Raw genomic sequence first — 72,089 nt, 5'->3', positions numbered from 1 at the left:
ATAAAATATATAAAACTATATATAATTATACGAAGTATAAATTATAATACAAGTATATAGGGATGAAAATCAAACACGACAGATTGAAGTTTGGACCCCCCAAAAAAAAGCCCTCAATTGGACAAATCTTATCTCATCTCTTTCTCTATATTACATTTGCTTATGGGAAAGGGGGAAAGAGGTGGGAGTGATTCCATAACGTGTGGGATAAAAATTAAATTATAATTCAATACTACCCATTTTGTTTACTTCATTTTTCATCTAAAAATGGACAAACAACAATAATGCTACTACCTCTTAGAGTCTTAGCTATGAGAAATAAAATTCTATTTTCTAATATTTTTGGTAGACCTTTAAGTTAAGTTTCAACCAATAATTATTGTGATCCCACCTCTCTTCAAATATCAATATGAAAGAAATTATATTCTTATTGATAGTACATTTCATGTTAATTATAATATCCTAGGAACAAGTAAATAGTAATTTGAATAATGATATCGTGCATATGCTAACTTTTAATTAATTTTTTGGAAAATTTGTGAACCACTACTATTTACTTTGCACTTTTTGAAAACAACTACCATTTAAGTTTTTTTAACAAAAACAACTATCATTATTAGAAAATTTGTTTAAGTACCACTACCATTTAACGGCAATAGTTTAAAAAAATCGTATTGTAGGGCCCACTTGAAGCCTAACTACCCACTACTCCCTACCCGAACCAAACCCCAACCACCCACCACTCCGCTACCCAAATCGAACCAGTCGCTCACCACTACTCCTCGAACTCGAACTGAACTAGCCACCCACCACTCCCACACCTGATCATGCGAGTGTGAGTGGGTGTTGAGGTAAAAAAAGAGGTGATGCGGTGGGGTGGGGGTTTGGCAGCAAAAGGGCGGAGGAAAGAGAATGGGAGTACGTCAAGGTGAAGTAGTGGTTGGATAGATTTTGGTTTACGACTAAAGGCTAGGTTGAGTTGGTGGTCTTGTGGGGTCAGTGGTGGTGGTGGACTGGTGAGGGAGTGGTGGGTGGTTAGGGTTTGATTAAGGTGGGCCCTACAAGACTGTTTTTTTAATAGTTACCATTAAATGTTACTATGGTAGTGATACTCAAACAAATTTTCAAATAGTGGGAGAAAAAAAAAAAAAAAACTTAAATGGTAAAGTAAATGGTAGTGGTTCAAAAAAAATCTTTAAGCTAAGTGATTATGGTTATGCCCTTTACATCTGATAGATTTTTGTTGACTTGAAATAATATTTACAACTATTTTTCAAATTAATTTTTTTTTTCATTCTAATTGAAACTTAGTTATACTGATTTACTAGACTATTATTGCATACATTTGCAATTTACATTTTTCTTTTGAAGACATTTGCAATTTACATAGAATTATTGAGTTTATTTTAATTATAACTATTTTTGAATAAAAGTTAACTAAATTGAAAACCTTTTATTAGAGGTAAAGATAAATAGGTTTGAATTGTTTATAAATTTCCTCACAAATCCTATGGAGGGACGGTTAATCCCCCCATCTCTTCCCGAAATGGTTGGGGGTTCGATCCTCATCCCTTCCATTCTTGTGATAGGGTGCAGTGGGGGGCTCTCTCTCGTATCTTAATTTTAAATTGAATCATGATACACCAAATCAAGATGTATGTTCAAGAGTTGCAATTACTCAAACATTGTAACAATGCAATTGAAGTTCTTGGCTCATTATTAGTTGCAAATATGGGAAGGCTACTCATTAATTTGGACGTAAATGAAAATAACTATATTGAGCATGAAAGAGCCATGGTATTGATTATTTCCTGAAGGGGACAGCTGACCTCATGTTGACCAAATAAGTCCAATTTCGACGAGAAAGTTTGCATTTTTTCCTAATTACACATAATTATGACTCAAATGTAAAAAATAGGGTTAGATTAAAAGAACTTGCAAATGACAAATTTGGTGGACTAATTAATCCACATATAATTACAATGTCATATATGATATACACAAGTTCACATGGAGCCTACATATAGAAACATATACAGAATATCATCACATTTATTACTACTTACCATTTGGATTATGAATGTAATGAATTATCTACAATTTTGCTTATTTTGCATGGATATTATGGAATAATGAAATTTTCCCTTAGCTTTATCTTAATTTAGCTTATTGTTTGGTAGGAAATTTCTATTAGGGAAAACTAACCTGAAATATCACAAGAATAATCAAATAATGTTGAGCAAACAAAATGCAATTATTTTTGTCATGTGTGAATTCTTCTTCACCTTAATTATTACATGCAACATGAGTTATATACTTACATTTTCCAAAAAAAGGCTATTAGCATTAAAAATAAATAAATGAAAAAAAAAACTTTAGGATTTAATAATAGGTTTATCTAACTACATGAAAATATCAAACGGTTGGATGACATCAAGTTAAAATATTAATTAATGTAACAATGCGAAACGAATGGACAAGATACATTGATACAATACAATACCAATCACATAAACAATGATCTTAAAAATAATGACCTTAGCTTAGCTTAAGAAGGTGAGGATCTTTTTGAAGTAACATGGGTTGCTTCCTAGATAGGATAAAGCAAATTCTAACCCCTTTTAATTTCATGTACAATCTTTTTATTTTCTTTTAATAAGATACTAGAGGAGCATACATGTTTAGCCGTTTATAGCAACCATTTAATTGCTTTTATATATGTGCATTTAGTATAGTTTTAAATCAACCTAACTAGTTGATATTCATGTTATTATGGGGAATGTGCACTTGATCTTGAAAAATCCATTTTATAAGTTGTTTAAGATAATGCAATGCCATTCTCACATTTTTAATTAATTGATTAAATTTTGTGGCTATTATGTTCGAAAGATAACGTAGCATAAAAGAGAGAAGACAAAACATGGAAATAACATGAGCATGAGTCTTCACCATGATAATTTAGTTGTAGCTCGATCAAAATTTAAGACTTGAAGCTCTAAAACTGAGAAAGTAATATCAAAGGTTACTCACATAGTATATATGATGGATAGACCTCAATAGAAAACAATCAAACTCTTGCTCGTGGTGATTTGCTAGGGTTTTGACTCCTTAGATTACTACTTTCTCCGTCCATATCTTTTTATTTATTTATTTATTTTTATCATTGACAATATATGGGTCAAAGTTTAATTTTTTTTTTTACCATTAATTCTCATTAATTTATAAGATATAATACACTCTTGAGATCTTATTGGATTCATCCGATTATTCATTTATTAATATCAAGTTTTTATAATTTTTACGTGTATGTAAATGGAGATATATATATACATTTAAATACGCATCTTGTAGACGGTGAAAAGTCAAATGGGGCATAAAACTAGGGACAGAGGGTGTAGCTCCTAATCTAAGTAATCAATCTATAATCATGATTGGCTCTTAAATTTAAATCAAGGTTTGAATGTTTACTCCTAACACACGAATAAAATTCAAAAGGAATATGTCCTCCATTTTTTTTAGTGGACACTCCCATTTGACTTTTACACTATTCACAAATTATACTTTGACTAGCTTTTATGATTTATAGCTACGACAAAATATAGTCAAGTGAGATCGTGTTTGAATCGTCTTAATGTATGTATATTTTATTAATATCCACTTTTTATAATTTCACAATCACAAGAATTAGAGATATTAATCGTTAAATTTGTGCGTTGGCAAGCATGATAAAAGAAATGTGTCAACTAAATAAAAATAGAGGTAGTATATTGTTAATTATATCGACTCTCAAACTCGTTACTTAGGGTATATATGTTTAGTTCATATTATTATCTAAACATCCTATTACTTATCATTTCAGATCATATCAGGAAAAAAAACTCATATCATTCTTTATTGTATATGTACAATTTTTTTTTATCATTAAATATCTTTAATTTTATAATGAAAAAAAAATGATATATCTGAAAATACGCATTCATATAAATCTAATAAGACTCTGTATAGTATATATTTTAATTTTGTTATAGAATAGCGTAGATATAAGATTAAAGTTTAGTCAAATCAATCAAATTAGAAAAAAAAACCTCAGATCAAAAAAATAAAAGGCAAAAATAAGGTGAACTAAATAGAGCCTAAGGCTGAACAATTTTCATTGATACTTCCCCACTCGATCCTATTTGTTCTTCCAATTTTGACTGTCCAAATTTGTCAAAAATGCATAACTTTGATCATAAATATCTTTAGCTCTTTATTAATTAAAATATATATATATATATAACAGTTTATTATTAATAAAATAATTAGTGAGACAAATAATACTCAACATGACTATGTTGTAAACTTGTAATACATATCTTTATTATATAAGTGAAGAGGGAAGATTGTAACGTCCACTATAAAAGATTACAACACCCCTCTTCATTTGAAATTGAAATAAAGATAATTTTTGTTAAAAAAAAAAAAAAAAAAAAAAAATCAATCAACAAAGAAAAGGAAAAATTAATCAATCAGCTAAGAAGAATAAAAAATTAATCAATCAGCAAAGAATTACATAAATTAAATATCAATTAATTGAATTAAGTCCGAAATAATTAAGTAGTACATTATTTATTTTATGTCTATGAAATCGATCAATTAAAACATAGTTATGTAATTTACATCAATCAATTAATTTATACCATTAAAATTATTATCTTTCATAATTATTAATTTAAATTATAGTAAATTTGATATTGTTCTACATAGTAATGATGTTCATATGTCGACACGAACTACTGTCAATCAAACTCATACAATCTACATTGTTAGTTAGGGTACCAAGCTCAACTGTCTAACTTTATCATTTCATATTTACATAAGTTATCCACACGATCATAATTAAAGATAAATAGATAAAGAAAAGGGAGATTTAAGATAATTATTCAAAAAACCTCGAATCTCCTATTTATTTATAATATATAATCTGATCTAAAATGATACACTTAAAATTATTTAACATATCAGAGTAATATTTTGTATCATTGAGGATTCTCCACAAATATAATCTCAAATCATCTCCATCAATTTTGATGCACGTTTATATAACAAATTAATCATATCTTATGTTATAACTCTATCTGTATAAATCTGACCCTAACCAACCTCATCATTTTAGATCACTCCAACCTTCTTCGCAACCCTACTAAAGATCCTATAACACCCCCAAATAATTAAAAAAAAAAATGATGCTAGTGAGTAAATAAAAATCATATCAGATCAGGTCAATTCTTCTTAATAAAAAAAAAAAAAATACTCCCTCCGCATTTTTAAGTGTTCCATTTGAGTTTAGACATGCACTGATACAAAACTTTAACCAATAATATATTTAATTATTAAAAAAATATAAATTACAATATTAGAATATTAATAATCTATTCATTGAAATAATTTCTACGTATACTCATAAGAGTATAATTTACAAACATAGGTTAAATAAATAGCGTAAAAACTAAAAAGTCTCAATAAAACACTTTATGGAAAAAAAAAAAAAGGAAAGGGAGTATACTTGAGATGATTACACCAAAACCTTAAGGGGGCGTTTGGTTCAAACTATGGTATGGGTTTGGAATGAGGAATGAAACCTAGGTGGTATGGGGTTGGAACTTGATACTTGATTTCATGTGTTTAGTTTTAAACTAGGAATGATAGTTTTTCTTTTAATTTTAAACAGGTATGGGTATGAGCCATACCCACCTCCCCCCTTGGGTTTCAAAAACCCATACCTTGGGGGTTTGAGGTATGGGTTTGAAAAATGAAATTTCAAGAAACAAACACAAGGTATGGGTTTTGGTCATTCCAAACCCATACCTTATACCTAATATGCTTGAACCAAACACCCCCTAAATTGTTTCTCTTTCTTACTCATTCTCTCTCTCTTCAATTAACATTTATTTTCACCCATTTCCTCTCAAAATCAAAATCAAACACAAAATCACCATTTGATCTCTCTCACTTTCTCTCTCCTCACCCCTTGATATATTCTCCCCTTCTCATCCCACAAAAAAACACTCATTCATTTTCAACTCCTAAAACATTCATTTTCACTCTCTCTCTCCCAAATCCCAAATCCCAAATCCCAAATGAGCCATTTCTCCTTAAACCTGCCTTCATCCGATACACTCTGGTACACCCCAACTACAATGGACCACCACCACCACCACCACCACCACCAAAAACGCCTCCCCTTCTTCTACCATTCCTCCCTTTCCCTCTCATCAAAACTCGACGACGTCGATTCCGACAACAACAGCACCTCCACCGCCACCGCCGCCATTGACCGATCCGAAACAACCTCCTCCTCCCCTTCCTCCGCCGACCAAGAATACATGTTCGAAAAACCCTTAACCCCTTCCGACGTCGGTAAATTAAACCGTCTCGTCATCCCGAAACAGCACGCTGAAAAATACTTCCCCCTCGCCAACGCCACTGCCGTCGCAGATAATTCCGGAGATAAAACCACCGGCGCCATCGCAGGCGGCGGCGGTGTTCTACTAGGGTTCGAAGATGAGTCTGGAAAGTGCTGGAAGTTTCGGTACTCTTACTGGAATAGTAGTCAAAGCTATGTGTTGACTAAAGGTTGGAGTCGTTACGTTAAAGAGAAGAAACTTGACGCCGGCGACGTCGTTTTGTTTCAGCGTCATCGCTTTGAATCCGACCGCTTTTTTATCGGTTGGCGACGGCGCGGTTCCGCTCCGTCGCCTCATCACCATCATCCGGCACAAAGTAATAATCAAATTCGGTACAACAATCATCAGAGTAACTATAGCGTTGTGCCGTCGCAGGGTTATAATAATGGTGCGACTCATCAACACCAAATTGCTTCATTTCCGTCTTACCGTCCTGACTCTCTTCATGCAGGTAAACAAACTATTCGTGTACCTTTTTCGTTATTAACAAAATAAACACCCCAAATAAAAATTAAAATGTTCAAAAAATAAAAATAAAAAATCTCAATTTTAAATGAAAATAAAATTGGAAAAGAAAAATATCGTCTCGTAATCGTAAACTCATCATCAAGTTGGATGTTTCGACTTCTTTTGTTTCTTTGTTCCCTTATTTTTGTTTCATGTGTTTCCTTTTATTTTTTTTTAAAATAAAATAAAATCATGATTTCTTCCCTTTTATGTTTATTTCCCGAAAAATCCGTTTATATCCAAATATTTTCTGAATTAAATAAAATAATACTATGAAGTAAATGAGAAGAAGATGTACGGTTACGCTCGTTAGAGTGCGTGACTGACAATATCCAATTACTTAGGAGGAATGTGGTTCATTCCACGTTTTTTTTAACCATTTATTTTCGAATTTGGTTTAAATTATTTGTTCATTTGAGATCATTTTTGAGACGAGAAAAACTTGATAGGAAGTAAATGAGAAAAGAGGAAACCACTTTGTTATTGTTGTACTGTCAAAGAGTACAAATTCTTGACATTTTTCTGACATATTATGTTGAAAGTCAGGCAAAAATAATCTGATCTGATAAATTAGTTATATGTTATATGTATTTTTATTTGTTAAAAATATCTGAAAAGTTGTTTTTGACTAAACTCAATCACTGAAATCAGCCTAACTAATTTGTTTGACAAGTATAATAATCTAGATAATAATCACTCTAATAATACTCTTAATCTTAATGATAATTATATGATACTATGAGACTTGTATAGTTAGATGGTGACGTATAATTATTAAAGTACTACACACCTACATAATTATATCAGGGAAAAAAAAGGACTAATTAAACAGGCACGTGGGATAACATTAATTAATGAAATAAATTCAGTTACACGATAATAATAATAATAATAATGTTTTAAGTTTCAAAAAGTTAGTTAAAGCCATTAATTAAATATTTTTATATTATAAATAATGATGATGATTTTGTAGGGACAGAAGTTAGGCAAAAGGGAAGAAAATCAGGCGGTGGTAATTCAAAAAGGGTGAGATTATTTGGGGTTAATTTGGAATGCCAAATTGATGATGATTTAGAAGAAGATGAAGAGCCTCAAACTTCTGATGGCTCATCTTTATCTAGCCAAGGTCAAGCTCAACTTCACCCAGGTTCCGGTTTCGGTTCAGGTTACGACGCGACGGGTCCTACCACCTACAATTACTTTGACTACATGGGTTATCAACCTAATCAACATTACCCTTCTCACATGGTACGTTGCTTTCTAATTTAATTAATTAATCTGTTATTTTAAATAATGTTGATTAACCTGGAATCTTCCCACCCAAATCCCTATTTATTTGCTTCCACTAATGAGACAAAATCCAGATGGTATCACTATAATGTAGAATCTAATACTGCTAATACTAATACTGTGCATTAGGGGATGTATTTATTGACTTTATTCGTAGACTAATGTTGTATTGCTGTCTTCATTATCTCTGCACCTGTCTACGTAATCTCTTGAATATCGCGAAATCATTAAATATTATACAATCACTGTTCAGACTCTAGTCAAGTATAGTTTTAATAATATATCCTTTATGGACTAAAAAATAAATATTTCGTGTCAATACAATATTCTCATAATTTAAGTCGACAGATAATAAGAAAAAGGAAATTACTATTCTTACTAGTTATTTAATCATGAGCTGTTTGGTGTACGTACGTAGCTAAATCTAATCCCACATGCTAGGCGGGCAAGGGTGTTTGTACGTATCCTCTTACGATACATACGTGTATGTACCTCGTGTTAACGAAAGATTAAGGAGATCTAATTAATAAGTATTGAGGTGGTTATGATTTGATTAAACAAATGGTTAAGATACTAATTGATTAGAGTAGAAGAATAGTATAGTAGTGTGAGTTTAAGGGGTCCCAAATTGAAAAGGATGGACTTACATGCAAAGATTTTTGCAAATAACAAAGGTAGAACGTGAATACGTGATTGAAGATTAGGACTAGTATGATTAGCACGAGGATTTGTCATTGTCTTGCTTTGCGGACCAAATATACTATTATGTATTTTCTAGAGAGAGAAAGCGAAAATAAATATAAATAGAATAATATTAGAGGTAGGAAAAGAAAAAGGGAAAGGAAGGAGGGGTCAAGGACGGTGAGCTATCACGTTGAACGAGGAGAATTTTGCCACAAATGTTTTCAAGGGTTTTCAACTTTGAATACAACTACGGAGTACTAATCTTACTATTACTATACACGCTCGAAATTAAATACTCCTTCTGTTCCTTAAAAAAATTTCTTATTATTAAATTTTCGTATAATCTGTGTGTTTATTTTGACCATATTACTTCTATTGATACGAATAGTATTGAGTATTACATATAAGTTTTCAAAATGTCAACTTTTTATATATTTTTTGCCGGAATAAGGAGATTTGTGTGGGATGGTCCAAAGGAGTAAATGGAATTTAATTTTACATTTTGTTTTTTGTATGAAAGGGGGTATATAATGATTCATTGGTTGGACTTGAAAGTGTCAATTATATCTGCCGTGTATGAGTTTCCTACATTAAGGAAGAATCGAGGGGTGTCATTTTCAAAGGGTGAGATGGGGGAATGGTCAGGGTTGTGGGGCTTTGCCTCTCATTTTACAGGGTCCATCCTCAGATTTAAAGATGGGCACGGGCCGTGCCGGCACGCGGGCGGCACGGGCCCGGCACGACTCCGGCACGGCCCGGCACGGGCACGGTGGCCGGCACGGCACGGCACGGCGGCACGCCGGCGTGCCGTGGGCCGTGCCGTGAACAAATTTTTTGGGACCGGCACGGGCACGGCCCGTGGCACGGCGGGCGGCACGGTGGCCGGCACGTGGGCCGGCACGCCGGCACGACCCGCCGGCACGGCACGTGGCACGGCCCGGCACGGCCAGGCACGGCCCGGCACGGCCAGGCACGGCACGGCACGGCACGGCCCGTGCCGTTGGAATATGGCCGTTTATGGCCGTTTTCCAACAGCTATAAACGGCCATATTTTCCACCCCATTTCCCACCCAAATCCCCTATAAATACCTCATATTTTCCTCCAAAATTTTCACAATTCATCAACTCATCTCTTCTCTCTTATTCTCTAATTTTCTTACTCCCAAATTCTCAATTCTCAAATTCCTAAAAAACATACAATCTTCCTCTCTTTTGTGAAAAGAAAAAAAAAATTCCTACTCTCTTATAAATTTTACATTTTTACTATTATTACTTGTACTAGTCTACTACCAAAAAAAAAAAAAAAAAAAAAATTGTTATATTTACATTCGGGAAATTAAAAATTCGGGAAATTATAAATTTGGGAAAGCATTGAAGCGTCATTGTAAGATCTAACTCAACTTTATTTTAATTTGTTATTGTTATTGTTATTGTTATTGTTACTATTATTAATTTATTATCATTATTACTATTATTATTATTATTATTATTATTATTATTATTATTATTATTATTATTATTATTATTATTATTATTATTGGAACTACTTAATTATATAAAAACTACTTTCTATTTTAATTGTGGGTTATTTGGATTGTTGAAATCTGTCTAAGGCGGGATTTGGGCTCTGGACAACGTCGCTCCTAACCTCTCCTACCTGGGATCTCATTGATCCAAGTAATCTACTATTATTATAATTATTTTTGAAAATTTAATTTATATAAAAACTACTTACTAATTAATTCTCATTGATCTCATTGTTGTTAATTGTTACTTTGTTATTGTTAGTTGTGTTATTATTATTAATTAATCATGGCATCAAACCCGAACGTTTCCTCCTCCTCTAGAAAAGCCAAGTCAACACGTAGGGAATCACCAAACCCAAACACTTCAATGTCTATGCCCCCCCCTAACATGCCCTTTCCCTCTCCTAACATGCCCTTTCCAAACACTTCCACCCCTTTCTTTCATCCCCAAAACACGGGAGGGCAAGAACAAATGGATGATATGGCTCCTTGGACCCAATTTCAACAAACCCAATTTCAACAATATGAATTTCCTTTTCCTCCTCCTCCTCCTTCCCAAGGTAGCCAAACACAAGCTTGCGGGTCGAGTGAACCATCCACCCATAATCCTAACATATTAGAGTGGTGTACCGAAGAGGATTTTGCTCAAACCAAAAGAAAGAGTGGATGTTGGGTACATTATCAATTAAGTAAAGATGGAAAAAAATGCAAGTGTCGGACTTGTGGTAAAATTTTCTCGGCCGATACCAAGGGAGGGACGGGACACCTTACTAGGCATACAAAAAAATGTGGTGGACCATCTAGTGATCCAACCCAACCTAAAATTTCTCAATTCCATCCACAAGGTTTCATTTACAATTACGAGAGAGATAGGGATGAACTTGGGAGAATGCTTGTACATGCAGAACAACCTTTTCTTTTCGCCGAAAATGATGCCTTCAACAACTATATTAACCGAGCACTACAACCAAAACACAAAAAAATGTCCCGAAAAACCGTTCGATCTGCTGCCATGAAGACTTATCTAGAGTACAAATTGAAATTAGTAAATGAATTAGCTAATCTTCCTTGTAGAGTTTCTTTAACCGCCGATGCATGGGATGGTGGGTACGGACTTCACTATTTATGTGTTACTTGTCATTGGTTAGATAATGAGTGGATGTTACAAAAACGCATCATTCATTTCAAAATGCTTGAATACCCTCATACCGGTCTTAACATTTCACATCATTTAATGGAAGCTATTGATGCATATAGTCTTAGGGATAAAATCATGTCTATGACTTTCGATAACGCAACTTCTATGACATATAGTGCGAATTTGGTTAAACCCCAATTAACCGATTTAGTATTAGATGGAGAAGCACTTCATGTTAGATGCATTTGTCATGTTCTTAACTTGTGTGTGAAGGATGGAACACAAGCAATTGGTCCATTTTATCACAAAATACGGAGTGCTATTTGCACTATTAATAGCTCTAACATGAGATATCAAGAATGGAAAGGTTTTTGCAGGCAACAACGGATTAAAACCATAAAAATAGCACCGGATTGTCCAACTAGGTGGAACTCCACCTATGAAATGTTGAGTCGGGCAATCGAGTACAAGGTTCATTTAACACTTTTTTATAATATGAAATATCCACAAAATGCTTTACTTGAAGATGATTGGGCTAATTGTGAAAAATATATGCAGTTTTTACAATTACTATATGGTATGACACATTGTTTTTCTTCTGTATATAATCCTTGTGCTCATTCTTTTCTTAGCAATGCATGTTTACTTGCACAACTTTTTGCGGAACACCGATCAGAACATGTTTATCGTGGATATCTTCCATCCATGGAGGATAAATGGCGTAAATATTACACCGATATTCCTAAGATTTATATTTTTGCTTCCATTTTAGATCCTAGACAAAAATATGATGGCACCTTTTTATTAATTGATATTTATTATAGTAACATGAATTTTGAAGATGATGTTGAAACTTTTAAGAATAAGGTGACGGATGAGTTTTTTAATTTATATAATGTTTATGAAAGTAAATATGGAACCGTGTCTCGATTTGCCCCTTCTCAAACATCCAAAAATGTAAGTAAACGGGCCAAAGGTTTATTTGCACAAGCTGCTAACTTGATGTCTAAGTATTCAGGTACAGAATCATCATCATCTAGGAGAACTCAAAGCGATGTTTCGGAGTTGCAAATGTACTTAAGTTACGACTTCATGAAAGGCATGGACGATGAAGAGAAGTTTGGCCTCGACATCCTCGATTGGTGGAAATCACAAGCCGTGAAACATCCAATTTTGTCGGCAATGGCTCGTGATATTTTTGCTATCCAAGTCTCCTCCGTTGCTTCCGAAAGAGCTTTTAGTGCGTCGGGAAGAGTTCTAGACGATAGAAGAACAAGACTAAAACCCGAAACACTTGAAATGTGTGTTTGCTTCAAGGATTGGTTGGATGCCGAAACTCGTTCTCAAGATCGTACTTATGCACAAAACGACGACGATGAAGGAACGTCGACTTCTTTTAGTTCTCAATCCACTCAATTGGCGGATGAACTTGAACCTCTAGGAGACGAAGACGAAGATGAAGACGAAGGCGAAGACGAAGGCGAAGACGAAGACGACCAATAATAATTACATGATTACATATTTACATTATACACTATTGTATTCTTTTTGTATTATCGAACTTCGTATTCCGTATAATAAATGAAGTTATTCAATATTCATACACTGTTGTACGATTTTTAATTATCATTACTTATTTTGTAATTTTGTATTATTGAATTATCGTACATTCGTACGGTCGTACCGGCTACCGTCATATAATAAAATAAGTTATTCTTCAATTTTTTGTGTTTTCGGATTATCGCACTAGTATTTTTTTTTTTTATTATATGCATTTTTGTTTTTAATTCGTTTTTTTTTAACATTTATTTTTTTTTTTTAAAAAAAAAAAATAAAAAATAAATTAAGGTCGGCACGGTTTGGCCCGCGGCCCGGCACGGCACGGCCCGCTAGGCACGTGGGCCGTGCCGTGCCGTGGGCTGGGGTGTGCCAATTTCAGGCACGGCACGGCACGGCCCGCCGCGGAGCCGGCACGGCACGGCACGGCACGGCCGCCACCCCGGCACGGCCAGGCACGGCCCGCGGCGGCACGGGCACGGCCCGTGCCCATGTTTACTCAGATTACAGGATTAAGATTGGATGGGAGTGAGTGTGGTGAGTTTTTGGGATAGGAAATTAATGTTTTTGTTAAGAGTTAATTAATTTAGTCAAGGTGTGAATGTCCACACTCCAATTCTTCATTGCATTTAATGTAGTAGCCAACCCTAATTGCCACCCTCTAAGGTTATAGCCCACAATGTAATAGTGGTTCTTACTACTATAAATAGCCATGTAATTTCACTTGTATGATACACAAAAATATTACCAAGAGTAATACATAAAAGAAGTAATACTTCTCTTATTACCTCCTTCTCATAATCCTCTAATTTCTATATATTTCATAACACGTTATCAGCACCATCTTCAATCAGGTATACTTATACCGATTATCCAATTTTTACAAAGATTCAATTTCCTTCACAAAATATATTTTGAGGAGTATGCTCTATAGTTGCCCATATGGGATCCTCTATACCAGAAACTCACAATATATTTCTCCACAAAATTACTCCACATAATTAGCCATGTTGATTAAAAATGAGGATATCAATACATACCTTATTTATGATACTTAGTTTGGTAACTCTCATGCATGGTTATAGAAAGTAATATATAATTACTTTTGCATGTGGAAATATTTGTTGTATGCATGTTAATAGAGTAAATTTCATGGTCACACAAATCATGTTTATACTTACTTACTTGTGCATAATTACTAAAATGAAAAAAAAAAAATGATGCAGCCTTTATATTTATTTAATTTTTAGATTACACACTTTTATGTTTCTTTCAGTTTTCAAACCCTTGACCTCATGAATAGATTAGGGTTCTCGGACCACTACGGCTTGCATCCCAGTGTGATACTTATTTACTTTTGTAAATATTAATAGTTTGATTACGATTATTTTACCAGTCTACTAGAACATTGTATGATACTTTTACAGTAGTGTAAAGCTGAAACGGATAATTTACCCCCCTATAAAAGGCGGATTACACCCCCTTATTTCACCATACAAACCTTATCCCCTCCTTAAACTTTACCCAAATTATCTCCTCTTCTTCTTCCTCCATCTACACCGGTCACACACCATGTTCCCCGTCGACAACCGACAACCACCACACCCCTTTACCTTTGAAGAAGATTTAAGGAAATTAAAACTATATTTAGTTTTAATTATGGCCCTAGTAGTTTTATTAATGGCAATGATGATTTTCATCATTTTACATAAGTAGCGCTCGGTTTTTCGACAAAGGGAATTCATGCATGTAATCTCCGTAGTACTTCAAGTTTTTTTTGTCTTCTAGGTAGATTATAAGTGCATTTTGTTATAATAAATGTTTCTTTTGTCTTATCATTAATGTATGTCATTAATATTATTATTATTATTATTATTATTGTTGTCGTTGTCGGTGATGTAGTAATAGTAGTAGTATTTATTGTTATTGTTATTGTTATTATTATCATTGTTATTGTTATTATTGTTGTTGTCGTTACTAACGTAATTATCATGTTTAATTTTAGCTTAACTTTATGTACATCATAATAATAACCCAAGGGGGAGAAGCAAATATGTTTTAAATGGATTATTATTATGATTACAATTTGATTACTTTAATTATCACTTGCTTAATTGGCTTAATAATAATTACCTACTTGATTGTAGTTAAAATGGGAGACTTGATGAAAAGACAATTTGACGTATTAGACTTGTCCGGACATAATTATCTTGAATGGACAGTTGATGCCCAAATGAATTTGAAGGCTCAGGGATTGGAACATACAATCAAAGAAATTACCATTTACATAACAGTTTGAAAACTGAGTATTTAATGGTGGAAAATCCCAGAGAACTATGGGATAGCTTGAAAGGAAGATATGACCACCATAAAAGGGTACTCCTTCCTTCAGCACAATTTGAGTGGACAAACCTGAGATTTCAGGACTTTAAATCTGTCAGTGATTATAATTCATCACTATATAAAATCGTATCAATATTGAGATATTGTGATCAACCAGTCACTGAAGTGCAAATGATAGAGAAAACACTCTCTACATTCCATGCTAACAACATTGTATTGCAACAGCAATACCGTGAAAGAGGCTTTGCAAAATATTCTGAGCTTATTTCTACATTATTGGTTGCTGAAAAGAATAATGATCTTCTGTTGAAGAATCACAACCTAAGACCAACTGGGTCTCAAGCATTCAATGAAACAAATGCTGTAGAAAGCTCAAATCCACCTGAGACAAATCTTGCTCATAGAGGTGGACGTGGAAAATATAATAATCGTGGCAGAGGTCGTGGAAATTTCCGCGGACGTGGCCGTGGACGTGGTTATGGCCGTGGTAGAGGCCAATTTCCCCCTAGAAACAACACTCAAAGGGGGCATCAACAAGGAAACAAAAATCAAGCCACCACAAAAGGAAAAGACACATGTTATAGATGTGGCATGACTGGACATTGGGGACGTACTTGTCGTACGGCCAAACATCTGGTAGAACTATACCAGGCTTCCATTAAAGGGAAAGAAAAACATGCCGAAGCAAATTATGTTAATGAAGAAAATGTCCCTGGAATTAGCCTTGATGTGTCTGATTTCCACATAGACAATGGTGAAGCTGGTGGTGAATTTATCTTTGGAGAGAATAATCATGTTTAGATAATTCATCAATTACTATGATATATGTTTTCATTATGTACTTTTCTTGTATGTTTTTTTTTTTCATGTTCAAGTTATGTACTCTTAATTTTTCATCATTAATAAAGTAAGTCCAGTTAAATTATCTTAAACTAATCTTATACTTATTATTTTATGAAGATATGGATCTGCCCGAAGTTGGTTCCAAATTTCAATGCCTTTTGGACAGTGGAACAACACACACTATTCTGAAGGATAGAAAATATTTTTTAAAGTTAAAATTATTTCAAGCAAATGTTAATACCATTTCTGGGTCAGCCAAGCTAATAGAAGGTTCTGGAAAAGCTTGCATAATACTCCCAAATGGAACAAAATTAATCATTAATGACGCTTTATATTCGAGGAAATCTCGAAGAAATCTTATAAGTTTTAAAGATGTGCGTCAAAATGGTTTTCATTTAGAAACAATGATAGTGGATCAAAAGGAATATTTATGCCTCACGGCAGAAAAACATGGCAAGAAACATGTGTATGAGAAATTGCCAGCATATTCTTCAGGGTTATATCATATAGATATACGACCAGTTGAAATAAATTTGATATCTAACCAGAAGTTAGATAATAAGAATCTGCTAAATTTATGGCATAATCGTTTGGGTCATCCTGGTACATGAATGATGCACAAGATTATAGCAAATTCAGTAGGACATTCAATTAGGAATGTTAAAATCCCTCGATCAGATGAATTAACATGCTCTGCATGTTCACTTGGCAAATTAATAATAAGGCCATCTATGAACAAAATTGCTACTGAATCTCCAACATTTTTAGAGAGGATTCAAGGAGACATTTGTGGACCAATTAATCCTGCATGTGGACCATTCCGATATTTTATGGTATTAATTGATGCCTCAACTCGATGGTCACATGTAAGTCTCTTATCCAGTAGAAATGTTGCTTTTGCAAAACTCCTTGCTCAAATTATTAAACTAAGAGCACAATTTCCAGACCATACAATAAAAAGAATAAGGCTTGACAATGCTGGGGAATTTACATCCCAAACATTTAATGATTATTGTATGTCGATTGGAATTGTTGTAGAACATCCAGTAGCTCATGTTCATACACAAAATGGACTTGCTGAGTCATTAATTAAGAGACTACAATTGATTGCAAGGCCATTATTGATGAGATCAAAATTGCCTTCATCTGCTTGGGGTCATGCCATAATACATGCGGCAACTCTAATTAGATTGAGACCAACTGCTTATCATAAGTTCTCACCACTACAATTAGTTTTTGGTCGAGAACCTAATGTCTCACATCTAAAAATTTTTGGTTGTGCGGTGTATGTTCCTATTGCTCCACCCCAACGAACAAAGATGGGTCCACAAAGAAGGCTGGGAATTTATGTTGGGTTTGAATCACCCTCCATAATTAAATATCTTGAACCAATGACCGGTGATTTATTTACGGCCAGATTTGCCGACTGTCATTTCAATGAGACAGTATTCCCAGCCTTAGGGGGAGAGAAAGTAGACCCACGAAAGAAAGAAATAGAAATCATTTGGAATGCAACACAATTGTCAATGTTTGATCCACGAACAAATATGTGTGAACAAGAAGTTCAGAAAATTGTTCATTTACAAAGCATTGCAAATCAGCTGCCTGATGCATTTATAGATGCAAAGAAAGTGACAAAATCACATATACCAGCTGAAAATGCCCCTGCACGAATTGAAATTCCATCTAGTGATAAGATCATTGAAAATGAATCTCTAGCACGCCGAAAGCGTGGAAGACCACTTGGTTCAAAAGACTCTAAACCAAGAAAATTAAAAAGACCTGATGAGATCAACAACATTCCCTTTACGGAAGGTCAAGAAAGACAAAGTACAAATGAGAATAGAGAAAAAGATGATAATCCGAAAGGGGATGAACAAGATGACCATGACATCGATAACAATGAAACTTCAATAAACTTTGTTTCTACCAGGAATTATTGGAATAGAAATGATGTTATCGTAAATGAAATATTTGCATATTCCATTGCAATTGAAATGGCATCTGACGAAAATGATAGTGAACCAAGAACAGTAGAAGAATGTCGTTGCAGGCATGATTGGCCAAAATGGAAAGAGGCAATGCAGACAGAGTTAAAGTCACTCGAAAAACGAGAAGTGTTTGGAAAAATAACCCTTACACCAGAAGGTGTAAAACCAGTTGGATACAAGTGGGTATTTGTGAGAAAACGAAATGAGAAAAATGAAATTGTAAGATACAAGGCAAGACTTGTAGCCCAAGGTTTTTCTCAAATTCCAGGGATTGATTATGAGGAGACATATTCTCCCGTAGTTGATGCAACTACGTTAAGATTTCTGGTAAGCTTGACAGTCTCAGAAGGACTAAAGATGCGATTAATGGATGTAGTAACCGCATATTTATATGGGTCACTCGATACAGATATTTATATGAAAGTCCCAGATGGACTAAAATTACCAGAAAACCACAAGCCTAGACATTTACTTTCCATAAAATTAAAAAGGTCACTTTATGGATTGAAACAGTCTGGGAGGATGTGGTATAATCGTCTTAGTGAATACCTTATGAAAGAAGGGTTCAAGAATAATCAAATCAGTCCTTGTGTTTTCATTAAGAGATCACAATCAGGGTTTGCAATTGTTGCAGTTTATGTTGATGACTTGAATATCATTGGAACCCCAAATGAACTTGAAAGAACTGCAAAATACTTGATGAAAGAATTTGAGATGAAAGACCTTGGACAAACTAAATTTTGCCTTGGATTGCAAATTGAGCACTTAAATAATGGTATTTTCGTCCATCAGTCTAACTACACCGAAAGAGTGTTAAAACGTTTTTTCATGGACAAAGCGACCCCAACAAACACCCCGATGATTGTTCGGTCTTTGACTATGAAATATGATCCATTTAGACCTCGAGAGGAAAACGAGGATGTCCTTGGTCCTGAAGTACCATATCTAAGTGCAATTGGGGCTCTAATGTATCTAGCTAACAATACTAGACCAGACATAGCTTTTTCTGTGAATTTGTTAGCCAGGTTTAGCAACGCACCAACGAAGAGACACTGGAAAGGAGTAAGACACTTACTACGATATCTACGAGGAACAAAAGATCTTGGTTTGTTTTATCAATCAAGGCAAGATGCCACCCTCATCGGATATGCAGATGCTGGATATCTATCAGACCCACAAAACGCCAAGTCACAAACTGGATATATGTTCACCTATGGTGGAACTGCAATTTCTTGGAAATCAACAAAGCAAACCTTAACTGCGGCATCATCAAATCATGCTGAGTTGATTGCCCTTTATGAAGCAGGACGTGAGTGTGTATGGCTAAGGTCAATGATCGGCAATATCCAAGAAGAATGTGGGATGAAAGAAGTAACTGAAAGTCCAACCATCATTTACGAAGACAATACTGCATGTATTGCACAAGTAACTGAAGGATATATTAAAGGTGATAGGACTAAACATATATCCCCAAAACTGTTCTTTACACACGATTTGCAGAAGGAAGGGAAGATAAATGTCCAACAGATCCAATCATCTGATAATCTTGCAGACTTGTTTACAAAGTCCCTACCTTCGAAGAGTGTTGAGCGGTTGGTCCACAAGATTAGGATGCGTCGTCTTCATAAACTATGTTAAAATCAGGGGGAGCATTATATGCACTGCACTCTTTTTCCCTTCGACCAGGTTTTTATCCCTATGGGTTTTTCCTGACAAGGTTTTTAATGAGGCAGTACACTAAAGCATATAGTAATATATTGTTGTACTCTTTTCCCTTAGCTATGGCTTTTATCCTAAAGGGTTTTACCTAGCAAGGTTTTAACGAGGCAACATATACCCTATTCTGTATGGACATTCAAGGGGGAGTGTTAAGAGTTAATTAATTTAGTCAAGGTGTGAATGTCCACACTCCAATTCTTCATTGCATTTAATGTAGTAGCCAACCCTAATTGCCACCCTCTAAGGTTATAGCCCACAATGTAATAGTGGTTCTTACTACTATAAATAGCCATGTAATTTCACTTGTATGATACACAAAAATATTACCAAGAGTAATACATAAAAGAAGTAATACTTCTCTTATTACCTCCTTCTCATAATCCTCTAATTTCTATATATTTCATAACAGTTTTCCATTTCTTGGCATTTTTTTGCATTTTCCTACCCTCTTTTTTTTTGTTGGGTATCTAAGAGTGTACTATTATTCCGTTAAGAGGTGGGTTGGATCTTTCAGGATCCTTTTCAGATTTTTAGAGCAATCAGTGTGAATTGAACGCTCTATCTTTATCCTAGTAAACATAAGAGTTTTATTTAAGGAGGATCTAATAATAAACTTCTTATCTTTCTCTGACCTTGACCCTCGTTAAGTGCTCATACTTCATGGTATTAGAACACAATTAGAATTTTCAGAGATTAACAAGGTGTAGTAAAAAGACATGTAACCATGAATTGTATAGGATTCTTGTAAGGTTGCATTCGCATGACATCTCAGGTGATATCTTATTTTTTTGCATCCAAGTTGTTAGTAGATATAGATGATGGGCCAAATTTCCCTTGATAGAGGGAAACAAAACAAATTAAAAACATTTGTTTTGTTGCAAGGGAGGTGAAGGGGATTAGTTTTGTAAGCATGTGAAATTCCAAGTAAAATGGGAGGTGTGATAGTGTTGACATTATAAATTCACGCGTACCAATGGCGGGGTTACATAATCATGTGCCTCTTTTGTACAGCTTAGCCATGGACCACGAACCATATACATAGATGGCCCCTAGTTTATGTAGTGGGGGTGGTTTATTACACAATTAATGATTATATTATTTTATTTAATTCGACGTCCTACTTGTATAATACTGCCTCTGTTTCTTTATACACGCAACAAGTTGACTTTATATATAGCAAAGTGACTTTATTAATACACTCATTAAAAGTCAACTATATTAAAAAACGGAGAAAGTATTTGAAATTATTATCATTATTATTGTTTTCAACTTTTGTGTGTATAGCATCTTGATCCCAGGTGGTCCACTAACTACATTTGTGTAGGTTATACATGTTCCATACCTCATCTGTAATTATCTAAGGGATTGTTTTCGTTGATACGTCACTTTAACACCTTAATATAACACCAAATTGCCCCAACATCTTCCTCTCTAGCTTATTCTTTGAATTTTCCACTCCTTTGCCAAATAAATTTCTTACTTTAACTTCGAAACTTTGTTAACCTTTGTGAAAACCTTGTTGTTGGTCATGATAAAACCTAGTCCTTTTCGGACTATAGAACTCCACGGATCTTAGTTTTGAAGGTTTAACTTCATCGTACCCCGGTGTACTAGTCTTGTCTAACGAAATGATGTGATCATAATATCGATTTAGGCCATTCGGCTTATTAATAGAAAGTGGCCTAATATTTTGAAATGGACGGCCTAAATGATAGTTGAAATTTCGAATTGCACCAAGATGAGATACCTATAATTTCTTTGTGGACCTATGAGAATTGTTTAGCACGTGCATGACTTGTTTAAATATATATAGGGTTGAAAATTAGGAGTGGTGAATATTCATACATGCATATAAGTGGGGGTATATATATTAACACTTTGAAATGATATTTGATTGGATTTGCCATAACTTTTGGAATAGACAAAATGTTATGCTTCACTCTGTTTTTCCCTGTTTATACTTTATTAAAATTTCTACAAATATACTATATGATGTGAAAATTTTTAATTGCTATATGTATTTATTTTTTACTATTTTTTGGCACTAATAATAATAATTGCACCATGTGGGCTGTAACAGGACATGAATTTCCCTCAAGATGTCAACCAAATGAGTAATAATCGGCTAAGATAAGATCACAAGATGTGACGTGCCCTATATCCAACCCCCCAACTTGCTAGAGGTCAAACTTACTACACCAACATTACATTAAACCCAAAAAGATTGGGGACGATAATTTATTTTTTGGTGTAAAGAGAGCCGTAGAGCCTTACAAGGCATTGATGTAAACAAAATTTAAACTCGGGAGTTTGAATAGCACCCAAAAACTGAGGAAGTGTGGTGACATGTTTAATTACTGTATGATGAAACTAAATGAGGGGGTAGAAAATCCCATAATTTCAGGCATTATTCTCTCATACAGTATTATATTTATATTTACCAAAAATAATTAAAAATGATGTACAACTGGTAGTAGTCAAGTAGTGCTCATGATTTAAGTCTGAAAAAGAGAGTCCCAAAGGCAAAGGAATGGAGGAGAAATAGACAGCAGAGGTGAGGTGAAGAGGTATGGCAACACAATGTGGGCCCTACTTTTGTGTTTTTTGGGTATTTGGGCTTTTATATGTACAATTTGCCCATTTCCAACACGTGGCATTTTGGGTCAATACCTTCCAAAGAATCTATTTGGCTGATGACAGAAAAGTCAGATATTTACATATTCTATGCTCTCCAAATTATTATTTTTTTTATTAAGGAGATGAAAAAAAAAGGAGAGAATTCAGGCCCAAAAAAAAATTGTTACAAGGCCCTTTATTTAGTTTCTAACCTGATCTAGTTAGTGAGAAGTCTGAGAACTGAGAAGAGATGTAATCTTGTAGATTCACTTTGTTCTTGTTTTTATAATAACAATGTTTTTATTAATTTTTGTTGATTTAATTCAATTTTTGTAAGTTATTTGGAAGATTTAAGAATCCTTAACAAATGATTGTTTTAGGAGAAGTAACTTTTGTACACACACACATATATATATATATATATGAATGTAGGTATGTATGTATGTTGATGATCGTCTAATGTTTGACCAGATCGGGATTATTTACTTTATTCAAATTGTTACTATCTTTAATTAATTGGATTTTAATGGGATATGTATTGAGATATATCTAAACTTGAAACAACATGATTAGACCTTTTAATTTGAGTTTGGTTATCTGATCCTATTTGATGATCTTATTATTATGTTTTACATAATTTTTTAATATGGTTTGAATTGTCAAAGTTAAAACTAAAACGTGATTAATGGTACTATAAACTTCAATTTCTTAATCTGTGGGGCATTGAACTTTTCAAACAAATACTTCTGAATCCAAAAGCTATCTTTTACAGATAATTGGCGAGTTCTATCTATCAATCATTTGGTTATGTTGCGTAAACAAGAAAAGTTAGAAACTTATCTTAAAAGCCATTCTATCACTTAGAAACTTATCTTAAAAGTACTAAATTATTGTGTATTGAGTTATGATTATCAATATATTTTTGAAATAGACGATGATAAAAAAGAAATTAATTCATTGTATCGTTAATGACCTTGATCATTAATAAAATTATTGTCGCATATTATGATTTACTTGGATGTGTCAGGTGATAATTGCCATTACCGAGATCCCAAAATATCAATCACGTATATATACATGTCATAAACCGTAAATGTCGTACTAGTTTTGAACCAACTAATAATTGATACGTAGTATCCCCTTCAAAAACCTCCACCTCCCTTCTTTTTGTCGATGGCTAAAAATGTACATGCAATGATGTGAATAGAGTAAGAGGAAACAAAAACCAAGTTGGTAGTCATAACAAAAATGGTAGTTCTAGTAGTTTAAGATAATCATTCAAGTCCTATGAATAACAAAGTTAAACTTGAAAAACCACAAGTATTGTCATTTTCATGTAATATATAATCTTGTCATAAAAAAGAGACGTCAATTCCTTGTAAAATCATTAAATCACATACAACCTGAGCTGTGTTAAGTTAGTGTCTTGGTTGGTAATGTTCAACAACCAAAGTGCCATGTGATTACGAGGGCCCATTTTGATTAAGGATGCCAATTACAGTGGTGAATTAAAAACATTATTTTGACCTTGAGTTAGCAAATATTAATACAAAGTACATGGTATAAATATTATGATGCCAACTAAGTTTACCTTCAAAATAAAATAAAGGAAATTTGATTTATTTGTTACTTGTTCCGTTCTTTTTTAGTTGTACGGAGTAACAATTTAACATTTACATTATGGTGCGTACAAGTTTTCGTTTGACTATTTTTCATTTATTTTTTAAAATTATAAGACAAAATATAATCAAGTGACATACTATTTCTAAAAAAGTAACCATGTGAGTGAGTGACATACAGTTTAAAGAGTCACAATGTATATATTTAAATTATTAATTTATAATTAAGTTTATTGAAAATTAAAGTCACATTATTTTAACTTATAGAGCCCTGAAGATGTATTTTGTACCGCTCACAGTTTTATTTCTTGACATAACTTTTTAATCTTGTAATTCATTGAGGATTAAAACTTTCATGTGAAAGAAATTGTTCGATTTACAAACTTTGATCATTAATTTATATAAAAATAACTATATAACTTTGAAATATATACTCATTACTTAATCAAATACTTCATATTTTGAATTATATACTCCATACTCTGAATATGTTAATAATTAAATGTAACAATTTTTTCAAATTAGTGACAACAACCTAGAAGATACTGTTACATTTAACTTGAAATGGAGTGTAATTATATATTTACATGAAACTAAAAATGCTGTTCATACAAGTTGGAGCCGTTGGTAGGGTCCTTAAAATAAAATTGATGCCCTTTATTTTGCTTTCTTCTACCTAAGCCAAAGGCCTCATAAATTATGTGCAATGTCCCAAGCACTAATGCATAAATAGGGTAATTTACAATATGACTCATTGATTATTGTCTTCACCATTTCTTAGTACTTTATATAGTTTCAGATAAATAAATTTCTTCTTATTGCTTAATTAGTTTTCTGGTGTCCTTTCACGTTACTCAATTTCAACCTAGACGCAAACAACATGGACTTTTTTGTCCTTTAATTTTGTCTACACTTCACAAACGTGTATTTTGTCTAATTTAGTAGTACATTTTATCCTAATATCTTGATTATTTGTACACTTCATAATTTGATTGGATATAATTAATAATGTACTGTATTGGATAAGATAGGGGAAAAAAAATTTAGCCTTAAATGTGTGGGATGGATTGAATAATGCAGCATGTCTAATGCTTAAATATTTCGTCAATAAAAATTAAAAATATATTTCCTAAATTAGTACGATGCATGACAAAAATGTACATCAGTCATGGTTATTAATGTTTGATTTATGCTAAATAAGTTCAATTTTAAATTCGTCCAAAAAAAAAAAAAAATCCAAAAAACTCCTTACACATAGCATGCTAATGGACTTTTTTTTTTTTTTTTTTTTTTTTTTTTTTTTTTTTTTTTTTGACAAAGCTAAGGGACACTTAAAAAGGGGAACAAACAATTACTTAAGCCCTCTTTTTTAGACCTATGTTTATGCTTTCCATCTTCAGTTTAGTTTAGACAATTAAAATTTATTCAGATCATTCAATTCAAAAGAGCATGGTCTCTCATGTTCTGTTTTTGTGCAATAGCATAATAAATAATTGTTCTTCAAATTGTTATAGGATGTTTTTATCATGATCTATTGGCTATAACTTGTTATTCAAATTTAAAGCTTTTTCAAATTAACCTATTAGTTATTTACTATTAAAAATTTTATAGTATCTAAAGTGAGACAGCTGATTACATTAGTACTATGAAATAAATGTTTTGACAAAGCAATTCAAAATGAATTTTGTTTATAAAGTGCTACTTGGACTTTTGAATGAATCAAAGTTTTTGTTTGTCCTTGTTTTAGACATCTGCCTTACCATTCCCAATGCTTCATCAAGAAAGCCAAATTTCACTTTTTATATTTGTTGACTCCATATTATATACTCCTCAATCAAAAGAAGTTTGTCTAATTTGACTTTTAGGTGTCAAACTTAACTTGATATACACCACAGTCCACACTATACTTCAATCATCAAATGATTCTTTTGTTAAAAATACCATTATTCGAACTAATGATCTAATGTGTTAAAGGCATAAATAAAAACTGCCGTAGAGTAAGACTTAATATGAGACGGATGGAGTATCAATTTAAGGTACGACCTAGGGTAAACGAAATGGAGAAAACCAACATGGGATGGGTAGTACTTGTACAAGCAGGTTCTGTCACTGTTGAAGGGGAATCTGAGGATAATATACTTTTATTTAAAAGAAAAAGACTGAATTTCTTGTGATTTTGAAAAGACTTTGGAGAAATTCTGATCACAAGTAAAGCAGCTGCGGTTCTGCACTAGCACTTCTAAAACACCCACTTAAACTGCCACTACTCTACTACTACTACTACAAAATCTCCTCAAAATATTACCCAAAAAAAAAAAAAAAACTCTATTTTACTTGAATTTTGGTACAGTTAATTGCTTGTTTAAGTAACTTAGAGATGTGCAGGAATTTTTTGTACAAGTTTAGACAAAAATGAACAGTTATTTTTATACTATGATGACCAAACAAAGATTGATAGTCAGAAAAGTAAAAATATGCAGTTAGCTGAAATACATGAAAAACTCAGTATCTTTAAGGAAGTGTATCATTTGTTATCACAGGACACCTGTTTTGCCCCCTTCCACAAACAAAGTAAAAAAAGTGGGGTAAAAAGAGGAAAGTACTCTGTATTTTACTGTGAGTTAGACTGAGAGTTTTGAGGTAAAATACAAAGTTTTGCCTCAATTTTGTGCAGTTACTAGGATACTTTAGCAGTACAATGTTGATCATCTGATCTAGTAACTAGGTAAATAAATTATGTGCAGTACTTTTTGCAGGGGTATACTAGCATTCTCCTGATTTAGTTTTACACTGACTTATAACACACTCTCACTCTCAGTTTTTTTTTTTTTTTTTTTCACCCCTCTCCAGAGAGTACTTTATCTTGGATTATTTTATGGATATGGAGAACAGTAATTACCCGTTTGAAACTTCGAATGTAATCGTTATAGTTCAATAACAGCGTAATTGAACTAATAATGTGACTATGAAATTCAGACATAAGCATACCATTCGCTGTTTTAACTAAGTTTTAAGTACGCCTGAAATTATATTTCGCTCATTTTCTTATATGAAGAGCTCTAAATCCACAATGGTGCAAAAAATCGTTTTAAAGATCATTGAAAGTTAGGCATGCCCGAGTGTATAATATACTCATTCACATTGAGCTGATCTGATTTTCTTGGAAGGGTGAATTCGGGTGAAGTAAAATAAGGTTAAGAAAAGATGGGTGATTGTCTATTTAGGGAAGCTAAAGTTCAATGGGTTGGAAGAATAAATAAAGGGCCTAGAGAGTAATAGGATAAAGTAAGTTCACTTTACCCTGTTCTCCATTAAATTCATTGGATAGAGCACATAAAAGTTGAAGACTCTGCACTATTATTGTACACCATTGTATTAGAAAAGCTTCCTTTTATTCAATTTGGAGAAGTAGAGTGTCACAAAAGACATTAATGTACACCCTACACGGTATTTGATTCCAAGTCTTAAATAATACGGAGTATTTACTTAAAAAGTTGAGTAGTCATGTTCCCCTTAATTGATTAAAACACTGTTTTATATCAGCAATTTGAGCAAGATATCCTCTCCACAAGGCCACCATCTGATCCTCTCAATCCTCACAGTAATGTTACTACTCAAGTAGACCATTAACTAAGATGATGGGGTCAAGGGTCATCTCACTGAACATTGTTTTTCTAAAAATTTGATTGATTTCATAAGGGAATAATAAGTCTAATATATAGCATTCCCTTTTTAGAACTCAATGAATTTTAAACCATCAATTTGATGTTTTAAATTTAGCTGACTTGACTAGTTAGCATGACAAGACAAATGGGAGGATGAGGAATTAATTTGTTTAATTTTGAAATGCGAGGAAGATCAATATTTATGAAAAATAAAGGACTTGTCAAGTCAACTAATTTCAAACCATCCAGATGATAACTACCTCCATTATTTAAATATCACACAAATTATTACAGAGTATGTCTAACATAAACCAAGAAATAAGAGAATAAGTGGAAAATTAGTCCATTTAATAACTTTTGTGGTAGAAAAGAATTTTTTTTTGAGACATGAATGTTTTCATATGGAGAGCCATCTACATTAACAATTTGTTAGAATTGTTTAGGATGGAATGGACATCTACATTAATGAACTCACACCAATATCACTTATTTAGGGATTTTTTTTTTCAAGGAAATTAAAAAGAAATAATCAATTTTGCCTTTATTCATAGTGAGGGTTTGAGATTTGTTTTTTTAGTAGGCAACATCAATGTAGCTTGGGTTAGCTGACAAGATCCCTTGGGACTTGGGAGTGAAGGAAAACAAGGAGAAGACACACATACAACCATTGTATGGTGTCTCTACATACAACACCATTAAATATTTGACACATCAACAAAAGAGGGGAGAAAATTAAGAGGCAAATATAAAATAAAATTTAATGGGACTTGGGCCCATTATTCTAACCAAAAAAAACATGACAAATTAAAGTTGTATGTAAGGACCATATACTCTCTCCGTCCCTAAATTACATTCCTATTTCTAGTATTTATTGCTCAGATAATAAAAAGAAGTAGAAATGTAATTTAGGGACGGAGGGAGTACAATAATTGTATGTGTAGCCTTTACCCGTACTTGATACTCCCCTTATAGGTTTTGGTCCCAAGATCCCACAATTTTATGGTTGTGACTCTTGTGAGATATAAACCATTCCACCAGAGGCTTGCTTGGTGAAATTTTGTAAGCATATATAGGACTATGGAGGAAGATTAATGACACGAATTTACTCAGTAATTGTGAGGATTAGAGAATAGTAAAAAGTTGTCAAGTCTTAAATCATCAATTACTATATACAAAGTACAATTTTTAAGTAAATCAGTAAGTATTAATGGTTGTAAAATTGTCTTTACATATTTTATTTTTAAAAAAACATTGTATTTCACGTACTGTAATAAACATTGTAAAGACTTTTAATTATCATTATTACCTTTATTTTTTCTTTTTCATTTTTACAAATCATTATTACTTCATACTCGGTATTGTTTTTTCTTGAAAAAAAATAGCTACCCAAAGCAATGCCTTCATAATCTATAACAGATTTATATAGTAAACCCATCAATGTCTGTAACTAGTATGCCCTTTTTTTTTTGCAAATGCAAAGCCCAATACTATCAAAATTTAATGTACCTGATGACCAAAAGCCCAATACTCATATAGCTCAACTGATTGAAGGCCCAATAACTAATACAGTCCAACCTCATAAATAACTTCAAATATCATTTCCTTCCTTAAGTGTCATATTAGTATCTATATCCAACAAGTAAAATCATCAAAGGCATGCTACCTCAGGTTCTACTATCTACATGTCTACTCTTTTCTGCCTTAGAAAACTTAATAATAATAATCACTAGAAGTCTAGAACTATGCTCCGACAGCTGATTCCGGCGATACAAAATTGTAAACATGATACCTCGAGTTGTTTCCAGTCTTCGTATATAGAGCAGTTCCATTACATCATTAGTCATTGTTCTCACTCACTATTTCTGTACAATAACCCAGATCTATAGATCAGTTAGTATTTGATGCGAAGCAGTAAGTCACTTATCACAACAGGCATGTTATCTACACAAGACAACCATAAAACTAGCTAACTGTAGAGTTTAGATTTTTTTAAAAACTTCCCCAGTCCCTAATTAAAATAAGCCCTACTTCTCGTATGCACACAGTTTTTTGAGAGGTTTTGTAGTAGGGTAGTGTTGATTTAGTTATAAAAAAAAAAAAAAAAAAAGGAAGCATTGGCAACAGTTAATTGTTAATAGGAAAACTAAGATAAAATAATGGGCTTAAAAAGGGTTTTGTTAAGTTATGACAGACACAAGATAAGTAAGTGAAATCAACCAAAAAAAAAAAAAAAAAAGGAACCCATATTTTACATGGTTAGCTAATGATGAAGTAAGATGAGAGTTTTATTGACCTCGAGGATATTACAGATTACAAAATAATGGGAATGGCTACTATAAAACATAGGGTGTTTATATAGCACCGAGGAAGCTGAAACAAAATAAGCTGAAAATTAGTCCCAAACAGAATACCATAGCCTAAATAACAAATACCATCTGATTCAAGGAACATGTTCATCAAATGTGAAAGAAGTTTCCAAATGATGAATCCTTTTAAATTTGAAATGGGGCTTCTATTAGGAAAACTTTGTAGAGATAGCTGAGTATTTTAATTGGTGTGAGTTACTAGAATCAAATCGAGTGAAAATTTCATGTAAAAAATATAATGTATGTTGCGTTACTAATTTGAAGAGAGAAGCTAAGTGATGGTTACTGTAATTAAAACGAGCAAGAATAAAAAATGACAACTCTTTTTTTTTTTTATTCATATAGGAATTAACAGCTAAGACAAAAAGAAATTAGTATATTGAGTTTTCGTTGGAAATCACAGCAAAGTCTTATGTAGTCTTTTAACTAACGAGGGCACTGAACAATTTATATAATGGGTACATGTTTGCTAAAAGTATTAAGCCTCATAATTTTATTTCTAAAGGGTTCAAATCAGAAAATGATAAGGCTACGAAGTTGGGCTGCTGGGTGTGAGCCTCCATTCAACCCTGGCAATTCGAAAAATGCAACTTCAATAAAGAAACGCGATGATTTTTATCATGTATTTCTTTTCAAGAAGGTCAATTTTGTTGTCCAAAAAAAAAAAGGTCAAATTAACGACTAGCAGTACTAATGCTTGAGATATGTATACTTTTATTACTTTGTATAAGTGATAAGAGTCTAAACTATATAAATGCTGTACAAGAAAACATCAAAATTGGAGAACAACACCAGAACTCACATTCATTGTGGTTAGAACGGCTTTTTTGAATCATCTTCGGGATTTTGAGATTCGTACTTTTCTTTCTTGTCCACAACTTGTTGGATACCCTCCTGGTACCCAGCGATGAAACTCTTCATAGCATCCTTGTAGGCAGAAGCTCTGGTCATGTACAACCGTTGCAGAGCAGGTCTTAAAGTCTCCATCCCTCCTCTAGCAGCAACCGCTATTCCCACCAAATTCCAATATCAAGACAACGCAATCCAGAAGCAAAGCACATCAGAACAGAACTAAAAGATAGGGTATATACTGGTTTATTTGAAAAAACTTGTATACTATATAATTAGCTCTTATGCTAGTGTATAGCAAACACAAAAAAGACTAATATTGCTTCCAAATTATTACTGGCATAGCATGCTTCCCATCATTTGGATTCTATATTCTTCCTTCAGATGAAAAGTCAGTTAGAATCTTACCATATTTTGTTTAGAAATTAGTACAAATGGATAAGATTAAACTATACATTTGCCAACAATTTTTAATAAAAGTGAAATTATTCCAAACATTATCAAGTAATTCGACTCTAGCAAACAATATGTAATCTTGTGTTGATAGAATGGTTTGCTTCAGTTATTAACACTTTGCAATAAAGAGAATGCAACAATAAGGTAGTACTCTAAACTAGAGTGACATTTTACAAATGGATATGAATAAACAAAGCGTTTGCCAGCTTCTGTAATTAGTTACCAAAGCACTTCCAAAGTTCCAAGGCAGTTTTATAAAGATAGATGTTACTTGCTCAAGTATTTTGTATAATTTTCCAGTCAAAGACAGTTGACAACCTACAAAGTGATGAAGTTAGTACTTAGTAAGTGCTAAACTATATGAACGACAGCCATAAAGCCCATAACATATATTCATTGTATAGCAGTAATTCTTCCTATCATGAAAAATTGTGCTTAGACAAAGGCCATACCAAATAGAAACTACTCATCAATCATTTTTAAATCAGAAAGTGATATGCACAGTGAAGCAAAATTGCAGAAAAAACTATTTTCTTCCACAGAGCATGTAATGGCAGATCTAGGATCATTACTACTATTATATCCAAATGATCTATTTTTAGACAAGGTTTATTACCAAGATCCTCTAGTGTTGTTGGTTCTTTCTCCTTATTTTCATTTGATCCATTCTTATCTGCACTTTCTTCCTTCTTGTAATCATTTGGGCGGAGTTCAGGACCAATGTCTCGTACCCAGCTTGCTGCATAAAGACGGGAGGCCTCCTTCAGGACCTGGAGAATTTACAAGAAAGATCAAGGGTAGGATGAATAGGAGAAACTTGTCTTTAAGACAGAGTTACTCTACCATTTCTCAGGAGCTATTAAAAGATTCATAAAAATTGACGGTAAAGAGGAAGCTACTTAGCTACTAATGAGAGAGAGGACACAGGATTAGATAGGTGTATTTGAATTTCTGGAATGGGCTAGTTCCAAGTTTCAGCAATTAGGAACTCAAACCCCCAACCCCACCTTCCCAACCATACGAAAAAATGAAAGTAAGAGATCAAATATATAAACTGTACATGGTCTATCCAGCATATGATTTGATATTAATTACAACTGCATCAGAAATTCAGAAGTTAATAGATTTAAGAATTCTGATTTGGGATGGAGGAAAGTGAAAATGGTGACAGTTCAAGTACTTCTATAATACTATTTGCAAAACATTTCATGAAAAGCTATGAAGCAGCTAAAAGTTGCCAGCTCAGAATTTTGAACCACTTAGGGCATGTTCGGCAAAATATAGCTGTGAAGGTAGCTGTCAGCTGTGTAGGTAGCTTTTAGCTGTTAACAGGCTGTTAGCTGTGAAGATAGATAATTTAGGTATGAGTGTTCGGTAAAGTAGCGGTTGACTAGCTGTTACATTTAAAAATCAATATTTTATATTTAATACTATAGATTAAATTTTCAACAGCTACATCAAAAGCTTCCTCTAATTTCAAAAGCTAATATTTCTAACTTTTCATAAAAGCTACCTTCACCACTAAAAGCTACCCTAACCACTACTTTGCCAAACACTTACATTTTTTGTTAAGTAGTGATTTGACCAAGTCAAACCACTAAAAGCTACCTAAAAGCTACTCAAACTCTAGCGCCGAACACGCCCCTAGTGAGTTGCATAATAATATATAGCACTTGATTGAGAGAATAATCTAATGTACTAGTAATTTGTAATTTTTAGTCTCAGATCTTGCAGATGTCCATATGACATAGTGTCAAACTTAAGATGTTCAGACATCTAAGTGATCTAACGCTATATCATGGTGACAATTTCTAGTAAAATTTTATTGTACAAATCAGTACAAAATTGAATAGATCAACACTCTCTGGCAGTCAAACTAATTAAAAGTGTTTATCTACAACAGAGGGCGGAGAAATATTTAGGAGATAGAGGGTTAAAAGTTGAACGACGCATGGTGACAATATGTCAATATCAAACAGTTGAGAGAAATAAAAAAGCAAGCTAAAACGGAGTTGAATTATGATTTTCAGAAAGAAAACTGGAAGTTGAAACTTACAAATTGTGTCTAAGAATTCTCACATTCTCTGTGAATTTAGCAGTGGCTAAAGAAACAATTAGATAAGTGATACCATAATGAAAGTAGGATCGATACGAAGCAACAGAAATCTTACATAATATGATTCCTTCCAAGTCAATTTACGCCGCTTTTTAATGTGAGGTGGATCAGGTAATGAGGAAGGAAATGCTATTTCTTTCAAATCATAACGAACATAATCCTTAATTTTCCTGCACACGACCTTGAACTTCATATTCAAATTTGAAGAATATTAACACATTGACCTGAAAAGAATAGAAAATTACCATATGAGGTCTTCAAAAAACAAAAAAAACACAGAAGTTCTTCATATACTTAACATTCAACTTTACATCTACCATACCATAAGGTACAATTCTCATGAATTTGCAAGCTTTTGTTTAGCTGAAGTAAAGCACAATATGTAATTAAACTCTACAGTAATGCAAGTGAAAACAGTAGTATAACTTGAGTACCAAAGAGCTTCCCAAGATATTCAAGCACTTTCTTACATTAATCACTGAGTCATTAACCATAACATGGAATTAACTTCATTTTATATCAACTCGATGTAACATGTAATTGGTTTTTTTTAAGATATAAAGATTAATCCATGTAATTGGCTACTTTTAAAATAGCCAGTGAAAATTTGTAGCCATGGTATTAATACAATTTATTCTTAATATATTCAATCTTGACCATTTATGATATTGAGTACTTATTAGCTATTGACCAAATTCAATTACTATATAATCTTTTGCTTGTATGTTTTTCCAATTGCAACGCAGTTAATTACATATTTGTATCTTTTAAAAAATATCTACCCAACTACCATCAAACCAAAAAGGCCACAGAATGAAAGCAGCACAAAAATATATTGATACTGTGACAAGCATTTCAACAAACAGGTGGTGGGCATTTCATAATCTTGATAATATAAACCAACAATTTAGCATGCAATCATTCACAGAAGATATACAAACCACAATATGATTACTGGGTTTTACTCTAACTAAGTGGGATCAAATCATTGAAGCCCCATTTAGATTACTAACAGAATAATCACTGAAATTAAAACTGGAAACTAAGAAATAGCCAAAATAAAATAAAATGGGTTTAACCTTGTAAAATTTCTCTTTGACTTGTCAAATTGAGGCGCAAAAGGATGAATTCTGGGAGAAATAATGTTCATCACTCACGCTCAACCATGATTATGGATAAATGGTAATTAAGAACGACCCAATAATCTGACTTGATTTCTACTCTTGAAACTCTTGTTGCAAGAATTAGTTAATGGCGATCTTCAAAAAAAAAAAAAAAAAATTGATTACAAAGGATAAACAAAGTGGGGTTCACTTAGGGTCTGTTCACATTTATTGAAATGAGCAAAACTGAACTGAACTGAACTGATTGGAGCTGAACTAAACTGAACTGAGCTAAAATAAATATTTTATGAGAGAGGAAAATTAGGAGCTGAACTGAACTGAACTGATTGGAGCTGAACTGAACTGAACTGAACTGAACTGAAATTAAGTAAATGTGAACAGGCCCTTAATAATTTTGCATAGTGGTGGGTTTTAGATTTGTAAAAATTGACGAGAATAATCCAACCTCTGCCTCATCCGCCCAAAATAATTCTATCTTTCGATTATTTTTTAATAATCCGGCCTTTATACCCTATCGGCTCCCAATGGTCCCAACCGGTCAATTGACTTGTTATTATAAGTTACTTGACACGTGTTGGCCTGTGATTAGTTAAATAAAATAAAATAAAATATTTAAAAAGTTTAATTTTTTTAAAGAACAAAATTAAAAAAAAAAATTGATTATTTGAAAAAGCCCCCCACCAGCCCATGCCACCTCCTCACCGCCCGTTCTCGCAAGCCAAGGTGTCAGACTCCCCTGCCCCGCAGCGATGACCGCCCAAACTCTCTCCCCTAACGCCGACGCCCTCCTTCATCCTCCATCGAACCACTAACCCCCCTCCCACTGTCACGATTTCGACCCCTTCTCCATTAAACCACCCCTCAACCCACGAACATCCATTAAAACCATCCCCAAACCCTCGAAAACCCCAGCTCCACCCTAATCCCGGCTCCCCTCCCCTTCCCCCGTCCCGATTTCGGCCTCCACCCTTTTCCCCGACTCGAGTTCGGCCTTCCTCACATTCCCCCGTCACGATTTCGGCCTCCCTTACTTACCCCTGCCTCGCTTTCGGCCGCCCATACCACCCATAATAGCGACGACGACGACGTTAGCTTCGATCTGATAATTGGGGCTGGTGGACGACAATGACGCGGTAGCTGGGACTTATGGAGGAGGCGGCTGGCTACCTGCCATTTCTTTTGTTTTTTTTTCAATTTATTTTTTGATTTAAAATTGTAGACAAATTGTACAGTGACACGTGTACTTTAAATAAAAAAAAACCTTTTTTTTATAGGTAACCGGTCACTTAGGACCATTGGGAGCGGATTGAGTAAAAAGGTCGGATTATTAAAAAATAACCGAAAGGAAATTATTTTGGGCGGATGAGGCAAAGGTCGAATTATTCCCGGCAATTTTTCCTTTAGATTTTAGGAGTAGAAATTTAACTGAAGCAGGAGTAGCAATCTATCATGAGTAAGAAGTCTAAGAACACTTACGAAAGCGAATTGTATAATGTCGTTATTAACTTGTTACAATAGCTCAAGTGGTTAGAACTTCCCTTCCAATTTCCGGAGGTTCATGATCGATTCTCACCCCGCCTTTGTGCTCTTTAAACACCAAAAAAAAAAAAAAAAAAAAAAAATTATATTCTTGTCCTTGTATTTTGGAGCTTGGACTACTATTCTGACACATAATCTTGTGCGAACCCAATTATTCAAATCGTTGCTGTACATTAGACACAATTTTGCATGTGTTATCGTTTTTTTTGCCAAAGATAAACATTTGAATTTCTACCTACGATATTGACATTACACACAATATTGCACGATCATTATCATAAAACACTTTAAAACTAAGGGGGCGTTTGGTTCAAACAATGGTATGGGTTTGGAATGAGGAATGAAACCTGGGTGGTATGGGGTTGGAACTTGATACTTGATTTCATGTGTTTGGTTTTTATCTAGGAATGATAGTTTTCCTTTTAATTTTAAACCTAAAGGTATGGGTATGAGCCATACCCACCTCCCCCCTTGGGTTTCAAAAACCCATACCTTGGGGGTTTGAGGTATGGGTTTGAAAAATGAAATTTCAAGAAACAAACACAAGGTATGGGTTTTGGTCATTCCAAACCCATACCTTATACCTAATATGCTTGAACCAAACACCCCCTAAGGAATTTAATTCATGCAACACTTTAAAACAAGGAATATAGTAATTGGTAAAGACCTATCTACTTTGGTACTTTCTGTTGAAAAGAGGACTAAAGACTTCGTAATGAAATACAGGTGCAAACTTAGCATGGGGCAAGTTTAGCCAAACACCCTTCTTGCAAACAAAAATACGTTAATGCACAAATAAATCTATTATTGGCGATCACTTGAATTAAAATCATATTAGCCTAAATCAAATTATTAATTATCTTATTAAGCGTGATTTCAAGAACAAATTCCCTTTAAACCTGCAGAAAATGGCGTGATCAAGCAATAGCAATAAATCATGAATAATCAAGTAACTTATAAGAAGAAAATGACATATTAACAAATTATATATAAATTATTCGTAAATTAACAAATACGTAAACTATATATATATATATTGACACAACAATCATCATAATAAAATCCTCAAAGTATGATATTAGAAAGATCCTGGGCATGATACTAAACGGATTAATAAAAAAAACTAATATGTCACTAAATAAAGATCAAACCCTACAAGTTGTCGAATATTATACAAGTACGTCATCCTTTGTTACCGCTGATTTATGCCCAGAAATATGTATACCTACAATTTCAATTGTGTCATTTACAATGGATGCCCCAAAAGATTCTTCCGCTACCGATAAATCATAAGCAATGCCATAATCAGAAACCGCACTGATAACATCGGAATTGGATATAGTTTCATCCACCATAAATGTATGGTCCACCCCATACGGAAACGAACAACAATAAACTTTCCCAAAATTCTTCGACTTCTGAAAATGAATTTATTTCATTAAAAGCCATGTCCCCCAATAATTCGTCATAACCAAAAACCAATCCCACTTTCTTTTTTCTGCTGAATAGACCTAGAAATCACGACATGCCCACATGTCAAAATAAAGAAGTAAAGCCCGGATTTTTTCAGATCGTTCTAGAACCAAGTTGATGGTTTGCTGGAGAAGTAGGTACATCAATCTTAACACATACAGGTTCTAATTTCTCAAAAACTTTTTTGCGCTGGTGTAGACACCCATTTGTGTCTCCCCAAAACCAAACCCAGTGATGAATACCTTTTGCGTCGAACCATAATCGAATAAGGTGAAAGTGTGAAAAGTCAAGTGTTGCGGTTAGTTTTTATTAAAATCCTTCTTTCTGTTTTCGAAAACCCACTCTATTTTATGAAAACGTGCAATTCAGTTTATTTTTGTCCATGATTAAGGGTCCAATAATGGTGTAGTTGGATGGGTCTTGAAAAGACCTTTCCAACGATATATTATAAGCCCAATTCCAATGAATAATGAGGAAGTTATGGCCAAAATACTAAACTGGGCCCAAACCGGATTTTACCTACGACCCAATGATCATGAGGAGGGTCCAAAGGTTTAATCCTATTCCTAAACTAATTAGGATTGATTAGAATCTTCTAAAAGTTTCTAAAATATCTTAATTATCCTTTTTTGAAAAGGTAAGATCATGGAATTTGATTTGAATATAAACTTTTCTTTTTTAAAAAACTTTCCTAATTCTATTCGGATTTAAACATGTTCAAAGACAGTCAGATATTATTTTCGTGCCTCATATTTTTTATCCAAATTTTATATGGTTGGATAGATCTTGAAATTATATTTCCAATGATATATTATAATATTAATTTCGAGCTATAACGAAAAAGATATGAAAGATATACGAAACTCTATCCAAAACTGACACCCTTTCACTATTTCGGCCATATCTTTTTATCTACAAATGATTTTAATCTGATTATAATTGCATTAGAAAATAGATTTCAAGAGCTTTCCAACGAAATATTATATGACTTATTTGGACTTCTAGATCAAAAGATATGATAAAAACAAAATCCGCAAAAACTGTTTCTGTCGCCAAACGACAGACTCTGTCGCCTCGCGACAGACTCTGTCGCCTGGCGACAAGGTCGGTTTGATTAGCGACAGATTGAAGTTTTATTCCTTATCAAATTCTATGATTTTCCGGACTGTTTTCTTATAAATAGGGTCCGAACCTCTGTTTTTATTCGTCAATCAACAATCAATTCTCATCATCTTTCATCAACTCTCCTATCAACTTTCATCAACTCTCCTATCAATTCTCTCTATTCTCTCTCTAAGCAATATAGCTTAATTCTTTCTTACTCTCTCTCTATTTCTAAACCAACCTTTTTACAAAACACAATTCCGCATTCACAAGACTTAGAATCTCTTAGCCAAGTTCGAAGTTGCCTTCGCCCTAGACGTGAAAGGTTGATATTTTTTGAGGGTTTGGTCCAAAACTAGTCAAAACTTTATTTAATTTGATTTCAATTTGATTCTTTAATCATTCTTTATTGATTTTCATTGAAGTTTACTAACTTGTGTATTTTGTTATTAGAAAGAGGTACGAGGCTTCAAAGTATGTAATCTTATTACTCTCTTTCAATGTAGAAAGCATGATTATTATTGTTTAATATTCCTAGTATCATGTTAGGATGTTATTTTATGCTTTCTAGTATCATGTTTAGGGTGCCTTTACTCTTTCTAATATCATGTTAGTACCATGTTAGGTTTAAAGCTTTGATCTTTATTGCTTAGTGATATGCTAGGATTTGTTATTAATCTTGTTAGTATCATGCCTAGGATCTTGCTTTTATATTTAAGCTTTATTATTAACATGATATTATTATGATTGTTTATTGATTTATTATTATGTTGCTTGATATATTTTATTGTTATTGCTTGATCACACCTTTTATGCTTGTTAAAGGGAATTTGTACTTGAAATCACGCTTAATAAGATAATTATTAATTTGGTTTAGGCTAATGTGATTTTAACTCAAGTGATCGCCAATAATAGTATTATTTGTGCATTAATTTCAACCAACATAGATAAACAGGTTAGGTTTAATATGATGTTTGTATGTTATTCGAAAAGCGCGCATGAATACGAGCAGAACAAAGTAGAGGCCTATTTTATAGGGCGGGTCCTTTCTTATGTAGATTGGATTCGTACCCTCATCCCCGGACCCTGTTTGGTTCAAGACCTTATGGAGTAGTTGATGGTCCTTTTGGATTGTCTTTTGGGTTTACAAGTTCCTAAAACTTGTTGGCGACTCTTTTGCTCTCTTTTCTTTCCCATTGGAACGCCACCGTACTTTAGTGTATGATCACAGTGGGGTTCAAGTTTGGGGTTATCATAATGATTGAAATATTCCCTACAGTTTTTTGGCGACTCCACTGGGGAGGATTTCTATTTTATTCCTGAAATTTATTTAATTTTGGCAATTATTTAGAATGAGCGGATGAGACTCGAAAAATTCTAAGTATTTCATGTGCGTGATTTGATTAACATTATTGTCATATGCATTAAAAGATCCTCATGGGAGCACCCCATGAGTCAATCCATAGGAATTTTACACGTAGGAAATTTGAGAAATATCTTTCATGACTAGAATCGAAAAGATGATGCGAAATCTGGAAAATTCGAAGAACACAGAAACTTGCCAAGGCATGTAGGAACTAGCGTCTAGAAAACAGGGCTTGTCGCTCGTAAAAAGTTTCTGTCGCCTGGCGACAGGAGCTTTTTTGCGGCGATAGTCCCTGTAGTCTGGCGCCAAGTTCTTCCAATACCGAGCCAGGGGTCTGCCTTCTTGCTTTGACCATTTCTAGTGTTGTTGGCTTGATTTTGCTTATTGATTGAGTCCTTTTCTCACTTTTCTGAACCCATATGTGTTCTACATATGGAAATAACCCTCTGGGGGTTCCTGCTTCACCTGCCCAATGGAATATCCCACTATCATGTACAAAGTTCAGATTTGGGTACGTGCAAAGTTTGTGAATCCACCAAACCATGGAGTCGAGTTCGATTTCATCACGAACTCGCGGAATCCTGTCCATTCGCTCCAACCCTCCCGGTAGGCTTGTGTGCAATGCATATGGATTCATAACCATGGACCTTTTTGACTTAACCCATATCCTCGAACTTTAGAGAACTAGAGCCATGGTTAGGTTGCAAACCCATCATATTGTGACTATGTGAACTACTTGTGCACCCTTGCTTGTATATATTATATATGTGTTAACCGTTTGTTTGACTTGTGTTAAAGACTAAATAAATTGACTAATGACTAAAAGGACTTTGTCTAATTAATTAATTTTGAATTAATTAAAGGCTAATAAATTAATCAATTCGGCTTAGTACGACTTTAGGCATGTCCATTTAGAGTAAAATTAATGGAAACAGTCCAGATTAATGTTCCAGCAATGGCACAGAAATTTGGACTGTGGCGCTGCAGTTTAGTGTCTGTTGCCTGGCGACAATTTTGTCGTCTGGCGACAGGCTCTAAACAGTGGCGACAGTACTGTTGTTTTAGCGACAGTCCAGTTTTCTTGCTCGAGTCATCACGACGAGTCTAATTCACAGTCTACTAATCAATTTACCAATTTATTAATGGTTCAAACCATGTTTAAGTCTTTAATTGAGTTTAGGCACTTAAAGTCCAATGGTCATACACTAAGAGTCAAAGACTTTGTTTAATTAATTAATTAATTAATTTGAACTAAAAAAATGGCCTAAAATCGAGTCATAGTTCCTTTTAGTCAACCCGGATTTTTATTCCCGTATACTGCACATGCGTCAACTTGTTTTGGTCATAGACGGAGTTCTAGGAAGAACCACGAGTCGTATGACCTATGTACTGATATCTTTGTTTTTCACTATAATTGCAGTCACTAACATTCTTTTTCATAACTAATCTGGTTTTTTTTTTTTTTTTTTTTTTTTTTTTTTTTTTTTGTTAACATTCTTTATCATAACTGGCAAACAAGATCATGTTACCTATTCTTCATTTTCAGGGGCATCTATTTTCAGGAAGGAGGGGTTGTAAATATGACAATGGATTACACGGAAGCTTTTCGAAGGTCGATGAGGACACTGAAGTCATGGGCAGAAGAGAAGTTAAATTCACAAAGAAGCCACATTTTTTTCCGAAGCTATGCTCCAGTTCATTACAGGCACTGCACTTAATTCTTTTCATTGTTACTGTAATACTTTTGACAACATTATCATGAATATATATAATGAAGCTATTTCTGAATTTACAAGAATGTGTGTCTCAGGAATGGAACATGGGATACAGGAGGTACTTGTAGAGATAGCCTGGCACCTGAGACGAGCAAAAAAAATCTGCAGGCAGATCCGCCATTCAACCAATACGTTCTAGATGTGGTCAAAGAAATGGAAGGCAATGAGATGAAGGTCAATTTTTTGAATATTACATATCTGTCTGAGTTTAGAATGGATGGCCACCCATCGATCCATCGCGAGCCACTTTCTGAACAGCACTTCATAGAAGACTGTAGCCATTGGTGTCTTCCTGGGGTTCCAGACATATGGAATGAACTTCTTTACTCGCAGCTGCTGGCAAAAGATTTTAGAACCAAGAGAAATTAAGGTCAATCATATGTAGTTGCCTTTTGTATCAACAGTCAGAAGGATTAATTGATTTAATTCAGCTTCAGGTTGAATCCTCAACATTATTCTCCTCCAGCTTTGAATCCTCAGCACTGGTCTGCTTCACTTTATCAAGCTGCCTCAGTAGATCCAGCCGTTCTGACCCATATGGTGATGGTATCTGCAAGATATATGTAGTTTAGTGGCCACCGATAATTAAGGCTTTTTGCAACACAAAATTCTAATTTGGGAGCATAGATCCAGAAAACACACCAAGGCTGGTACATATCTTTGGATGGCTGCCAACATTGCTGCATGTCCGACTGCAGTGACCTGTCAATTATGGGAAGTAAAAGACATGATTACTATTTGTCTTTTATACTATATGGGCCAAAATTTTGATCCCAAGTCATTGTAATCTGTCAAACGAAGCATGAGAAACATGCATAACATTGGGCTAAGATACTCACAGGAAGAAGCATGAGAACTCCAATTGGAACCACTGACGCCATGTCAGTACAGGTTCTACGAAGATACTTCTTCTCCTTTTCAGTTAGTTCATCGCCTATTATTGCTCTTCTAAGGAGCCCCGCAGCAGCAGCAACATCAATAGCTAGAAGTTGAGTGCCTTGCCAAACATCCTACCAAAAAGTAATAATTATAATTAACATAATACTTTTTTTAAAGTACCAAACAGTTACTGAGTAGAATTCAGCAGATCATTAATTGGAACAAAAACAATTGGACAATATGTTGTCCACATATAGTTCATATTTGACTTTTGGAATTAAGCTTTGTAAAATTAGCCATACTTGGAACAACTCTGTAATATATATTGGTATAAAACTCAAAATAGAAATTATTACATATATTTCAGAAAGTAGTAAAGTCTGTAAATTAAAAATACGTACAATGAGACCTAGATTAGGCAAAAAATACATACTGAATACCATAAAAAGTTTAATATGGCTGTTATTTGTGGATGGAATACTATTTTATCGCAGACCAATATGGAAGCCAATCAAAGACAAGACCAATATGGAAGCCAATTAAAGACAAGACCAATATGGAAGCCAATCAAAGACAGACATATAACTAATTAAATATGCTTCCCCTTTTTGGAAAAGGCTGTAGAGTGTAGACAGACAATTTTAAAAGCAAAATTTTTTCTTAGTAGAGGGAATAATGGAAAGTGAAAATTTTGCCCCAACTACTGAAAAGAACAGTAGTCTTGTAGATTTATCAAAAGAAAGCTCAATGATCAGTATTACCAGCTATCATTCTCAGTTTACACACAGAACTTAAAGTGCCCAACCATGTATTAAACCTTATCATGAAAATAATTTGCATCAACTTAAGTCAGAGAAAGTAAAAGTTTCAATTACATCTTACCACCTAATGCAATTTCTACGGGCAGAACAGATCTATAAATATAAATTCCAAAACAAAAAAAAACAAAAAAAAAAAAAAAAAAAAAAAGAAAAAAAAAGAAAAGAAAAGAAAAGGAATATAGTAAGTCAGTGTAATATTAATCACTTAGGCCCCGTTCACTTCACTTTATTTTTGCTGAATTGAAATTATTTTTACTAAATTGAAATAATTTTTGTTAAATTGAAATTATTTTTACTATACTGAAATTATTTTTGCTGAACTGAAATTATTTTTACCGATTCTCTGTTATATTTCTTCTTTATAGTTACTGATTTTTACTAAACTGAAAGTATTTTTACTAAACTAAACTTATTTTTCCTGAACTAAAATTATTTTTGCTGAATTGAATTTTTTTTTTACCGAACTGAAATTATTTATACTGAATATTATTTTTTTAAGGTGAAGAGAACAGGGCCTTAGTCTTCATTTCTCTTAAAACCATCAACTTTAATGCAGTATTTCTGTTCTATTCACAATGACAAAACATACATTAATAGGGTAAGTGTGCATACCGTGCTCGTCTCTTTCAGCTTTTCAAATGACTTTCCAATTAAGCTCTCATCCTTTTGCACTTGTATTAGTTCAGTACCTCTTATTGCAATGGGATACTCAGTTTCCTGAATAGAGATAATTGAAACAAAGCTTCATTATTTTTTGATGTAATTCTTACTTATTACAAAGCATTAAGAAGTTTATAAAATAACTGCTTTTGCAAGTAAATTTTGTTTACAAAGAGTCAAAGACAAATGTGATTGCTGTAGCACATTTAAACTTCAAGGTGCTATTCCTTCTCCCTCTGGCTTTATGTTTCTACACCTACCCCAAAAACTAGAAATTATGTTAAAGCCAAGTTTATTTAGCACGTAAATACAACCCCTTGAAATCTATATAATGGAAAACTATATGTATGCTGAATATGCTAGAACTTGGAAGGATAACAATAGCTAGATTTATCCTCTCTATTCTAAAAGGTTTTGTGACAAGGGAAGGCCATTGGGTATTTGGGTAGACTGATGGATAGAATGGGTTTTTGGATTTTTGCCTTTTTCTTCTCTTGTTTGGCCAAAGAATGAACTCCTCAGAATATTCCTGACAAAACATACTAGAAGCCACTCCAAAGACCACAAATAGTAAACTTAAAAAGATGCATTCTTAAAAAATATGGATCTGAGATATCACAGGGCATTGAAGCAAGCAACAGTATTACTGGAAAAAGACCTGAAGTCTGTTTATAGCTTTAAACACTAATCACGAGAGACATGGATCTGATATATTATTTTGTAACCCCCCCCCCCCCCCCCCACCTTCTCCCAACCACACACAAAAAGGAGGGAAAAAAATAGTACCTCTTCACTTTCAGAGTCTGTAGTGCTGCTTTGAACTCGTTTTTCTAGCTCCATGAGTTCACTCCTCAAGATTTCAAAACGATAAATTTCATTAGAATCTGACTTTCCAGAGTCTGCACTTGACAAGCTGGATAAACCCAAGGATCCGTTACCCTGCATTTTCTAAGGTAAATAAGAATCAAGACAACAAAGATAACATCCTGAGGCTCAGATAAAGAAGAATACAGATAGATGCAAATTACTTCATGGACACTTTGGGTTTTTTTAGATAAAAAAAAAAAAAAAAAAAAATCATAAAAGATTAAAAAAATAAAAAAAGAAAAAAATCATAAAATAAAAAAGAATACAATCAGCAGACATGTCCACACGATTGACAATTAATGACTAACCAATAAATCAAAGGATTTTTTGTAAATTACCACCCTAAAATGTAACATGTATTGAAATAACCACCCATTTTTGTTGAAATTATAAATAACCACCCATATTTTACAAAACTGTAGGTTTTACCACCCCGACCTATACTCCGGCCAGTTTTCCGAGTATGTGCCCCACAATTTCATTATGAAGAACCCTAATTTCCAATTCAAGTTAAATTGAATGAATCAAACAACGATTGCATCATTAAATTCCTAATAAAACTCATTCCAAACAACAAATATCGTATAACTTGAATTCTACTTCATTAAACATTGCAAAATAACTAAAAAAAATAAAAATTAAGTGCGTTCTTCAATTACCTTGCTGTACAAATTGGTGTAAAAAAATTTAAGTGTGCTCTTCAAAGGATTCGCTTGTCAATTTGCAAAACTTGGAGTAAAAATTGGTAGAACTTGTGGAAAAAATGAAGAATTTTAAGTTTGGGAGTAGTTTGTGAAACAAGGGAGAAAATAAATCGAGAAACAACTTTTATTAAAATAAAAAAACAGCCGTTATGTGGGGCCCATGCTCGGAAAACTGGTCGGAGTATAGGTCGAGTGGTAAAACCTACATGTTTTGTAAAATATGGGTGGTTATTTTTAATTTCAAAAAAAATGGGTGGTTATTTCAATACAAGGTACATTTTGGGATGGTAATTTACAAAAAATCCTAAATCAAATCCTATCGAGAAAACCCTTCTTAAGACCCACTCCTTCATAACTCAAGTCATGAGCCACCTTACCGAGGTGCTAAGATGACAACGCCAAGAAGGCTTGAGGCATGCTATGTGCTCTTCTCAATAGCAACAGAGTTTTCCGTGTCTTCCTAATTATGATTGATAACCAAAATAGAGAATGTAATGATGGACCCTAGTTTAGCACTTTACTCAATTTTTACATCTGAGCATTAGCTAGATAGATAGAGCCCAATTTCCTCAAAAATAAAATAAAATAAAATAAAATAAAGATAGACCCCAAAGCTAGAAGATATGGCCACAACCTACAATTTCAGTCTTTTTGATACAAATAATTTAACAGCCCAGATCATGACTTGTTTCTAATGTTTCAAAATGTTCATGTAGATATTGACTTAAATTAATAGAAATACAATACTGGGACATATTCATAATTAGTAAAACAAGTTATTATCTCTCAGTATTTAATTCCTCACAAAGAAACATAGCTTGATATACAGAAGAATGAAGAAATAGCATAAGAAATTCCAGATGAAAAATTATGTAAAGATGATGCATACAGTAGTATCAGCAGTCTTGGAAGATTCAAGGCCAGGCTTCTTCACCGAAGGTGGGAACAGGAAGTTCCATAAACTGTTCCATAAACCAAGAGGATTACTGAAAGCTCCAAAAATGTAGTTTTGCAGATTAGTCTCACATCATATATGTTGGAGGAATTTGATGACAGCATTAAGTATCATAATGAAACATTTGGCAACAGGAAGCTTTCCCAACTGTTTATATGCATACCTGTTGTTCTTGTCCAGCACAAGAGCACCATCTTTGCCTTTCATAGATCTGCTTCCATCGCCAGTGGAAATTGATTTAACATCATCATTTTCCTGATTGATGAGCATGGCATTTTAGTGTAAAGAAAGAGAAATATTGAATTATTCAAAAAGGCCCAAAATGTCCCCACTCCCTCATAGAGTTCAATACTGGGTTGCTATTTTGTTGCTGATTCAATACACCCTGTGGTAGGATGTTCCCTCTGTTACCTTTTAATGTTTCCATTTGGAATGTCTTGGTCATAGAGACAAAACATAGACAATGCATTCTCATCAATATACAAGAAAAATATTATCATGTGGGATCTTGTTAGATTCACCATAGTGTGTAATTTCAAATAATTGACTTTCATAATCAATACTCATATGTAACTACAGATATTGATAGTTAAAGATGTGCATTGGAAATTGTGAAAAAAATTGGAAACATCAAAATGGAGCAGAGGGACTACACAACAAAGAGTATATAAGTTGAGGCATCGAAACACCAAAGGATACAATATTGCTCATTTGACTTTGTAGTCAATCCATTTAACTTAAAGTAGTCGTCTGCTTCAATGGAGTCAAATTAATTGTATAAAAATAAAATAAGAGATGAACTCAAGAGACTAGGAGCAGAGACTCTAAAGTGGAGATCGAGCAATAAGCATGCATATCTACCCTTTCTTAGAAGTCAAATACAAGGAACCAACCTGCATAATAATGAGTAACATTTATGTCCATCAAAGTCTTAACTCAGGTATAAGTAGGGTCCTTCCACCCCATATTTATCATTTATAAGCTCAACACATTTGATGCAAGGAATCAGTATTTGAGGGAGGGGCACATTAGTCATAGCCTATTAGTAGTGTCTTGAGGAATAAGTTAGAATTAGTTATGAGACTTTTTCTATAAATAGACCTCATTAGGAGGAATAATGATCATCCAGAAAATTATTGTTGAGCTTGGCTTAGTTTTGGGAGAGCTCCTTTCCTCTCGAATGAAAGGTGTATTGATTGTTCTTTGCTAAACATCAATACAATTTATCCTTCTTCTTCCTCTAAATCCTTTTATTATACTCTGAGTTTACTTACAGGTTAGTTAATTCCTAGCAAATGGTATCAGAGCAGTCTGTCCTGGTAGATTAAGCTGCTGAAATTCAGTTTTCAAACCAAAAAAAAAAAAAAAAAAAAAAAAAAAAAAAAAAATGGTGATGGAGGTCGCCGGAGCTCCGATTTGGTCACTTGAGCAAGTCTCCGAAAGGATGGAGGAATCAACGAAGAGGATTGTTGATAACCTTCAAAGAAATCTGGAGAAAATCTTTGATGATGTATTTTCTCCAATTTTCTCTTCCATGAAATTGGAGTTGAAGGAAATGGAAGAAGAGCTTGAGGATGAAGAGAACCAAGCAGATTTAATGGAGGAGGAGGAAGTTCCGGAGACCATCTTCACCGGCGAGGAGTTGCAGTCAGCCACCATTTCCATAGGTGAGGAAATGTCCAGATGTGAGCAAAACTTTTGTTCCATCATTAGCAGCTTCTCTGGTGGCGTGATGGTGGAGAAATTGGGTGGAGGATGTCGTGGAGGTGCTGGTGGAAGCCGTGGTGAGTTTGCAGGTGGATTTACTGGTGGTGGTGTGCCTTTTGCGAGTGGTGTTAGCAGTGATTTTGAGAGCAGTGGGTTGAGAAATAAGGCAGGTGGTTTTGTTGGTGGTTTGTATGGTGGAATATGTGAGAGAGGTGGTGCCGGATGTTGTGGATCTGGTGGTGGCCCTGGTGGTGCGGATTTTTTGGGTGACCCTGGAAATTTTGTCGGTGCGATTGGTTGCGAATTTGAGGGTTTGGTTAGGAAGCTCAAGTATGGGGGAAGGCTTGGCGATTCTGCAGGTGGATTTACAGGTGGAGTTCAAGGTGAACTGGTCGGCAATCGGGCTGGGGGATATTGTGGCCTTGCTGGTGATGTTCACAGCGGTTTTGAGGAAGTTTTCGCTGGAAAGGTTGAGCAGGGAGGTATGTCCACCGCTGGTGGTGGCCTAAACAGGGATGGTGATTTTTCGAGTGGTTTTACAGGTGGTGGGAAAATGGTCAGAGGGGGACTGGGATTTTTAACCGGCGGTGAAACTGATGGAGGGAAGATTCAATGGAGGTGGTTTCACGGTGGTTTCCAGAAGTACCTAGAAAGAGAAGTTAATAGGAGATGCCTTGATGATTCTGGTGTTAGCTGGGAGAGGAAGATAGTAGAAGGTGCTAGTAAGGGTATTATAGTAATAATACACCTTCAAGAAATTGCAAGTGATTTCAGCAAGAGCTCACGTGCTTCAAACAACACAGACTGCTATAGTAGATACCTGAGACTTAATGGGCTTTCTCATTTTCAGCCCAACCTATCATATTTTGTGGTGACTTGCACATTAAACTCTTCAGGTTTTGGGCTTGTTAGTTTTAGGCCCATCTATCTAACATCAGTTTTAAAATCCAAAGTCATCACCCAGATTGTTCATTGCAATTTCCCCTACCCACAACCAACTCATCCCAAGTCAACGAAGACCAACTCTACCCAAAATTCAATGATCTCTCATACCATGCTGGTGCATTATTCAGATTTTTCTGCCACTAGTGACCATTGTTGCCAAGGCCGGGAATCCAGTTCCGATTATAAACCACCTTGAGGACAAGGTGAATGTTTGGGCGGCGGGTATTGCAAGGAATCAGTATTTGAGGGAGGGGCACATTAGTCATAGCCTATTAGTAGTGTCTTGAGGAATAAGTTAGAATTAGTTATGAGACTTTTTCTATAAATAGACCTCATTAGGAGGAATAATGATCATCCAGAAAATTATTGTTGAGCTTGGCTTAGTTTTGGGAGAGCTCCTTTTTCATTCGAATGAAAGGTGTATTGATTGTTCTTTGCTAAACATCAATACAATTTATCCTTCTTCTTCCTCTAAATCCTTTTATTATACTCTGAGTTTACTTACAGGTTAGTTAATTCCTAGCATTTGACTTCTCATAATAATATTATTCAAAATCACCTCCAAACTTGGCGCTTTTTAGCTTTGTTTTGCACTTTTTTGTGTGCGTTTTGTTGGGTGGGTGGGTTGTGTTTTGTCTTTTAATTTCAGGTTCAAGGTCTTAGAGTCATGTGGGATGGCTCCTATATTGAGTGAAATGAAGACCAGGTGCAAAAGCTTAAAGAAATGGAGTTTCCAAAGCAAGATTTGAAAAACCTGGGCAAGGTAGCAGCACCTCAAAAAAACATTGGAGCTTAAAAATTTAAAATCAACAAAAGGTCTGTACTAGGCACGACTAGCTGTGCAACATTCTGCACGGTCATGTAGACCTCCCATATACATTTTTCAAGTTTTTGGACCATGTATACCCAAGGGTTGTTCTGAACAACTGTTGCATGTCCAACTGTGCAGCTTTTAGCACTGTCATGCAGTAGTTCCAGAGCCCTTCCCCAGCAAGCGATATTGTCGGGCAAAATGTGCAAGGTTGTTCTGGCCCTCTAGACTACACAGATCAGCAAGCAATTACAGGTTGCATGACCAGTCGTGAAATCCTTGCACGGTCCTGCAACCTGGATTTTTTCCTGACAGTGTTGTTTTACTCTGAGTTTTCTTATTTCAGCTTCAGGGTTTAAGAAGTCATTGTTACACTTCATAAGCCAGCTTTTAAGTAATCTGGGGGAGCACTTTTGTAAGCCTATAAAAAGCCCCACTGGGCTTATTAGAAGGCATGTCACCTGAGTTATTTTTTCTTAGCATAAATTAGAGAAAGAAGGTTGTGCATCGATGGAGAGATAAGAAGAACTTCAATACTTTCTGAAGATTTTAAATCATAATGAAGCTTATTAAGGAGTAGTAAAATTTCTTTACTTTACTCTCTTATTTACTTATCATGATTTTCTTTCATTAAAGAAAATCCAAAAACATGCTCTTTTGATTTGCTTATTATCTTTAATCTTACTTGGTAAGTGGTAACTACTTTTTAGATCTTATTTTTAGCTTAATTATGTTCTCATTAGTTGTAAGGAGTTTGAATTGGGTTTGTAAATTTATCATTTTCATCTATTCATTTCTTACTTAGTTCAGGTTTGTAGATTTTCATTTCTTGAACTTAAAACTTCATATTTTTGGTAAAAGTAATTGTGTTAAACCTTCCATGATTAATATGTTTAAGGCCATCAAGCTTGATTTTATTCCATTATTAGCAGAAATTGATAACATGCATCATGAGTAGTCTTGTTAGCTAGAGGGCTTGGTTAAAAACTAGATCAATGCTCTATTTGAGCTAATTTTGAAGGTCTAAGGTAGAATAGGATAGATGATTGATTCATTGCAGGTTGGAAAACTGTTTGCATATACCGTGGCCACATGAATGGCTGCTTTGTTGCCTCTCTAGCTATCTCTTGAGCCTATTTCAAGTGAGACTATCTGAATCTTGACTAGGAGAGAGATCCCATTAGTAGGTGCTTATTAATCTTGAGAGTCGTTAGGAAACAAAATCAAGATAAAAATCCTACTCACTTTGGATAATATGTTATTGCTTGAATTTGCATGCTTGATAGAGGTAAAAACCTAAGTCCCCAATTTAATTTCTTCCCCTTAATTTCCTTAATCCCTGTTGTTACTCATTTGCGTGCTGTTAAAGTCCAATTTCTAGCTCCCTAGTGCCTTCTTATTGCTGAGATCTAAATCAACAAACTTGTTTTAATTGTTATATTGGTAGTTTAGTAATCTAATAGCTAATCACCAATCATTCTCTTAGAACTAGCTTATTTTTGAGCTTGTGAAACTTCAGTTCTTGAATTGACTGACTTATCCCATTCCCTGAGTAGGTGACCCTTGTATACTTCTATACCAAGTACAGAGGTCTAGATGTAGGGGTTAGTTACGATATAATTTCCACTTAATCACATGAGAGGACAGTTATACTATTCAGTAAGAATATGGCAGAAAAATTCTGTGACCCATTAAAGGAATCTTAGATTGATTGATGTCCATTGTTACGTAGATCATTTCAAGACAAAATGAAAGGAAGGAGATAAGGATATAAGAAAGATAATAAAAGATACCTCCTGGAGAGAAGCCGCCTTAGCTCTAAAAGATGCCTCAAGAAATTCCGCTTCTTTCTTAAGTTTCCTAATTTTTTCAAGATCAGAGCAAGCGGCTTTTAGGTGTTCTTTTCCAGAACCAGAGCTGGATACATGCATCTCTTGGATCAATGTTTCCAATCTGACCAAAGCCTCTTCAACATTTTCCAGTGCCTGACACAAACCCCCAATATCAGCCATCCGAAGAAAGCAACTAAATTTTCTTATCGACGAAAATGAAAGAATAATACTTCATCCCATATTAATTGCAAGATGAAGGGAGGCCAAAACTTCAGGAACTTACATGATGAGAAGAGAAATTAAATAGGACTCATTTGACCAGGAGAGATTGATCAAGACATGGCCCACAAGATTAAATCGGGGTGGCTTAAATGGAGAGGGGCCACGGGAGTATTATGTGACCGAAGCATTCCCCTACAATTGAAAGGGAAATTCTACCGGATTGCCATAAGACCAGTGTTGCTCTATGGTGGCTTCTAAGTAGGAGCACATTAAAAAGATGGAGGTTACGAAAATGCGCATGTTAAGATGGATGTGCAAGAACACAGTAAGAGACAATTAGAAATGAGGTTATTCGCAAGAAAGTGGGTGTGGCAGGCATTGCACACAAACTAAGGGAAAGTCGCCTACGTTGGTTCAAACATGTAAGACAGAGACCCAAGGGTGCACCGGTACGAAGAGTGGAGGAGTGGGACCGTGGAGGGGTTAAACGAGGGAGAGGGAGACCAAAAATGTCATGATTGGAAGGAGTTATGAAGAATATGAAGTATATAGATTTACGTGAGCACAAGGCATTTGATCGTAAGGGATGGAGGAGGAATATTTTTGTGGATGACTATACAGAATAATCATTTTTGGTTCATGTAGCCAACCCCACTTATGGGATTAAGGCTTTGATTGGTTGATGAGGAGAGAGAAAGAGAGAGTCAGTTACCAAACAAAATACTGTTGTGAATTTGTGATATAGTTCAAACTTTTATAAAAGAGAAGTGTTGCCATTATTATGGAGCTGAGGATGTAATTGAAAAGACAACCTTTCCATGAAGAGAGACAGAAATTTCCAGTGGCCTTTGTAAACATGGTTTCTTTATGCAAAATATATACACACAAAAAAAAAAAAAAATTAAAAACAAAAATGAATACCTTGTCAAAAGAATAGGGGTCCTCCCTAGAACTAAAGCTAGAATTAGCTTCAACTCTCTCAACAGATCTCTTAATCTTACTCCTGGATAATTCATCCCTGAGTCAAAGTGTGAAACAGATTAGTTTAATAAGTAATTTCAGGGGTGGGGGGGAAATTTGAACCATTCAAGTCACATCAACACATTGACCACACATCAACAAATCACCCTAGTAGATACAAGTCTGCGCTTTGTAATTTTGGTGAATTTTAGACCAGTTTTGGCTTGACAAAAGCGCAAACTCTTTAAATCTTGATTGGTATCTCTGATATGGACATCCTAAATGCACATTTCATATCAAGCCAGTAGGAAGAAATGAATTCAGGGACAACTCTTGCACGCTTACTTTTATTACTCTACAGAAACAGTAAGACCTAAATGATGTTTCAGCATAGGAAACCCACCATGGAATTAGAAAATTCCAGGCCATGCAAAGGTACTCTAGATTTATATCAGTTCATTTAACTTCCCATGAACCCTTGCAACCTTTTGTATATTCAAGAAAAAAGAGAGAACTTACTTTAGCAGCCCCAGTTCCTCCATGGAACTCCCAAGCTTGTGAAGTCTGTTAGAAAACTGAGATGTCAACACTAGAGAGCAGAAATGAAGAAGTATAGCAATACAGCAGGAAGGCCTCCAAAAAAAGGCCAAACAATGCTTACCCTTTTGAAAGAAACCATGCTGCTTTCACATTGGAAGGGTTCTCAACCCACTTACTGTGTTTAATAAACACTCGGATCCAACGTGAGCAGACATCTAGTGCTTGTGGTACAGCTTCTGGATTTGGAGGCAATTCAGACTTGTTATTATGCCCAGGTGAGCCTTTGATGGTGTTACTGTAACCAGGATAGAAAGGAAGCCAATCCAACTCTTCACAGACTACCTGTCAAATCATTACCACATAAATACTACTTTTACTTACTAGATATATATTTTATAAGATCACAAAACGTTCTTACCTCAACAAAAAGTTCATAAGAGCTTATTGAAGAGAACTGTGGATAATACAACACACATCCCCCAACAAGGTATCTACACATGTGAGCAAGAAATTAATAGATACTAAGTACAAAGGAAAAGTTAACCACAAAAAGAAACTGGTAGAGATTCATGCAACACACTACATATTTTAAAAGAACTACCTGATGAAGCCCTCAATTGGTACAGGAATTTTATCAAAACCATTTGCTGCCAGGAAAGATTTTGTACTTCTACCCAGGGCAACAAAAAATCCAAATATTGCTAGGTCCTTCTCCAATACCTGCAATGTTGCAACAATGAAGATAAATAAACCAATAAACAAATCTAAACTACTTCAGCAAAAATATTTGATAAAACCTCAATATCTATCAAGTCCTCTTTAAATTAGTTAAAATTGCTTATGAATCCACTTCTTTTCATTTATACTCTTAAATATCATATAGAAACCTTTGCACCATCTTTCCCAATAAATAACATTTCCTCCAACTTGGTAACACATCGCTTTATACTTTTTTAGTTTTTCTCCATCAAGTATGAGAATTGCAAAAGATGCTTATTTATGCCAAAGACTTGAGCAGTGTTACACCTGAGTGCACTGGAATTTCAAAATAAATAACAAACCGTATACTCAAGAGTACTAAAAAATTAAAGCATACAAGTTTCTGCTTAAATCTAACATAAAGTTATATGGTTTTCAGTTCTGTTTAAAAGACACGATATTCCTATGTTAAATTTTACTTTTCACTACATCTCCAGGTTGCTAGCTTAAATCTCCACAAGTGACTGTTTCCTCAATTACCAGCCTAAGTTCTCTGCACTTACGTAAACATTCAACCATGCATGTACAATTGACAATGCCAATCACAATCCCTCATCTAGTGCTGCCTAGTCTCCCTATACATATCATCTGCCTCTGGAAACCTACCCTTACAAAACTTATGTCTCAATCCTTATGTTCCATGCCCCATGATATATGAATGTAACCACAGACATTTATACATCAGCACAACCAAGTACACCTAAGGTTATGTGCTAGGAATTAGCATGGTTTACAGCTCTAACAATGGCAGAAAATAAGCAGAAAGGTGATGATTATATATTAAAATGAGGATTAACAGTAGACTGAATGATAATTCCACTTTCGAAAGGTGGATGCTCTCCAAGTATGAGCTTTTGAGAGGCTCACTCTCTCCCAATAACAAACCTCACAATATTCAACATGTCCTTATTCTTCCTAATGAGGCCTATTTATAGAAAATCCCCCCTAACAAACCTCTAGCTTATTTCCCAAGTTACTACTAAAAGATTATGACTAACATGCCCCTCCCCTAAATATCGATTCCTTGCATTATGATACGAGTCAAGTCTGCGTTTGGGGTAGCACAATTTGACTCGTCAACATTTTGAGTCAAGCTTAAGTTAAGTCATTTTGCAGATACAACCATGTGATGTAACATGACATTAAGTGAAATGTAACACCCATCTGATGCTGCTTTCATGACAATGTGACCGTTGATCATGATTGCAGCTACAACTGTGAATTATTTTTTATGAAAATTAAATTTTGTTTGAACCTAGTAAAATAAACTATTAAATTTGCAATAATAGCTGGAACAATGGTGCTTCAATTAGATTCATGGATCCCTGTACTAAATCGCTTGCTCATGAGCCATTGTCAGCAACCCTGGCCAGAACCATTTGCTCAACGAATATTGCAGCAAATTACACCCAAGATTTCTATTTATTTTAATCATTAAGAGCCCATTGTGAAAATTTGCCTCACTTGTTACATTTGTGATTCGTGTATTTATTAGGACTTTTCTTTTAGCTGTTTGGTACAGTATTAATCATTAATTTGTTTTAGACAATAATTAATCAAATAGTTATTTATCAATCAAAGATCAAACAAATAGAGTGCAGATGCAATGCTCATATTCTATTAATTCATAAACATTGCTTTGAACACGGCATATTATTGCTATATACTGTGTGCACACTACTCCCTTGCTAGGAACTGACATCATTACAGCTCTAACAATGGCAGAAATTAGGGGATAAAAATGATGATGATATTGATAACATGAGAATTACACTAGTTTGGATGATAATTCCACTTTCAGAGGTGGATTCTCTCCCAAGTATGAGTTTTCGAGAGGCTCACTCTCTCCCAATAACAATCCTCACAATATTCCACATATCCTTATTCCTCCTAATGAGGCCTATTTTAATAGAAAAACTCTCCTAACAAACCTCTAACTTATTCCCTAAGTCACTACTAATAGACTATGACTAACATGCCCTCTTCTTAATATTGATTCCTTGCATCCCTTCACTTGTACTTTTTGCTTCTTACCAAAAAAAATTAAATCTGCAAAGGGTCTTCAGAATCAAAATAAAAAAGGGAAAGTAGCAAGCAGCAAAACATTTACCCTCACAAATCCCATCTTAACAAGATCTTTGTTGCAAGTGTTTTGAGAGTAAAAAGATAAACATATAAAATGAACACAAACAAATAGCTTTCTTGTTATCTTTGATGCCCTTCAGTGTAGCTACACTAATTGCAAAATGCAAAAACCAAGCAAACAGAGAATTCAACATTCTCTACTCCTATTTCTGCATTGTGTGTTTACTTCTTTACCACACTCCATGCCCTTTTTTTCCATCCCATAAGGAAATATAGGAAAGGAAAATATGAAACTATTCCTCCACAGGATTGAAAGGAAGATATCCACCGTTTGACCAGATGGTGCAGCAATTAAATATATTTTAAGTGAGGTCAAAACTCTAAGATAATGACGAGTCTGATTAGTTCTCACCTCAATGCTTTCGGATGTGGTGAGTCTTGACCACAGTTTTTCTCTACTTATAGCTCTTTGTAACTTCTTCTGCACAAGATCCACCCAAAACACCATTTCATCTGTTTCGCAATCATCTGTTACTCCACAGAATGCGGCTCGAGGTCCAAAATGCACCAAGAATTCTCTGGGCAGACCAATTTCCTTTACTGCATGGTAAGCTTCATGTATAGAAATAGTACCAACTAGCACATCCATCAAACTACCAGTTATATCAGGGATCATGGAGTAGAACGGTGAGCAAGAAATCTTGGCTGGTCCAAGCTTTAATATTGCAGCAGTACATACCAAAGCCAGCACAAGGAGTGATATATCACTGGCAGTACCTGATCTTGGTGTCGTTCTATCACCAGACCTGAAATAAAAGAGAACTTATTTTATTTAGAGTTTTGATTAGAACACACAAGTGGTTATAGACAAATAAATTAGCATCCAAAATATTACAAATACATACAAGGTAACAGCTCTAAAGCGTGGGTCCCTCTCAAAATGATCGACAAAAGTTGCTACCACAACAGGAATTTTTTGAGACCAAAACCATTCAAAAAGTACAGACTGCTTGCCAGATAACTTCTCCCTGATTGCACTCTCCAAAGGAGCTGAAAGCCGTAACAAACTGCATCACCAGAAAGCAAACAGTTAAGTGCAGCAATAAAATAAGAAGAAAGTGTTTTACTTGAACACTGGTATAGGGGTGGGAACCCCCCACCCACCCCACCCCACCCCCTCTTTCTCCAACAAAAAAAATAGTAGGATTCTTAAAATATGGAGTTATTCCGTATGAATGATGCAATTATGACAGCAAACAGCTATAAAAGCTTGTACAGGAGTATAGACATTTTCTGTTATAAATGTCAGTGACCAGAACATTAAGGTAAATCGAAATTGGTGGCTGTTTAGTACCTCACGGGGTAATGAAACCAGCTTTACAAGAGACCTGTTTCAAATCAATGGTTTATTGAACATTTAACAAGGAAACTAGGAGAGTGAATAGCAAATTCAATAATGGAGATCTTCAAGAAAGATTTCTTCAACAAACTAAGGCAGTAGCTCTTCAGGCTTAATTTTATTTGGCTCTGTGGTATAGCTCCACTTTCAAAATGGATGTTGGCCAATCACAACATCAGAAATCTTCGAGGGTTCACCGGTTCACCCAATTCTGATTAAGTTAAACATTCCAAGACATAAAACCAAGAAATTAGTGGTGAGAGCCAATCCCACGGGTCACCAGGTGAGTGATAAGATCATGAGAATGGTGACTATTGTTCCCTATGGTAATATTGATGCTCAAATAAGATCATTCAGTTTTACATGATTGTAACAGATCCAGATCTGTTGCAAATGAATTGAGGCTGACCTCATCTTCTTAAGCCTTTCTCTCTTTTTGCCCCTCTGGTGACCTAGATCACCCTATTTAGATTCTACCTGTCTTTGACCCACAGTTTCACTACAGTAGTCACTTTGACCTTAGATTCAATACTGTAGTCACATTGACCACAGAGCTATCTTAATTCCTCTTCCAGAAGAGAGGAGAGGCTAAGTTCTCCCTAGGTGAGATCATATTGAACAGACTTCTATTCCTTTTTATCAAATATGATTTTTCAATTAGAAATATGATAGGCCTTCAATTAGCTAGGAACAAGCACATATTGCAAGTGCCAAGCAAGATTGTCATTTTGACATCGAGTGTACATTGTACAAAGTACCTATTACACTCCATAAAAAGGTTAAGGCAATTTTCATCAGCTGACACAAGCGTCCAAACTCCAAAGTGCATATAAAAAAAAAAAAAAAAAAAAAAACGGAAATGAAAAAAAAATCAATAGAATGAACAAGATATCTCATAAAGGATGTTGCTACATATGGAGTCCTTGGAAATTACCACACATTAAGAAGGTTCAAGGCAGGATGGCATTTCAGACACATGACATATAATTCTACAACAAATGTCAATGCCATATCATTTTGAGTATTGCGGCAGTATCCAAAACTAAATACAACTAAGGCCTAGTTCTCTTAACCTTATAAAATAATAATAATCAATAAAAATAATATCAATTCAGTAAAAATAAGTTAAGTTCAGAGTTCAATAAAGTAATTTTTCAACGAAGAAAATAATTTAAATTAGGCAAAAATAATTTCACTTCAGCAAAAAAAAAAGATGAAGAGAACAAGGTCTTAGTTAGATGAAAGTGATAACTTATGAAAGCGTCTAATAAGAATGGTGCTACTAATGCAAGCCCTTGGATAAATATCTGACAAGTATTTTCTCCTCTTCATTGATAAAATATTTTCTCCTCTTCATTGATAAAAAATCAAGTTGAGATACAATAAAATCACACGGGAATAGATCAATCTTTGACAATTTACAAATTTGAATTTTACCCTTTTTGCATAATGTACCAAGACTAAACAAAATACAAGACAGCAATAATAACTAAAGGATTTGAAGATGGGGAAAAATGCAAAACTAAAATAGCTAACCGTTCTCCTCTGTTAGGAGAATAAAATTAAAGTAAATAACAAGTTTTACTTATGCACTTTGGTGATACTCAGAAAAGTTAAACCACATAGAGCTCAAATAGGGCAGGAAAGACTATTGTTGCAATAATTGCACAGTTACTTATTAAAGGATTTGCTGAAAACAAATGGGAACATACAACTTCGACCATCAAACATTTTATGCCAAAAGACATCTACCTTCTCTGAACAGCAGCATTTATTTCCCTGTCCCTCCCATCCCTGCGTGATGAGATCTCATTAGCAGCTTGCAGCAAAGCATATACAGAAGCCTGGGGAAATTACGGAGAAAATTAAATGATTGATTATATTCTACGAGACCTTGAAAGTTTTGGGAACACTTAAGTAAAAGATGTGTAATCAATAAAGATAATAAGACTAAATATAGTTAATTCTAAACTATATTGCTTAAAGTTCACATGTACTTCAGAAACCTTTATTGCTAGTCTGCTACTTTACTAGGCATTCTAGCAAAAGTTACATGATTAAGCGGCAATAGATATACAGATTCAGAAACATTTTTTTTTTTTTTTTAACTTTGTTGTGGAAAAGCCAGTGCATAAGAGAGAGCATAGAAGCAAGAAATGGACTTAGGGACAACATTGGATCAGAAAAAAGTAATTGATTTGGCAAGCTATAGCCTACAAAAATAAAACAGAACATGAGTTCAACAGCAAGTTCCATATCCCAGCCGTATCATCTAAACAAGTATGGTCAGTTACTTTCTCATAAGAAATGTAGCTGAAACAATTGGTGAAGAAATTATGACACTGTCATCACTCTCACAATTCACTTGAGTATATTCATAACAAGAAGGTTATCTTGTTATGTTCCTTTCTCTGCATATTCATAAAAAGAAGGTTATCTTGTTATGTTCCTTTCTATTTCATGAACGGTTCCTTATGAAGATTCATGCTAGCTGACCCCAAATTATTTTGGGACTAAGGCTTTGGTATTGTTGTATATTCATAACAAAAATAGTGAAATAAGCATCCTTATGCCTATCTTGGCGCGTAAACAAGAGTATATCACTTCAGCAAGACAGCAACAACAATGATCATAGCAAGGGCAAAGTCAATTAAACATGATATAAGACTCAAAATCAACGTGAGTAATGTGTTCTCCTCTATCACCTTAAAAGATGTTAAGAATGCAGAAGAAATCAGCATCTAAAGAAGATTTCATTATAACCTGATATGATAGTGTCTTTGCCCATGCATTTTTGTCAACACCAAGCCAAGCTGCTGAAAACCAGGACATTTTTGACAGTGAGCTTTGCTCCTTGATTGATAGCTCAAAAAATCTTGCTGCATCGTATAAAGATTGGACAAGCCCATCTTTGTAGTCCTCATTCTTTAGGGCTTGATCTAGACTAATTCTCATTGCCTCGACATCTTTACTTGTGCTAGCTTTAGGGCTCCCATTAACTGTCACACCATCATCAGCAGATGCGAATAGAAAGATGTTCCGAGCCTTTTTTGGTTTATGAGAAAATAAACTATGGTTTCGAACCTTTAAATACCTACAACTATGACTACTATTTCTATTTTCAAACTCTGTACATTGCAAAAAAGTCTTCCTAAAAGCAGCCCATTCAGATAGTGTGTGATCTGTGTCTACCACTCTGTACAAACATTGAACTTTACTTGATTTGTTTGCAGCCCATTGAGCTGAAGTGCTGCAATTGTAAGAGGAACAAAAAGCATGAGTTTCCAACCTAAATTTGAAAAGAAACAAAGCACTTTTTTGGTTGATCTTCAAATAGAATGACAACTTGAAAAAAGGCAACAGTTAGCCAACAGGTCCAACAAGTTTATATAGGAGATTAACACCTCACTAATATAAATCATCATTCATAACCAGTTCCACATCTGGGCATGTGATTTTAATTTACAGAACATAGAAATAACACTGAAAGAAAATGAGAAAGGTTCAACTCTATCCAATAGTATCAATAAGATTGCAAAATGCACATGGTAACAACCAAGAATCCCTCCTGCAGTTGTAAGATCTGGAAAGAATTAGTTTGTACAAGAAATTATTATACCGAAAGAAATGATGAAGAACCCCACTAAATTACCATATATAGAAACAAATAATTTCATAACAAGGTACCTCATATTGCAAAAGGAGATAATACTCGTCTAAAATACGTATAATAACAATTATCAAGGGCAATACACTAAACTGGTCGTCAAAGATTGCAAACTATCATTAGTACCGTACACAAACATGCAATCTAGGAAAAAGGGTTCATCATATTCATCTACGGGGCCTTGGCTATCAAACTAAAGAAAGAGAGAGGAAATGCAGAAGCGGAGATAGACATGTATCCTCCACTCCCCATGGTATAAAATCCAGGATACAGTAACAATGCAAAACCGCATTCACAACCAACGCAGATGAGTTGCAGTTATTCTGGCCTCTATCTCAGTCACAATAAGCTCAAAACCTTTTGCAAAGAAGTTACAGTGAAAATCATGTCACTCACACCAACCTATCAACAAAATTCAAAAAGAAAAACCTCTCTTATAATCATAACCAATTAGTCACCTCACCTAACTCTCACTCTTAAGGGAGTCACGTGCAGGGAAATTTCCAAGAAAGAACAGATTCCTTTCTTGATTGAAACAATGGATAGGTATGAGAAAAATGTTAAGGGAAAAAAAATCCTCCACAGCCAACAATCCTTTAAAGTTCTGATTACATCATCTACAATCACCAATAATTTGTTCATGAGTGGCACTTAAATTATCAGGTAGGTATATGTATCCCATTATTCCTACCAATGAATAAAATTTTCCTTTATATTTCCATTAGTTCACTCTTAGACAAAAGACTTGTTTATGACTCATGAGGTCATGACATGATACTTTTTTCGTCATATACTTGAATATCCCCCCTCTCTCTTCTTCTTGTTTTTCCATTGGCAAAATTCAGTAAATTCATGAAGAACACATGCAAAGTTAAGCTTTATTTATTTCAAGGGTGACACGACACATTACTCTCGGTTCAAATGGACCAAGATTCTAAATAAATATTTGGAGGAAAGAGATGCTCTTACTCAAGGAACCACTAAAGTTGCTACCAAATGTTAATGATCTTTGACAGTAGAAATTCAGTAGGTTTTCAATAATGAGAAACAGTTAAAAGGGCCATACTCAAATAACAAACGAATGTATATGGAATGATATACTAATTAATAATCATCATCACTTCAAATACTATATAATAAAGCTCACACATAAAGTGACCTGCCTACACAATACTAACAAGCACTAGATAACAAAGGAAATCAAAACGACACTACTTGCAAATTCCAAAAGAATGTTATATAGTTAGGCACTAATGAAAATCGATTTTTGTTTCCTAGAAGTACTTTTCCATATATCATTTCATGAGAAATTATGAATGGCTTTGGCCTATAGGTTTGGATGCACTTTTGCTATTTTGAGAAACAAAAACAGGGTACTATACTGTTTCAGGATTGGACAAATTATATTTTCTAGAATTTTAGCCCCTTGTTTTTCTTATTAGAAATTGTTTATTACTTTTGCTCTCATTGTATCCTTTGTGAAATTGAGATAAAATTGTTTTACCTTAAAGCCTCTTTCTCATCAACTCTCCTAAAAATCTTTGCTCCAATCTACCATACCGCTAAGGTGCTAAACCTAATCTCCCCACCATCACCTCCCTCTCTCTCTCTCTCTCTCTCTCTCTCTCTCTCTCTCTCTCTCCAACTTGTTATGTGAATTTATGCAAATCATACGAGAGCAAAGGTAAGGAAATCCAACATCAACTCTCAGTGTTAATCCCTTTTTCACTCTAGTCCAATCCCTATTGTAAGAAGTTTTCACATAACTGCGTCAACAAATAAATTCAACCCAATATATTAATAACTCATTCAAACCTGCTCCCTCTCTTCCCAATGTCATCACCGTGCAACATAGCCCAAATCCTCTACCCCTGCACAATTCCTATATCACTATCCTCTACAAGCACTCAGAGAACCACCACATTACACGGAGCATCAAATATGAAATTGTACATTTGAGTGAGACATAAGGGAGTCATTTCACATGCTATGTTCCATTGTTTGTGCTTCCCTAATATCCAAAACCCTTGAATCCAAGTTTGCTCCTTTTGAAATCCAAACCTCTTATCTTGTGAATATTAGTTCACCTTTATGCTAGTTTTGTGAATATTGGTTGTTTCTTTACTCCTCTTTCTCATGTACTTATGGTTGGCAAGAAGAAGAAGGACACCTTCACCCTCGACCACAACCTCATCAAGAAGAACAACAACGAGGGTACCATATGGGTGAAGGTGAAAGATACGTCACCTTTGAGCAACAAGTAGCCGATTTGCAAACCGGCTTTGGTCAACTCTGCTCCGACTTATTGTCCAAAAGTCTAATGAGGACATAACGGAGGCCTTCACCACAATGAGGACTATTTTCGAGAGTCTTCATCCAAAGTTAGTTAACTTTCGAAATGAGGTTCAAGCTACCAAGGTAGCCCTCCATGAGTTTGTTTTCTTTCTCCCCCTTTTATGTGCTTTAATTGTTTTATCATTGGAGACAATGTTTATGATAGCATGGAGGGAATCATGCCCTTAATTCAAATCTATTATCTTGTAAATACTAGTTCTCCTTTTGCTAGTTTTGTAAGTATTATTTGTTTTTTTTTACTCCTCTTTCTCTAATGAAAAAAAAAATGGAGCTTATGTTCCACAGCCAAAAGTCATTAAGGCCCCGTTTATTTTGGTCGAAAACATTTTCATGGAAAATTATTTTCCTTCATCTTTTCATTTTCCTTTGTTTGTTTTGATAAGAGATGGAAAACAATTTTTCTAAAGGTGGAAAATTGCACTTTAGAAAAGGAAAACCATTTTCCTTTCATAAAGAAGGTATGCCACATTTCCCTCTTCACTCATTACTTCTCCTTATACTCTCCTCCCATCCTTCCTTTCCTTTTTACTTCATTTTTCCTCCAATCAAACAAATAAAGGAAAACTTTCTTTAAAATCATGTTTTCCATTGAAAATTATTTTCCTTGAAAAGTGATTTTTCATGACAATTGTTTTCCTTCAAAACAAACAGAGCCTAAATGGAAAAACAACTTATCGAAAAGTTGATATGATTTCTCGGCTTCTCCCCCCCCCCCCCCTCTCTCCCCTCTCAGTTAGGGCTATTTTGGGAGAATAACCTTTCATTTTACCCCCCACTAGGCCTAATTTCTGATTCCCATAGTTGAGAAATAATTTCAAAAACTTAGCCAGTCAGCAAATTATATTGTTAGAAGCATAAAATGTGTTTACCATACTCCAAAGAGCGCAAAAGTGTGTTTGCCTACCAGCCTGTGCATGGTACTACTTGCAAAATCAAAGGTTACCTCATCTTTGAAAATTATATTATGCACCCATTACTAAGTACACCCACCATCGCTTGGACTGTACACATCTTTGCACATGTGAGTATGTGACTATGTGAGTGCACCATATAAGTACTTCCATATCTCTCAAGCGTAAAAGTATGAAACTTAATTCAAGTAAATAGCTTACAATAACATATAAACATGTTATATTAGTATCTTCCCCGGTACTTAGACTCTAAGTAAGTGAGCATTATTATAATTGCCAAGTAAAAAGGATTACGTAGAAAATAAAAATGTCCTCTTAACTACCAATTATAAACAAACAACTAGGAAAAGCCAACCCCTAATTCATTTGTTTTCGTCTATCACAATCAAGCCCCAAAGTCTTGATTCCGACCAAAGCCTTAAAAAGCACAACATACATTTTACTATCCAGTAAAGTAACTAACTAAAAGACTTGCTAGTACTATCAATGCATCCTCATACATGTCACCAAATTATGATGAAAAAGAATATGTGATCTAAGTAGCTAAACAATATGAGTATATGATATAACTAAACAATGATCCAGAAATGCTTTAACATTCTCTGATCTTTCAATCATCTATTCACCTCTTCTTATTGAACCGCGCATTTCCAAGGCCCGAACCCAAAAAATAAGCTCGAGAAATCCGACAACTTATTGGTTATCTTTTTTTAGTTTTCCAGAAATCCGACAATAACTTACTGATTATTATTTTTTTTTTTTCAGAAATCCGAAAACTTAAACCAGCTAAAAACGAACATAACAATTAAAATGAAAGACAAATTTTCAAATTCTCTTTTAAATTCAGACAAAATCATACAACAGCACTGAATTCAAATTAATTAAATCCAAAATTCTACATAACAAATTGCGAAACACAACCACAAAATAGAAACACCGAATTATCCCAAAATCATCACCATTTTTACCAAAATTCACAAAAATTATACCAAAATTAACATCATTAATCCCCAAAAATGAACCAGAAATAATGGAATTATCAAAAATTAAAGGAAAAACTAATCAAAACAAAAGATTAATCAAGTAAATAACAAAGAGACTAACCTTGGGAGAAGTAGAGACATGGAGTGAGTGAGTAAGCGCGCGAAGTGACAGCAGTGAAGAAGAAGATGAGGTTGTAATACAACAAATGGCGTGTTCGAGAAGATGAAGATGAAGATGAAGATGAAGCCTAAAAATCAGGAATTTTGGCTGAGTGGCGAGGCAATTGACATGTCTTCATTTTTCTAAAGCAGTAAATTTGATGAGTTTTGTCAAGTTTAAGCCTTTTTTTTTTTTTTTTTTTTTTTTTAAATTTTGGGTAGATGTTAGATTGCTTGATTTGGGCTCTTAGAATAATGAACTTCTTTTCTTATCTGTACTTCTTTTTATGCTTTATGCCCCTTGGATTATTGTGTGTTAAGCCAATGGATTGGGCCTTGGAAATGTGGATGTCCCATTTTGTACCCTTTTTTGTTTGTGTGTGTGTGGAATTGTGGATCCAGCCGAGCTACAAAGGATAGTGATGAATCTAATAATGGACTAGAGTGGAAAAGGCATCAACGCTGAGCTATAGAGGATTTTTTTTTTTTTTTTTTTTTTTTTTTGTAAACAGTTTATACTCTCTTCGTTCTTTTTTATATTACCATTTAGATTTTGTACGGTTTTTAATATATAACTTTAAGCATTAATAATTAATATCTCTTGATTATCCAAACAAAAAAAAATTAATATCTCTAGTTTCGTATTAGTAAAATTTAGACAACAGTACTACGAGCCTTTTCTTCAAACCTAACAGCTGAGGGACCTTAACGTACGATCTTGGTTGTTTCCCTCTTGACTTATGAAAATTTTATAAGTTTGAACACATGAATAATAAATAGGAAGATAATAAAAGAACATAGGGAGTGTCACACTTTGTTTAAATGTAATCAAAGTTGAGATCTCTATATGCTCTTAATTGATTTAGGGAAACCGAGGCACTTACTTAAAACCCAAAGACACAAACCCAAAGACACAAAAGGCCCAAGCTATATTACCTTTGAAGTCAATGATATGTGGTTATATAATTTATGTTGTTATAGTTAATTCGGTGTATGTGGCTTGGTGGTTGATATTATCAGATAGGTTGTACATTTTCCTTGGGAGGTTGTGGGATATCTATGATATAATCACATTTTTAAACTGTTTTATTTTTTGGAGAGAATTGATCAATTACATAGTTTCCATCCACTACCAAACACAATTATATAGTTTCATAGTTTCCTAGTATGTGCAATACATGCAAATTAATGCTTGCTCATTATGATCACAATATCTCATTGGTTGCTTATTAACATTAGCTCAAGTCTCCTTGTTAGTTGCTAATAATCTTCTTGCTCCCAACTTGCACAAGATGATAAGAGGAAAAGAGAGGAGAGGATCAACATAGATATAAAACTATTGGTAAATCACCAAAGCTCAAACTAAACATTTTATTTTTTTCCCACCACTACTTCCAATTCTAGTTTCAAGACTAGGTAGAAGACCTTTGCAAATCCACCATTGCTTCTCATCATTCATATTGGTTAATTTAATTGCATTCATCAAGATTGAAATTGAAAAAATAATAATCAAGAAAGAGTTTACTATGTCTTCAACTAACTATGTTTATCCAATTTACTACCTCAAGTTCGTATTATTTTATGCAACTTTAGTGTAATATTTGTGAGATATAAAAAATTTCAAAGTTGCAAATAATATGAACTGGATGTATTATAAAAAAGTAGGGTAAACAATTAAACCATCAATTTTTATAATTGTATTTAAATTATATACTCCATATTAATCATCATTATTCACAAAATATGTCAAAATGCATTTCTTAGCTCTGTCAAAATTTTAGTCGTCATTCTGCACGCAAAACAAACAAACATTAGAGCATAAATCTCAATATTTAAATTGTTTTAGAGATTGTATTATTTAAAAGGCAAAAGCTAATGAGTGCCTCCGGGACGTTAGATTAGAGAATTAAAGTGCAAATATTAGAGTAAAATTAACATTAATTACACCGAACTACGAGTGATTTTGTCATGCATTCCTAACTTAATACCATTTCAACCAATATAATTACTCCTTATCTAACACCCCGGGGCGCCCATTAGCAAGATCCTATTTAAAATAAACTAAATAATAACATTATCTTTAGAATGTGTTATAAAATTAGCTATAAGTACCCTAATCTCTCACAAAATTCATTATATTCTACTATGTAACCATCAGGCTTTAAAGAATCTAACAAGAGCTTAAAATCCTATGGATTTGGCTTGTTTAAAATTAAGCATTAGAATATTTCATGAAAGCTGGATTATTTGACTTGATTTCTTCTGTTGACTTGGCTACCATAGTATGCATTGCTAACCGCATAATATCACCATCCCTCTATAAAATTATGAATGATACACAAATATACAATACTAGGTTAATACCCTTGAGACGCGCAATTTTAAACAATTACGAATTTTTGTATACTAGAATTAGAGCTGTCAAAAGCTGACCCAACCCGAAATAGTGACCCGAATCCGATTATTAACCGATTCATCTGAACCCGAAAAAATGGTGACCCAAACCTGACCTGACCCGACCTGAAACCAACCCTAGACCCGATTTGACCCGAGAATGTGAGACCCGAACCCGAACATGAACCGACCTGGAGATGACCCGACCTGAATATAATTCGTAAATTATTGACCTGAACCGAACCCGACTTGAACCGAAATTGACCAAAACCCGTTTTAATCCGTCAAAACCCGAATTTAACCTGACTTGTTACTAACCCGACTTGAATTCAACCTGACCTGTTACTAACCCGACTAGAAATTCAACCCGACCTGTTACAAACCTGACCCGAAATCAACCCAACTTGTTATTGACCCGACCCAAATTCAACCAAGCTTGTTATTGACCTGACCCGAATTTTACCCGACCTATTACTAACCCGACCCAAAAATTCAACCCGATTTGTTACTAACCCGACCCGAAATCAACACGACTTGTTATTGACCCGACCTAAATTCAACCCAAATTGTTCTTGACCCGATTTCAAATTACCTTAAATTCAATTTAGACCACCTTATTATTGTTGATCAAAGCATTTTGTCTAGGGAGACTAAGTTGGTCCAGGCCAGCAAAAGAAAGGAGCATCATCCCCAAATTTAAGAGTTAAATATAGTACTCCGTATATATTTGTTGAATGGTCAAAGGAGATAATTATCTTCCTAAACTAGCTTAGTGCCCGTGCAATGCACGGTTTATAAATCAACTTATTAATTTTTTGAAAAAAAACATTATTGATCCAGTAAAAAAAAAAAAAAAAAAAAAAAAAAAAAAAAAAAAACCTAACATAATTTTCAATTTAGTAATAAAGTGCTCTGTATCACTAACAAATTAATTATGTCTTTGGTATTTGATTTATTTTATTCCCTTTTATTTTTTTTTATAATGTTAAAATTTTAATTGAAAACTAAATGAATTATACACCACATAATTATATAAGAGAAGTAGACTAAATCATTTCCTATCTCCCGTAGATAAAAACAAAAATTTTATTACCATACCATTCACTTCAGCAGCTATACAATCAAATATTTGCTTTACCCACCGTATTCACCAAATCTTTAGACACAATAATAACCTTATATTATATATGACTCACAACTATATACATTTTTTTAAGCAAAATATTGTGTCAAAAACAATTACATAATATCCATACAACCAAGCACCAACTGATAGAATATTCAACACAAATATATATATATATGGATATTGGTTAATTTTTATACGAATAAAAGATATTTATTATGATTTTTAAGAGTAAAAGACAAATCTCATCAACTATTCAATCATGTATGTGATATATTTTTTTTATAGATATATATTCTTATACTGTAATTATTTAAATTTTGAATATTAGCATTACATTAGTACGAAAATATGAAAATTTATGGTTATGGAAATAAGAATATTCGATCTTCATATAAATTTCATTAGAAATCTATGTTAATAAAAAAATATTTTAAAATTGTACGGAATCTTTAATTATTATATATGCATAAATTTTTGGCATAATTATTGTTAGGAAAATATTGTTTAATTTAGAAAAAAAGTTACATTACATATATATTTTTTTAATCTAAATTAATTTAATTTATTTCACTTTAATTTGTATATATCTTTATTTGGATTGTATATCTAATTTAATTTAATTTAATTTATTCACCATGATTCCTTAAGAGGGGCGAGGTCAAATATGTGAATGTCATATTGAAGAACAATATATTAACCTTTAGGTAATATAGATATATAATATGACCTTGAAATGAAAAATGTAAAGACTTATATGACTATGAGTCTATGACCATGACTATTATTTATATAGATGAATTCAAAAATTTTGTATCTTATTTTATTATTTGAATATTATAATTTGATTTTAATATTTAGAATATTTTATTTTTGCCGTATCATGCTACCATTATATTTCTAGACTTTTTTTTTATTTATTTGAGAAATAATATTTCTAGACTTTACTATATATTAGATGCTCTGACCATTATGCTCGTATCAATAAGTATCATGTAATCCGAAATACTTGTATAATTCCTTCCTTTGCTCATTATGTCGCAAAAATATTGCTAGCCTTTACTATAATAGTTTAATTAGTTATTTTGTAACACCCCAAATTTAAGAACGGGGTGTTATATATTTAAAATAAGATATTTAGAATATTTTTTTTATATGGAAATAAAAATGTATAATAAAAAATTAAAAAAAGACAGTAAATCATAAAGAGACATTTGTTAGTCTTACACTGAGGCGCTTGTCTTTTAGTGTAATAGATTATAAGCTATAGTTCCCTAGTATGTTTCCATGTATATTATAGTCAAAGGAAATAATTAGCTTGATAAAAATGATAATTATCTATTTATAGTTAGTTGAACCCGAATATGACCCGACTTGGAAATGACCCGACCTGATTGTAACCCACAAATTATTGGCTTGAACATAACCCGACTTGAACCAGAGAATGATCCGACTTGGAAATGACCCAACCTGATTATAACCCGCAAATTATTGACTTAAACCGAACCCGACTTGAACTCGAGAATGACCCGACTTGGAAATGACCCGACCTCATTATATCCCGGAAATTATTGACTTGAACCGAACCCGACTCAAACCCAAGAATGACCCGACCTGATTCTAACCTGCAAATTATTGACTTGAACCGAACCGGACTCGAACCCGAGAATTACCCTAACCCGTTTTAACCCGTGAAAACCCGAATTAAACCCGACCTATTGTTCACCCGACCCGAATGTAACCCGACTTGTTATTAACCTGACCTAAACCCGACCCAAACTCGATAAGATGTATGACCCGATGTGACCCGACTCAAGCATGACCCAACCCGAACCCGACCCGCATAGGTTATGACATTAACCCGAATTGACCCGATCCGAGTTGACCGACCCACTCTTACCCGACTCGTTTACCCGAATTGACAACTCTAACTAGAATACTAGATATCTTATACTCGTTTTTCGTATGTTATATATACATAGACACATATTACTCATAATGGAAATTATAAAAGGGCAAAATTTAAAATAGATGAAGCTAAAATAGAGAGAAAAAAACATGCTCCCTCTATCTTATATTTATTTTCTCACTTTGACGGATTTTGTCTCATAAAAAGATTTCAAGTGAGAAGATCAATTATATACAATGTATTAATAAAAAACTTCAAATGAAAGTATTTAGAAAAGTGTTACAGTAAACGTTCATAAAAAGGCATGTGGATAATAATAAGGAAAAA

General features: G+C 34.1%; 4 protein-coding genes across 9 annotated transcripts; 2 read left to right on the top strand and 2 right to left on the bottom strand.

Annotated features, from left to right (window-relative positions):
- The first annotated feature begins 5,938 nt into the window (after positions 1-5,938).
- On the top strand, positions 5,939-22,977 carry LOC145570608 (B3 domain-containing protein At2g36080-like). 2 transcript variants are annotated; one of them, XM_081629737.1, is made up of 3 exons: positions 5,939-6,897; positions 7,933-8,201; positions 22,125-22,977. In XM_081629737.1, exons 1-3 carry the CDS (start codon positions 6,120-6,122, stop codon positions 22,176-22,178), a joined length of 1,101 nt encoding a protein of 366 aa, XP_081485863.1. In that variant the 5' UTR covers positions 5,939-6,119; the 3' UTR covers positions 22,179-22,977. The 2 variants fall into 2 exon arrangements, with proteins under 2 accessions (XP_081485863.1, XP_081485862.1); XM_081629736.1 differs by having other exon boundaries at positions 5,943-6,897; positions 7,927-8,201.
- A 6,445-nt stretch (positions 22,978-29,422) lies between these two features.
- Positions 29,423-34,953, bottom strand: LOC145572575 (uncharacterized). 2 transcript variants are annotated; one of them, XM_081631541.1, is made up of 5 exons: positions 34,811-34,953; positions 33,787-33,955; positions 32,232-32,385; positions 31,113-31,317; positions 29,423-29,824 (listed from the first exon to the last, which is right to left on the bottom strand). In XM_081631541.1, the coding sequence occupies exons 2-4, from the start codon at positions 33,922-33,924 to the stop codon at positions 31,124-31,126; spliced, it is 486 nt and encodes a 161-aa protein (XP_081487667.1). In that variant the 5' UTR covers positions 33,925-33,955; positions 34,811-34,953; the 3' UTR covers positions 29,423-29,824; positions 31,113-31,123. The 2 variants fall into 2 exon arrangements, with proteins under 2 accessions (XP_081487667.1, XP_081487668.1); XM_081631542.1 differs by having other exon boundaries at positions 29,423-29,806.
- Positions 34,954-41,923: 6,970 nt separating this feature from the next.
- On the top strand, positions 41,924-42,481 carry LOC145571324 (protein trichome birefringence-like 8). The gene is made up of 2 exons (XM_081630379.1): positions 41,924-42,042; positions 42,148-42,481. The coding sequence occupies exons 1-2, from the start codon at positions 41,924-41,926 to the stop codon at positions 42,479-42,481; spliced, it is 453 nt and encodes a 150-aa protein (XP_081486505.1).
- On the bottom strand, positions 41,972-66,542 carry LOC145570607 (uncharacterized). 4 transcript variants are annotated; one of them, XM_081629732.1, is made up of 18 exons: positions 66,296-66,542; positions 61,022-61,508; positions 60,011-60,102; positions 57,765-57,926; positions 57,272-57,665; positions 54,617-54,735; positions 54,434-54,506; positions 54,137-54,357; positions 53,995-54,039; positions 53,437-53,533; positions 52,255-52,446; positions 47,162-47,253; positions 46,933-47,029; positions 45,259-45,420; positions 44,425-44,529; positions 42,952-43,122; positions 42,755-42,814; positions 41,972-42,662 (listed from the first exon to the last, which is right to left on the bottom strand). In XM_081629732.1, exons 1-18 carry the CDS (start codon positions 66,313-66,315, stop codon positions 42,546-42,548), a joined length of 2,706 nt encoding a protein of 901 aa, XP_081485858.1. In that variant the 5' UTR covers positions 66,316-66,542; the 3' UTR covers positions 41,972-42,545. The 4 variants fall into 4 exon arrangements, with proteins under 4 accessions (XP_081485858.1, XP_081485859.1, XP_081485860.1 ...); XM_081629733.1 differs by having other exon boundaries at positions 45,259-45,411; XM_081629734.1 differs by having other exon boundaries at positions 46,933-47,005; positions 66,296-66,541.
- Between the last annotated feature and the right edge of the window lie 5,547 nt (positions 66,543-72,089).

This window comes from Chenopodium album, chromosome 12 (genome assembly GCF_948465745.1).
Source record: "Chenopodium album chromosome 12, dcCheAlbu1.1, whole genome shotgun sequence".
NCBI classification, from domain to species: Eukaryota; Viridiplantae; Streptophyta; class Magnoliopsida; order Caryophyllales; family Amaranthaceae; genus Chenopodium; species Chenopodium album.
Note: the sequence above shows the minus strand (reverse complement) of the source record. Positions and strands in the feature narration are given on the sequence as shown.

What these genes read in the sequence shown, in the direction of transcription:
- LOC145571324 (XM_081630379.1), top strand. Translation starts at nt 41,924, where the DNA reads ATGGATTACACGGAAGCTTTTCGAAGGTCGATGAGGACACTGAAGTCA. An exon ending in TATGCTCCAGTTCATTACAG is followed by an intron (nt 42,043 to 42,147) that starts GCACTGCACTTA and finishes TGTGTGTCTCAG; the next exon opens with GAATGGAACATGGGATACAG.
- LOC145572575 (XM_081631541.1), bottom strand. Translation starts at nt 33,924, where the DNA reads ATGAAGTTCAAGGTCGTGTGCAGGAAAATTAAGGATTATGTTCGTTAT. An exon ending in CTTGGAAGGAATCATATTAT is followed by an intron (nt 32,386 to 33,786) that starts GTAAGATTTCTG and finishes TAAATTCTCCAG; the next exon opens with GTCCTGAAGGAGGCCTCCCG. An exon ending in AACAACACTAGAGGATCTTG is followed by an intron (nt 31,318 to 32,231) that starts GTAATAAACCTT and finishes TGGTGGGAATAG; the next exon opens with CGGTTGCTGCTAGAGGAGGG.
- LOC145570607 (XM_081629732.1), bottom strand. Translation starts at nt 66,315, where the DNA reads ATGTCTCTACTTCTCCCAAG. An exon ending in CTTATGAACTTTTTGTTGAG is followed by an intron (nt 54,358 to 54,433) that starts GTAAGAACGTTT and finishes ATGATTTGACAG; the next exon opens with GTAGTCTGTGAAGAGTTGGA. An exon ending in CCAAGACTGCTGATACTACT is followed by an intron (nt 45,421 to 46,932) that starts GTATGCATCATC and finishes TATTTACCTTAG; the next exon opens with AAAATGCAGGGTAACGGATC.
- LOC145570608 (XM_081629736.1), top strand. Translation starts at nt 6,120, where the DNA reads ATGAGCCATTTCTCCTTAAACCTGCCTTCATCCGATACACTCTGGTAC. An exon ending in TCCTGACTCTCTTCATGCAG is followed by an intron (nt 6,898 to 7,926) that starts GTAAACAAACTA and finishes ATGATTTTGTAG; the next exon opens with GGACAGAAGTTAGGCAAAAG. An exon ending in AACATTACCCTTCTCACATG is followed by an intron (nt 8,202 to 22,124) that starts GTACGTTGCTTT and finishes GGGCTGTAACAG; the next exon opens with GACATGAATTTCCCTCAAGA.